The sequence below is a fragment of the Henckelia pumila genome, chromosome 4 (genome assembly GCF_033568475.1).
Source record: "Henckelia pumila isolate YLH828 chromosome 4, ASM3356847v2, whole genome shotgun sequence".
Taxonomy (NCBI): Eukaryota; Viridiplantae; Streptophyta; class Magnoliopsida; order Lamiales; family Gesneriaceae; genus Henckelia; species Henckelia pumila.
In genome coordinates this window covers 30,330,953-30,402,789 of record NC_133123.1, presented here as the reverse complement: position 1 = coordinate 30,402,789, position 71,837 = coordinate 30,330,953, and the positions used below count along the sequence as shown (strand labels likewise).

The 71,837-nt window shown below is 39.2% G+C and overlaps 6 protein-coding genes and 2 non-coding genes across 9 annotated transcripts; 4 read left to right on the top strand and 4 right to left on the bottom strand.

Moving 5' to 3' along the window:
• Positions 1 to 18,304: 18,304 nt before the first annotated feature.
• Positions 18,305 to 28,282, bottom strand: LOC140860765 (uncharacterized). Its single transcript, XM_073263775.1, has 3 exons — positions 28,239 to 28,282; positions 27,303 to 27,881; positions 18,305 to 18,509 (listed from the first exon to the last, which is right to left on the bottom strand). Exons 1-3 carry the CDS (start codon positions 28,280 to 28,282, stop codon positions 18,305 to 18,307), a joined length of 828 nt encoding a protein of 275 aa, XP_073119876.1.
• A 2,442-nt stretch (positions 28,283 to 30,724) lies between these two features.
• Positions 30,725 to 32,877, bottom strand: LOC140866670 (lysM domain receptor-like kinase 4). The gene has a single exon (XM_073271709.1). The coding sequence runs from the start codon at positions 32,658 to 32,660 to the stop codon at positions 30,744 to 30,746; it is 1,917 nt and encodes a 638-aa protein (XP_073127810.1). The 5' UTR covers positions 32,661 to 32,877; the 3' UTR covers positions 30,725 to 30,743.
• Positions 32,878 to 33,962: 1,085 nt separating this feature from the next.
• LOC140864086 (uncharacterized) lies at positions 33,963 to 36,654 on the top strand. Of its 2 annotated transcripts, none has more exons than XM_073268002.1 (8): positions 33,963 to 34,321; positions 34,403 to 34,495; positions 34,746 to 34,824; positions 35,138 to 35,216; positions 35,402 to 35,441; positions 35,528 to 35,655; positions 35,783 to 35,915; positions 36,097 to 36,654. In XM_073268002.1, exons 1-8 carry the CDS (start codon positions 34,131 to 34,133, stop codon positions 36,386 to 36,388), a joined length of 1,035 nt encoding a protein of 344 aa, XP_073124103.1. In that variant the 5' UTR covers positions 33,963 to 34,130; the 3' UTR covers positions 36,389 to 36,654. The 2 variants fall into 2 exon arrangements, with proteins under 2 accessions (XP_073124103.1, XP_073124102.1); XM_073268001.1 differs by having other exon boundaries at positions 33,964 to 34,321; positions 35,528 to 35,662; positions 35,778 to 35,915.
• A 167-nt stretch (positions 36,655 to 36,821) lies between these two features.
• Positions 36,822 to 38,228, bottom strand: LOC140864085 (UPF0496 protein 1-like). The gene has a single exon (XM_073268000.1). It carries the CDS (start codon positions 38,155 to 38,157, stop codon positions 36,934 to 36,936), a length of 1,224 nt encoding a protein of 407 aa, XP_073124101.1. The 5' UTR covers positions 38,158 to 38,228; the 3' UTR covers positions 36,822 to 36,933.
• Positions 38,229 to 38,877: 649 nt separating this feature from the next.
• On the top strand, positions 38,878 to 38,949 carry TRNAD-GUC (transfer RNA aspartic acid (anticodon GUC)). The gene has a single exon. It is a non-coding gene; the product is annotated as a tRNA-Asp (tRNA).
• Positions 38,950 to 40,265: 1,316 nt separating this feature from the next.
• On the top strand, positions 40,266 to 40,337 carry TRNAD-GUC (transfer RNA aspartic acid (anticodon GUC)). Its single transcript has one exon. It is a non-coding gene; the product is annotated as a tRNA-Asp (tRNA).
• Positions 40,338 to 51,671: 11,334 nt separating this feature from the next.
• LOC140867590 (small polypeptide DEVIL 4-like) lies at positions 51,672 to 52,214 on the top strand. The gene has a single exon (XM_073272658.1). The coding sequence runs from the start codon at positions 51,809 to 51,811 to the stop codon at positions 51,956 to 51,958; it is 150 nt and encodes a 49-aa protein (XP_073128759.1). The 5' UTR covers positions 51,672 to 51,808; the 3' UTR covers positions 51,959 to 52,214.
• Positions 52,215 to 59,609: 7,395 nt separating this feature from the next.
• LOC140860764 (uncharacterized) lies at positions 59,610 to 61,112 on the bottom strand. The gene has a single exon (XM_073263774.1). The coding sequence runs from the start codon at positions 61,110 to 61,112 to the stop codon at positions 59,610 to 59,612; it is 1,503 nt and encodes a 500-aa protein (XP_073119875.1).
• Between the last annotated feature and the right edge of the window lie 10,725 nt (positions 61,113 to 71,837).

Here is a 71,837-nt window from a genome sequence, read left to right as displayed (position 1 = left end):
AAAAAGTTATTTTCTATTATAATGTACATTCCTAATTCTATTTGATATATAATGGGTATTACAAATTTTGTTTCTTCTATTTCTATTTTTAATTTTTCTGCTACTGTATTAAGCATGATTATTGATCCATCTCCTATTCGAACTTTTAATCCTTTATCATATTTCTTCCAATAATGATTTGGAAGTATATGCTTGCTTCTTAAACACATACTTGCTCCTGTATCAACATAAGAATGTATATGATATGGTTTATGTTCTTTGATTTTAATTTGAATTTTTATATATGATGATGTCGAAATTTTACCTCGGGTTCGGTCTGGTAGAATGGATCTTCCAAATCTTCTATGAAATAGGTCGGGTCGGGTATGGCGGAACTGCACAAGCAACAGCTAGGTCAAAGGGACGCCGAAAGTGTTTTCGGCATGACCCCTCCGATGCCTAAGTCAGTGTCTTGAAGACAGAGGGTATGATTAATGCGAAAACTGAGAGATATGAGTGCGTGAAGGTAAAAGTAAGAGTGAATGTGTGAGGAATAATGAAAAGTAAGTAATGAATAATGAATTCTCAAAACCATAACAGTACCTGTATTTATAGGAAAAATTAGAGTAAGTTACTTAGTCGAATTATAACATGTCCTGGAGTAGGACTCTTCACTCATTGGACCGCCTTCAAGTTTATCCCCATCTCATAAATATCTGGAGATGGTCAAACTTATCCACAATGCATGTAAATCCGAGACTTAGAAAAGTCTATCCAGCCCATTAGGGCCCAGCTCTGGTCAGCCCATAAATAACAGCCCAGTTCAAGTCAAGCCCTAACAGGTGTAAAACTGGGCTGGACCTTGCCTAATGATTATAATTCAATAATTGGGCCAACCCTCATAAACCCATAACGAATGGATTCGGGTTAAAATAATTTCACGGGGTATCAATAGTACCTCCCGAACTGGTCTAAAAGAAGAATGAGTTTAGACTAAGAACGGAGTCCGGTCCCCACACTGTACATGTGTCCTTAGAACAGTCCAGCATTTTATTCATGCAATGTGTTTCTTTTGGACGGTCCAGATCAGGATCCGCGTGATGTGTTTTTCATGAACGGCTCAGATGTCCCCTGACGGTTCATTTATCGAAGCCAAAAACCCTGACTTGTCCCGTCCCTAGCCGTAGATCCAGTAAAAAATCAACGGTCCAGATCGATTCACCATCTCTATATATATGAGTCGGTAAAAATTTTGTTTGTTACCTTTTACTTTTGTACTGTTACACTGCAAGAATTTCGAGAGCCCTCCGGACCTGGACTGCGCAATCCCGAGCTGCCTTTATCGTTTGTGTCAATCCCGGGCTACAACTCTCTCACCTGTAAGTCCTCCCGCCTTTACACTAGGTTGATTAACATGTCTTCCCCCGACGAAACTTCCGTTAAAGAAGTAGTATCTTTTATCGAAGCACCCAACTCTCCCTCTAACGACCCCAAGCCCTCTGATTCCAATAATCCAAGCTCCGAGCTGGATTTATCGGAGACTCGTATAGAAAAGTTAAAGCGACTACACAAACTTAGGTCGGATGAGGCCCGTTTATCTGCTAAGAGTAGACAATGGTATGAGGTCTTGGCCTCCCACTTGAGCCCTGACCTGGGTCCTAGTATTAGAGAAAGATCGAGAATGCCTGAGGGCTATGAGCTCATAATCCCGGGCCGTAAAGACCGAGCTCACAAACCACCTACTGGTTTTTTAAGTTTCAGCATAGATCAAGAATGGATTTGAGATTTCCAATCCCGAGCTGCGTATCTCAGCTCTGTCAATATTTTTGTGTGTGCCCAAGTCAATTGTCCCCGAACTCGTTTAGTTCGATCTTATCCCTAGCTGTTCTATTTTGTTTTTTCAGAATTCCCTTAGACATAGGAAATTTTATTCAATTCCTTCAAATTAAGAAGAATGCCCCGGGCCGTTTTTACATTTCCATGCGACCTGAATACCCCTTTTTAAGGGGAAAGCCGAGCTCTCACAAAGGTTGGACCAATAGATATTTCTATGTTAAGCCTACCCAGTCCTGGGAGTATCGAAGTAACTGGGCTATGAATTTCACCACTCCTGACCCCCCAGATCTACCATCCCATAATTTTACCAATTTTCTCAATACCATGTCTGTTCAAATTTTTGACATCGAGAACTTGATCGGGGATGATCTGCTCTGCCATTACGGCTTCAATGGGAAAGGAGTAGAGATCGAAGGGGATGTAGGTAGTACCCCTGTTCCCGTACTACCAATATTTAGACTAATTAAGACACACAATTTATTTATTCATTGCACTTTTATTTGTTTAGACGACAGGATCAGATCCGCCACCATGCCTGCAAATTTCAGAGCTGCCTTGAAGAACCTGAAAAGGAAAAAATCAGAGGACGCGGAGGCTAGCTCGAAACCCGAGGCTGAACTGATTGCACCGCCTAAGAAAAAATCCTCCAAGGCCAAGGAGCAAGGGCATACTACGGCTTCCGAACTGCCACCACCACCTTCCTCCTTATCATCCCGACCTCATGGCAAAGGCCCGGTAGAGGAGTTTGGATCTCTTCAGGACATGGAGCGCCGGGGTACGGCGGCTCAGCCCGAGCTACCTGACCTGTCCTTCTTCTCGAAGCCCGATCCCCAAGGGACCCTGGGCATAATGCAAAACTTGATCTCCCGAGGTGACGTAAAAATTCTACAAGCTGTAACTCATCTTGAGGCTGAACAAAACTTTGCTTTGGCCTTCATGCAGGTATGTTACTGTGCTTTAATTCCTAGCTTATACACCGAGCTAGTGTTCATCCTTTTATATTATCACAGGCTTTAGCTTAGGGTGGGGAGATCACCAGTCGAGCTTCCCAGGAACGAGAAGACCATGCCATGAATCAAGAAGCCTTTGTATCTCGGATTTCCGAACTCACGCGGAAAACCCGTGAGATGAAAAAAGAGTATGAAGAGGAACAGCTCGGTCTCCGTGCTGAAGCTGAGTCCTGCCGCACAACTTTGGAGGCTGTCAACACCAAATGTTCCGAGCTGGAGGTGGAGAAGATCGAGCTGGAGGTCCAAGTGCGGGCCTTGAACCAAGAACTGAAAGCTACCAAGGAGCTTGGAAAAAAGGAGTTTTTGGACTCCGCGGACTTTGCTAATGCAGTAGCTGAGAAGGCGACAACCTTTTTTGACGAGGGCTTCAAGGGATGTCTTGCCCAGTTCAGGGCTAATGGATATTCCGAGGCCGAGCACCCCGCTTCTTTCCTGGATTGCTCCAAAGCTCTTGATGACATGCCCGAAGAGGATTCTGAGGAGGCTGAGCAAGAAAAACCCTCGGATCCCGAACAAAGCTCTAAGCCCCAAGACGCCCCCGCCCCTTGATTATTTCTGTATAAATACCTGTTTAAAACATGATCTATATGGTAGACCCTGTGCGGTCATTTAGTTTTGTTGTTGCCCAGATCGGGCTGATACAATGTTATTCAATGAAATGTTTTTGCCCATCTCTGCTTGTTATGCATGTTTTTGCCCGACTCGGGTTTTTTATATGCTTGCTATGAATGCAAATAACAGTTCCGCCATGATTTTTTACCAAGTGTAAGAAGTTACACACCCGTCCTATATGTGACCGAACTGATTAAATGATGAAATCTTGAAGACATGACCTTCCTGTGCCTGGACCGGGTTAAGAGCTTGGCGGGAACTCATGCAATGTACTTTATTAAAATCCCGACCTTATACACCCGAACTATCCAATATATATAAGAAACCATAAAATTGATTGAAAATTTTCAAGGGTCCAGGTACATTCCTGGAAATCAGAACCCCTATGAATTTTTTATCCGTGTTGTTTAACCAGTCCTGCTTGACCATTTAATAAGACTGATGAAGTTTGTATGACAACCCTGTTTGGGCTTATGAATTCCCTTGATGTGGGCCCCTGAGGTGAACTTTGAGTACCAGACCTGCCTGGGCTTTTAGTTCCACTGTTGTGGTCTTTGAGTGCCACTGAGGTGGACTTTGAATGCCAGACCTGCCTGGGCTTTTAGTTCCACTGATGTGGTCCTTGCGTGCCACTGAAGTAGACTTTGAGTGTCAGACCTGCCTGGGCTTTTAGTTCCACTGATGTGGTCCTTGCGTGCCACTAAAGTGGACTTTGAGTGCCAGACCTTCCTGGGCTTTTAGTTCCACTGATGTGGTCCTTGCGTGCCACTGAAGTGGACTTTGAGTGTCAGACCTTCCTGGGCTTTTAGTTCCACTGATGTGGTCCTTGCGTGCCACTGAAGTGGACTTTGAGTGCCAGACCTGCCTGGGCTTTTGGTTCCACTGATGTGGTCCTTGCGTGCCACTGAGGTGGACTTTGAGTGCCAGACCTGCCTGGGCTTTTAGTTCCACTGTTGTGGTCCTTGAGTGCCACTGAGGTGGACTTTGAGTGTCAAACCTGCCTGGGCTTTTAGTTCCACTGATGTGGTCCTTGCGTGCCACTGAAGTGGACTTTGAGTTCCAGACCTGCCTGGGCTTTTAGTTCCACTGATGTGGTCCTTGCGTGCCACTGAAGTGGACTTTGAGTGCCAGACCTGCCTGGGCTTTTAGTTCCACTGATGTGGTCCTTGCGTGCCACTGAAGTGGACTTTGAGTGCCAGACCTGCCTGGGCTTTTAGTTCCACTGGTGTGGTCCTTGCGTGCCACTGAAGTGAACTTTGAGTGCCAGACCTGCCTGGGCTTTGTAAAGAATGTCTAAAAGTACTAATGCGTTATATAAGAAAAATTGGCTCCTACTGCGCGATTGTTTTTTAAAAACAAAATTGACACAAAACAAGACTGACCCTGAGATAAATAAAAACAGGACTGACTTTCATAACGTAAAAAGAAAAAAAAAACCCACTGGTTAAGGACCAACTTGATGAGTTATAGATACTGTGGTGAAACCCGGGCTGGCCTGCTTAGGGATAGTATTTTTTCAAGTGCTGAGCATTCCAGGGCCTTTTACCCTTTTTGCCTTGGGCATCTTCCAGATAATATGCTGTCATTCCAGCTTTTCCTATTACTTTGAATGGGCCTTCATACTTGGCCTCCAGCTTTCCTCTTTCCCCTGGATGTTGTATCTTGCGCATAACCAGATCTCCCTCCTGAAAAACTTTAGGGTATACTCTTTTGTTGTAAGTCCGGGTCATTCGTTTACGATAGGCTGCGAGCCTAAGTGCTGCGCGGGACCTGTGTTCTTCGAGTAAGTCCAAATCCATTGCTCGTAGTGCTTGATTGTTTGCCCCATACGCCATTATCCTCGCACTCTCTTGTCCAATTTCTGCCGGGAGAACTGCTTTCGTCCCATACACCATACTGAAAGGAGTTTCACCTGTACCAGATCGAGTTGTAGTTCGATAGGACCATAATACAGAAGGGAGTTCGTCTGCCCATTTACCTTTAGCTTCATCTAGCCGTGTTTTGAGAGCTTGGACAATCGTCCTGTTGGTAACCTCAACCTGTCCATTCCCTTGAGGGTATGCAACAGAGGTGAAAACTTGTTCAATCTTCATCTCTTGACACCATGCTCGAACTTTGGAACCACAGAACTGCCTCCCATTGTTCGAGGCCAACCTGCGAGGGATTCCAAAACGGCATACTATATTTTTCCACAGAAAATTGAGCACTTCATTTTCTGTAATTTTAGCTAGGGGCTCGGCCTCTACCCATTTAGAGAAATAGTCGATCACGACCAATAAAAACTTTCTTTGCCCCGTGCTAACAGGGAATAGTCCTACAATATCCATTCCCCACTGATCAAAAGGACAAGCAGCTACTACTACCTTCATGTATTCTGCAGGTCTCCACTGTAAGTTAGCATGTCTCTGACAATTATAACATGAATTAACCAGAGCTGATGAGTCTTTTCGCATGGTAGGCCAGAAGAATCCTGCCAGAAGTGCTTTTCGAGCTAGGGCAAGACTGCCCAGGTGACTGCCACAAGATCCCTCATGAATTTCTCGCAACACATAATTGGCCTCATCCGGGCCCAAGCATTTTAACAAAGGATGAGAGAAGGATCGTTTGAACAGAATTTGATTGATCATGACAAAGCGGAGGGCCCTTCTTTTTACTTCCCTTGCTTTTTTATTATCACTTGGCAGTTCTTTTGTAGTTAGATATTTGTGTATATCATACCTCCAATCCCCTTCTGGTACTTGGGCTAGCATGTCATCCAAAGTTTCCAACTGGGACACAAGCTCCCGACCCGTGACAATGGGATCCGGTCGGTCACTCAAAGCGCTGGCTAAACGGGCCAAGTGGTCGGCCTTGATGTTCTCTGTTCGGGGAATTAACTCTAATTTCAGATTTGTGAATCCTTCTTTGGCCTTGTCCAATGCATTGGCATATTTCCTCATTTTATCGTCCTTGGCTTCAAACTTTCCATTGCTCTGTTGAATAGCTAATTGGGAATCGGAATATAGGATGGCTCGGGAAACCCCCAAATTCCGCGCTGCCTTAAGTCCGAGTAACAAGCTTGGCCTCATATTCTGCTTCATTATTGGAGGCTCTGAAGTCTAGTCTGATTGAAATTTTAGTCTCTTCACCCCAAGGTGAGATTATTACAATTCCTGCTCCGCTCCCGGACTTGCATGATGACCCATCTACAAAGATCTTCCATAGTTCTTCTTGTTCTAGCTGAATTGTTTCTGCCAAGAAATCAGCTAGGGCTTGGGCTTTTATAGCTGTTCGAGCTTTATATTTGATATCGTACTCACTCAATTCTGTGATCCATCTGACCAGTCTACCCGATACATCCGGGTTAGCTGCGATCTTTCCCCAAGCACTATTGGTGAGTACAGTGATAGGATGTGAGAGAAAATAAGGCCTTAATTTTCTTGCTGTGATGATCAAAGCTAGAGCAAGCTTTTCCTGAGTAGGTAATTGAGCTCGGGTCCCCTCAGGGCATGACTGACGAAATATACGGGCTGATGATTCATTCCGTCCTTTTTGACAAGGACCAAACTGACTGCTCGGGGTGTAACTGCCAAATATAAGAACAATTCTTCCCCTTGGGTAGGTTTATTCAATACGGGTAATTGTTTTAAGTAAGCCTTCAAGTCTTGAAATGCTTTCTCACTTTCTTCATTCCATTCAAAATTCTTCGTTTTCCTTAGTGCTTTAAAGAAAGGGAGGCTTTTATCTGCCGATCTGCTTATAAACCGGGCCAGTGCTGTAATTCTTCCCGTTAATCTCTGTACTTCCTGTATATTCTTAGGGGAGCTCATAGAAATGATAGCTTGAACTTTTTCAGGATTAGCTTCTATTCCCCTTTGCGTGACCATATAACCCAAAAACTTTTCAGCTCGGACTCCGAAAGTACACTTGTTAGGGTTTAGCTTAAGCTTGTAACGCTTCAGGGTCTGAAAGGTTTGAGTTAAGTCGGTAATAAACTGGTCCGTAGTTCGGGTCTTGACTAGAATATCATCTACATAGACTTCGATATTCTTCCCAATTTGTTGCTCGAATACTTTATCCATCAGCCTTTGATATGTAGCCCCAGCATTTTTGAGCCCAAATGGCATAACTACGTAACAATATGTTCCTATTGACGTCACAAAACTTACTTTATCCTTGTCCTCTCTGGCTAATGGGATTTGATGATATCCTTGATAGGCGTCCAAGAAGCTGAGCAGCTCGTGTCCTGCTGTCGAATCGACAAGTTGATCAATTCTGGGTAACGGATAACAGTCCTTTGGACATGCCTTGTTTAGGTCCCGAAAATCCACGCACATGCGCCATTTGCCTGAGGACTTTGGCACCAGCACTATATTGGACAGCCAGGTCGGGAAGTAGATTTCCTCGATGTGTCCCGCTCTGAGTAATTCGTCCACTTGTTCCTTTATAACCGCATCTTTTTCGGGACCGAAGTGTCGTTTCTTTTGGATAATAGGGTGACAACTCTTTATTATATTAAGTTTGTGCTCTGCCACTTCCCGATGTACCCCTGTCAGGTCGGAAACCGACCATGCAAAAACATCCTTATTTTTTTCCAAGCATTCCAGTAGCGGTTGCTTCAACCGTGTTTCAAGGGTGTGAGCGATTTTCACCACCCTAGAGGGAGGTGATATCATGATTTCCTCAATTTCTTCTTCAGTGGTGACAGATGTGTCCTCTATCAAGTTGACTTTTTCCATCCCAGAAAGTCCAGGTCTGCCAACATTATCAGTCCTGGCAACCTTTTGCTCTATTCTGACCTCCTCTATATAACATTTGCGAGCTATGATTTGGTCCCCTTCTACCTCACCAACCTCCTTTCCCACCGGGAATTTTATTTTCTGATGCAGGGCTGATGCCACGGCCATGAAAGTGGTCATGGCAGGTCTGCCTAATATGGCATTGTAGGCAGACGGAGCGTCAACAATAATGAAACTCACAATCCTGGTTTTGCGGATACTGCTTTTTACCCAGAGTTAAGGGTAAATGCACTAACCCCACAGGTCGAATGGCATGACCTGTGAAACCAAAGAGTGATGTTACGACTGGTTCTATCTTATACTGCCCCAAGTCCATTTGATTTATTGCTTCCTGAAATAGAACGTTGACAGAGCTGCCTGAATCCACAAATATCCGGGCTACATCATAATTTGCAATCATAGCCCTTATTACTAGTGCGTCATTATGGTTGCTAGCCACCCCTTTCATATCTTCCGGTCCAAAAGATAGGGTCGGGCCAGTATGGACAATCTGATTGTCAATCTCCATATTCATTAACTTTCTGCTGCTAGTCTTCCTAGCTCGGTTTGAATCACCATCAGTAGGACCTCCAGAAATCATGTTGATAATTTCTCGAGCGGGCGGGGCTGGTCTCTGATGAGCTCGGTCATCCCTGGGCTGTTCTTGATTGGGTTGGTTGAAATCTTCATGGGGAGGAGCAGTCCTGGCTCTTTGTCTTGACCTTCCTCCCCGTCCCCTGTTCGGGCGATACCTTTCCTGACGGGTCAATATATTTTTTAATTCAGAGTGTTGCTGTATTATTCTTTCAATTTTTTGATCTAATTAACGACAGTCCTCCGTCGTATGCCCGTACTCATTGTGAAAGTGACAATATTTATCTGATTCCCTGTTACGAGGTCCCTTCTCAGCCCAGGGAGGCCTCTGCGTGAGTTTACGATCGTCACAAATTTGTAAAGCTCGTACTTTGTTCATGCGTAAAGGGGTGAGAGAAGTGAACTCTCCCAACAAAACGGGCCGGAATGGCTGTCCCATTCCCGAATTATTGTTAGAAACTGTAACGCCCCATTTTTTTTTATCTTAAATGAGTTTATTTGAGTTAATCGGAGATTACAGAGTTCACGAGCCGACTCGATTTTGATCAGGGTCCTTTTTGCAAAAATTGGATTTTTCAGGGACTAAAACGCAAATTGTGGATTTTATATATTATCTACTCTTAGAGATTGGTTGACAAAGTCTTCTTCATCCCCTCCTAGCCGTCTCCCTCCATTCTCACGCCTCCAAGCTTTTCCAAGCTTTGGGGTTCCAGTCCGAGCACGATCCGGCCGTTGGAATTTATTTCTGAAGGCAGTTTAGCGATCACTGCAGCGAGAGCTCCGTTATATCGTAAGTTTTTCTACGATCGGATACATTCTAGTTTTTGGATGTTGTTAGAATCGTTTGAGATTCGAGTAAGTTGTTCTCTACAGAGTTCTGATCGTTTATTATCTGTCAGTTTTGAAATAGAGCGACGTTCGGATTTGTTATGATTTTTGGAAGCCATTTTCGAAAATCATGGTTTTGAGATTTGTTGGGTTTGTCTTGTTGTTGTTGTATTAGCATTGAATTGAGTTGTTATCAGTATTGAACTACTGTCTGCGTTGCCGGTTGTTCAGTTATAGCCGTTATGCCGTCGGTTTGAGTTTTTGGAGATTTTGAACCGTTTTTGAGTTTGAACTTGGCTTGTAAGTTGATCGTGGTTATTGATCAATCATCTCTTGTATCTGAACAGATTCGTTCTGAGTTGTCAAGCCCAGAGTTAGCAGCTGTTTGATCGTTTCAGAGAATTGGACGAAGAACGGTATAAAGAGTTTTCCTTGAACCGTTGCCTTGTTGTTGTTAGATTGTGTAGTTGTTTATACAATCTCTTTTGTAGCTTATCCAGAGTTGGAGCTACTGCATTGCAAGGTAAAAGCAGTCATCGTAGCGGGATAGCATACTTGGGACTGTTGGTTCTCGAGTTTCCCTTTTTAAATCACATATTGCATTGATACTTGTTCTAGCACGTGGAACTTGTAATTGTTGATTGATTGAGTTTTTGTTATGTGGCTTATGTTTATGTTTCTGTTATGCATTCATCTTGAGCCTACTTTGATTTCAGCGGGCAGAACCGCCCTTTTTGTTAGACGTTTGGGAACTATGATTGAGTTGCCTAGGTTGTAGTATTTCGCCTAGTGCTAGCATACTCATTATGGTTGCTCAAAGTCTAGAGGAGTGGGATACGTGGCACCACCTCGATTGGGAGAGTCGGTGAGTCGTTACGTGATCTCATCCTCGGGATCCCAAAAGCAGAGCAATACTCCCGTGTTTATCAGAATCGATATCCTGGTTTTAAAGACATGCATATCATTAACTTCGACTTGAATATGTGGTTTGATAGCATGTTGTATATTCATTACTTGATATGTTGCTTTTACTGGGATTATCATTCTCACCGGTTATCCGGCTGTTGCTTTGTTTTGTATGTGTACTTGGCAACAGGTGGGGCAAGAACAAGTCAGAAGAGGCATGGTTAGCTTCGAGGGCAAGTAGTAGAAGTGAGACTCGGTTTAGAAGTCGAATTAGCATGTTTATCTAGTTTAAGATTGAAGCATGTTAGAACTCGAACTTGATATGTTTTGTTATTCGAATTAGTTTGTATTCGGATTGTAATCTGAAATCGAAGTATGTTGTTGTTGTATCGATTTAGACTTCTGGTTGTTTTTAGGCCTTCTGAAAGCATGACTTGTTATGGCATGTTTCCCTACACCCTGTTATTGCATTTGTATTTGAAGGCATGTCGGACCAAGCGCGGAATCCTTTTTTTTTTTTTCTGCAGCCTGAGCATTTTCTGCCCAGGCCTTCCGCGCGCGCGAGGCCTCCGTTGGGCCTCGGAATTGTTTGCCCGCGCGCGCGCGAGCTTGGTTCCTCGCGCGGGCGCGCGGCGTTTTTTTTTAAAAAAAAAAAAAAAAAAAAACTTTGACTTGTTTTACTCTTGGATTCTTGTTCGCTTAATTGTTGTTTAATCCGAGATTAGTGGCTTAGAATCGAGGTCTCACATTAAGTGGTATCAGAGCGTTAAGATTCTTAGTTGAACTAGAGTGAGCGGGGTAGATCGAGTCTATGTGTAATGACTCCTCGCATGTGTTTGAATTATTTAATTGTGTACTTAATTCCATGCGAGCATGCTTTATTGTTTGAGCATTATTTGAATTACATGGTTGTGTGATTTAAATTAATAAAGCATGATCTACTTGAGATATAACTGTTTCTGTTCTCGACTGGTATTCGGTATTCCAAGCGGTTGTAAGGGCACTGATGGTAGCGATTGAGATATCTCGTGTGCTAACCTTTGATTATCAGATGGGTCCTCGTCGAGTGATAAACAGAAACACACCACCAGTTATCCCTGCGACTGAGCAAGCTAGCACTGAGGTTGATCAGTTGGATGCTTCAGCGACTCCTATGGAAACCTTGCTGAAGAGGTTTCAGTCGTTCAATCCGCCATTGTTGATGGGTTCAGAAAATCCAGTTGACTGTGAGAGTTGGTTGGATGATATGGATCAGTTGTTTGATTCCATTGACTACACAGATGACCGCCGAATCAGGTTAGTAATTCATCAGCTGCGTGGTGGTGCTAAGAGCTGGTGGATCATGACAAAGAAAGCAATTGAGAGTAGAGGTACAGAGGTTACTTGGACTCTTTTTAAATCTGAGTTTTATAAGCGGTTTTTTCCTATCTCGTATCGTAAGGATAAGGGAGCAGAGTTTGCAAATCTGAGGCAAGGGAATCTGAACATTGAAGAGTACGTGGCTAAGTTCGATAGTCTGTTGCGTTTTGCACCGCTAATTGCCGGAGATGAAGAAGCTAAGGCAGATCAGTTCATCAACGGGTTGAACCCCGATGTCTTCACGTTGGTTAACACCAACAGGCCTAGCAACTTTGCGGATGCCATGAATTACGCAAAGGGAGCAGAAGCAGGCTTGTGGAGGCAAAGAGGTAATCAGGGGGCACCTCAGCAGCAGAGGCAGTATCAGAACCAACCATCTCAGTACCAGAATCAGCCACCTCAACATCAGAACCAGCAGCAGAGGTATGAAGGTGGAAACAGTGGGGGAAACAGAAAGGATCAGTACAAGGCAAGAGGTAAACAGTTCAAGAGACAGGGGAACAGTTCGTCCAGTTCCAGTGGTTCGAAGCAATTCGGTTCAGGACCGAGTTCTGGGTCATCATCCTTGTACTGCAGCAAGTGTGGAGGAAGACACTCACCGGATCAGTGTGTGGGAGTCTTCGGCAATTGTAACTCATGTCAGCAACCGGGACACTTCTCTAAAGTGTGCCCTCAACGTAATAGAGATAGAGCTCAGAATGGGAGTTCGTCTAGACCTGCAGCTCAGCCGGAGAGGCAGTCGTCTGCAGTGCACTCTTTCCAACCCCAGCAACAGCAGAACAGACAGGGAGGTAGCTCTAGTGCAAATCAGCCTCCGAGACAGCAAGCACGAGTCTTTGCATTGACAGAGGATCAGGCTCAGGCAGCACCTGACGATGTCATAGCAGGTAACTGTTCGATTTTCGATCATTCTGCTCATGTCTTGATAGATACAGGTGCTTCCCATTCCTTTATCTCTGAGAAATATGTGTTATTGCATGCTTTGCCAACTGAATTGTTGCCTACAGTAGTAGCTGTTACTTCACCTTTGGGTCGAGGAAATGTTTCTGTCCGACTAGTCAGGAACTGTGAATTTTGTTTCGAGGGGAATTTATTAGAATTCGACTGTATTGTGCTTGGGTTGTCAGATTTTGATTGTATTGTCGGTATAGATGCTTTGACCAAGTACAGGGCAACAGTTGATTGTTTTCTGAAAGTTGTCAGGTTCAGACCTGAAATGGCAGACGAGTGGAAATTCTTTGGTAAGGGTTCTCGATCTAGAATTCCTTTGATTTCAGTGTTATCTATGACTCGTTTGTTACAGAGAGGTGCAGAAGGAGTTTTGGTTTATGCGGTTGATGTACTGAAATCTAGCCCAGCTTTGGTTGACTTACCAGTGGTTAGAGATTTTTCTGATGTGTTTCCGGAAGATGTTCCTGGATTGCCACCCATTCGAGAGGTTGAATTCAGCATTGACTTAGTGCCAGGTACTCAACCTATTTCAAAAGCTCCTTATCGTATGACACTTGTTGAATTGAGAGAGTTGAAGGAGCAGCTTGAGGATTTGATTGCCAAGGGATACATCAGACCTAGTGTATCGCCTTGGGGTGCTCCTGTTCTATTCGTTCGGAAGAAGGATGGTTCTATGCGGCTCTGTATCGACTACCGTCAATTGAATCAGGCTACAGTTAAGAACAGGTATCCTTTACCCCGAATAGATGACTTGTTCGATCAACTGCAGGGTTCTTCTGTCTACTCTAAGATTGATCTGAGGTCAGGCTACCATCAGCTGAGAGTGCGAGAGGAAGATGTTCCTAAGACCGCATTCAGAACGAGGTATGGTCACTTTGAGTTTATAGTCATGCCGTTCGGTTTGACTAACGCTCCAGCTGTTTTTATGGGTTTGATGAACCGTATCTTTCAGCGTTATTTAGATGAGTTCGTCATTATCTTCATCGATGATATTCTTATCTACTCGAAGAACCGTACTGACCATGCAGAGCACTTGAGAATCGTCTTGCAGATTTTACGAGTTGAGCAGTTGTTTGCCAAGCTATCGAAATGCGAATTCTGGTTAGATCGAGTTGTCTTTCTCGGTCATATTATTTCTGAAGATGGGATTTCTGTCGATCCCAGCAAAATCGAAGCGGTTATGAATTGGCCTAGACCGACATCAGTACCTGAGATCCGAAGCTTCATGGGTTTAGCTGGTTATTACCGTCGTTTCATCGAGGGTTTCTCGTCTATTGCCAAGCCTATTACCCAGCTGACTCAGAAGAATGCGCCTTTTGTCTGGACTTTAGATTGTGAGGCTAGCTTTGTTGATCTGAAGAGGAGACTGACCAGTGCTCCAATTCTTTCTATTCCGAAGGGTACTGGAGGTTTCACAGTGTATTGTGATGCTTCTAACCGAGGTTTGGGTTGTGTTCTTATGCAGCATAAGCATGTGATAGCGTATGCATCGAGGCAGCTGAAACCGCACGAGACTCGTTATCCTGTTCATGATCTTGAACTTGCAGCAATTGTATTTGCTTTGAAGATCTGGCGTCACTATCTTTATGGTGAGTCTTTCGAGATCTTTTCTGATCATAAGAGTCTTAAGTACTTGTTTTCACAGGCAGAGCTGAATATGAGACAGAGAAGATGGTTAGATCTGTTGAAGGATTTTGACTGTGAGATCAAGTATTATCCAGGGAAGTCGAATGCAGTTGCAGATGCCTTGAGCCGAAAGCTTTGTTCTCTATCTCTTTCAACTATCGGTGTTTCTCAGTTGGTCGATGATTGTTGCACTTCTGGTTTAGAGTTTGAAACAGATAGGGAGACTATCAGAGTGTTTGTTATTCAAGCCGAGCCGGAGTTGTTTGTTGCAATCAGAGAAGCACAGAAGTCTGAGCCGAGCATTCAGGTTTCGGTAGAGAAAGTCAAAACTGGGCATCAGTCAGAATTCCAGGTTAGAGATGACGTTTTGTTTGTGAATAACCGTATTGTTGTGCCTGATATTTCGGAGTTGAGACAGCGTATTCTCCGAGAGGCTCATTGCAGTCGGTTTAGCGTTCATCCTGGAGGTCGTAATATGTACAACGATCTGAAGAGTCAGTTCTGGTGGAAGAGAATGAAGGACGATGTTGCGAGATTTGTATCTCGGTGTTTGAATTGTCAGCAAGTGAAAGCAGAGCGGAAGCGACCAGGTGGTCTTTTGCACAGCCTATCTGTTCCTGAATGGAAATGGGATCACATTTCTATGGATTTTGTCACGAAGCTACCACGATCCGTTCGAGGATGCGATGCTATTTGGGTAGTGATCGACCGATTGACAAAGTCTGCGTGTTTTATTCCGTACAGGATGACGTATCGTCATGATCAGATGACTGAGTTGTATGTTAGCAATGTTGTGAGATTGCATGGTGTGCCGAAGTCGATCGTTTCAGACAGAGATCCTAGATTCACTTCTCACTTCTGGCACAGTCTTCAGGGGGCACTTGGTACTCGATTGCATCTGAGTACAGCTTATCATCCTCAGACAGATGGACAGTCAGAGCGAACTATCCAGACGTTGGAGGATATGCTGCGAGCGGTAGTGCTAGACTTTGGCACTAGTTGGCAGGATTCTTTGCCTCTTGTCGAGTTTTCTTACAACAACAGCTTCCAAGCGAGTATCGGTATGGCGCCTTTTGAGGCTTTGTATGGTAGAAAGTGCCGATCTCCGTTGTTTTGGGATGAATTGTCCGAGTCACCAGATTTGGGACCGGAGATGCTTAGAGATATGGCAGAGCAGGTTAAGATCATTCAGACCAGAATGAAGTCAGCTCAAGATAGACAGGCAAAGTATGCGAATGTCAGACGTCGACCTCTGAGTTTTGAGCAGGGAGACCGTGTATTCCTTAAGATTTCTCCGTTCAGAGGCACCGTCAGATTCGGTAAGAGAGGAAAGTTATCTCCGAGATTCATCGGTCCGTACGAAATTCTCGAGAAAATAGGCGATCTTTCCTACAGACTTGCACTTCCTCCGTCTTTATCTGGTATTCACGATGTTTTTCACGTCTCTATGCTGCGAAAGTATCAACCAGATATTTCTCATATCCTTCAGCCTGACGAAGCCGAGTTAGACGAGACCCTGAGCTATTTTGAGCGACCAATTCAGATCCTCGATCGGAAAGAAAAGCAACTCAGAACCAAGTTGATTCCATTGGTGAAAGTGCAGTGGAGCCGTCACGGCGTTGAGGAAGCGACTTGGGAGACAGAATCTGACATGAGACAGCGATTTCCGGAGTTATTCGGATGACGTGAGTTCTTCTTACTGTCTTTAGTTCTTTATTCTATCTTATGAGTTATGGTTCTTGTGGATTCGAGGACGAAATCTCTTCTTAGTGGGGGAGAATTGTAACGCCCCATTTTTTATCTTAAATGAGTTTATTTGAGTTAATCGGAGATTACAGAGTTCACGAGCCGACTCGATTTTGATCAGGGTCCTTTTTGCAAAAATTGGATTTTTCAGGGACTAAAACGCAAATTGTGGATTTTATATATTATCTACTCTTAGAGATTGGTTGACAAAGTCTTCTTCATCCCCTCCTAGCCGTCTCCCTCCATTCTCACGCCTCCAAGCTTTTCCAAGCTTTGGGGTTCCAGTCCGAGCACGATCCGGCCGTTGGAATTTATTTTTGAAGGCAGTTTAGCGATCACTGCAGCGAGAGCTCCGTTATATCGTAAGTTTTTCTACGATCGGATACATTCTAGTTTTTGGATGTTGTTAGAATCGTTTGAGATTCGAGTAAGTTGTTCTCTACAGAGTTCTGATCGTTTATTATCTGTCAGTTTTGAAATAGAGCGACGTTCGGATTTGTTATGATTTTTGGAAGCCATTTTCGAAAATCATGGTTTCGAGATTTGTTGGGTTTTTCTTGTTGTTGTTGTATTAGCATTGAATTGAGTTGTTATCAGTATTGAACTGCTGTCTGCGTTGCCGGTTGTTCAGTTATAGCCGTTATGCCGTCGGTTTGAGTTTTTGGAGATTTTGAACCGTTTTTGAGTTTGAACTTGGCTTGTAAGTTGATCGTGGTTATTTATCAATCATCTCTTGTATCTGAACAGATTCGTTCGGAGTTGTCAAGCCCAGAGTTAGCAGCTATTTGATCGTTTCAGAGAATTGGACGAAGAACGGTATAAAGAGTTTTCCTTGAACCGTTGCCTTGTTGTTGTTAGATTGTGTAGTTGTTTATACAATCTCTTTTGTAGCTTATCCAGAGTTGGAGCTACTGCATTGCAAGGTAAAAGCAGTCATCGTAGCGGGATAGCATACTCGGGACTGTTGGTTCTCGAGTTTCCCTTTTTAAATCACATATTGCATTGATACTTGTTCTAGCACGTGGAACTTGTAATTGTTGATTGATTGAGTTTTTGTTATGTGGCTTATGTTTATGTTTCTGTTATGCATTCATCTTGAGCCTACTTTGATTTCAGCGGGCAGAACCGCCCTTTTTGTTAGACGTTTGGGAACTATGATTGAGTTGCCTAGGTTGTAGTATTTCGCCTAGTGCTAGCATACTCATTATGGTTGCTCAAAGTCTAGAGGAGTGGGATACGTGGCACCACCTCGATTGGGAGAGTCGGTGAGTCGTTACGTGATCTCATCCTCGGGATCCCAAAAGCAGAGCAATACTCCCGTGTTTATCAGAATCGATATCCTGGTTTTAAAGACATGCATATCATTAACTTCGACTTGAATATGTGGTTTGATAGCATGTTGTATATTCATTACTTGATATGTTGCTTTTACTGGGATTATCATTCTCACCGGTTATCCGGCTGTTGCTTTGTTTTGTATGTGTACTTGGCAACAGGTGGGGCAGGAACAAGTCAGAAGAGGCATGGTTAGCTTCGAGGGCAAGTAGTAGAAGTGAGACTCGGTTTAGAAGTCGAATTAGCATGTTTATCTAGTTTAAGATTGAAGCATGTTAGAACTCGAACTTGATATGTTTTGTTATTCGAATTAGTTTGTATTCGGATTGTAATCTGAAATCGAAGTATGTTGTTGTTGTATCGATTTAGACTTCTGGTTGTTTTTAGGCCTTCTGAAAGCATGACTTGTTATGGCATGTTTCCCTACACCCTGTTATTGCATTTGTATTTGAAGGCATGTCGGACCAAGCGCGGAATCCTTTTTTTTTTTCTGCAGCCTGAGCATTTTCTGCCCAGGCCTTCCACGCGCGGGCGAGGCATTCCTCGCGCGCGCGCGAGGCCTCCGTTGGGCCTCGGAATTGTTTGCCCGCGCGCGCGCGAGCTTGGTTCCTCGCGCGGGCGCGCGGCGTTTTTTTTTTTAAAAAAAAAAAAAACTTTGACTTGTTTTACTCTTGGATTCTTGTTCGCTTAATTGTTGTTTAATCCGAGATTAGTGGCTTAGAATCGAGGTCTCACAGAAACCCTATTGCCCTTTGAACTTTTTGGTCATTCCCTCTTCACAGCAGCTCTAGAAACCTGTATTTCTTCCATGTTGACATATTTCTCCGCTCGGGCGAGTAGTTCCTCGTATGTTTCCGCTGGTCTTTTTATTAGGGATTTGAGAAAATCTTTTGTATCCAGCCCTTGCATGAAGGCACTGATAAGCAGATCTGGTGTCGCAGTGGGTACCTCAAGAGCCAAGGCACTAAACCTGCGGATATTGAAAGAGTGAGTGCCCGGTTAGCCAACTTGTGGCTAAGGGCTTTTATGACTCTATGTAAAACAATCTTTTGTTTAATATAATTTACACTTTTATAATGGCATTGACTTTATCTTTCTTCATATTGTTATATTATGATATACTATTGTTGTTTTGATAAAGACCTTGAATATACTATAGTGTATGTAAGATGTGGTAGCACATGGGGATGACTATCATGAAACACATCTTATAGTCACTGTATATTCTAAACTGTTCCTAGTCAATTGAGCTGTCCGAAAATAAGGATAAGGATCGCTCGAGATTGAGACTAGCATTTGCGATGCCGAGTACCACGTTTCATTGGTATGGAACATAGAGATGTTCAAAGCATGCAAATGGATATTCATATGATGAATGATCGAACTACCCTATTCGGACTTTCCAAGTGGTTATCACTTATCGAGTGGATAAAGTCCGCGGTTTTGGTTGTACACCATTAGTCCTTATTACTTGAAACATCATTGAGACTCTATATGCTAGTAATGTACTTTGACTCGTTTACCGACTCTATTGGGGTCATCAGATGTCGGGATTGGGTACAGTTACGACACATATAGGAGTCGATGCTTTGTTGTCAAGGATTCACCACATACTTGCGAGTGTGGATATCCTATGCGATCTGAGGAGATATTAGTGTGACGAATCTCTGGCCAGAGTACATGATGTGTTTTAGGTTAATGGGTTATCCTAGTAACACATGCGATGTCACTATTTGATCTCCAAGATGTTATGCATAGTTATCGAATCTCGAACAACTCTCGATATACCAATGGTTGTTGATTCGATCGGGATATATGGATGAAGGGACCGTACTGTACGCTAACCAAAATCTACTGGTTCTTGCAGGCACTATCAGTAATACCTAGGGAATCATGGGGCGATGTTGCTAGGCGCTCTTACCATGATTCGATGGGTAAGTCGGAAATTGTTGTTCCGAGTCACAAGGAGTTGTGAGCCCACGGCTAGCTGTATTCCTGAACCATTGAGGGTTACACAAGTAATGGATTACTAAAACCCCGTAGAGATAGTTAAATTTAAAGAGTTAAATTTAATGAAAGAGAAGTTTGACTTCTTAACTAAAGGGAGTGGGATTTCCTAAACGACATAGGGATGGACATTTTTGGAAATCACTGAATTCGGATTCGGAAAAATTATCTTGACTTTAAAAGATGCAGAAATGGTTTCTGTGCACATTGGTAAAATTAGTTTATCAATCGGAGTCACGATGAATTTTATATTAATTTTTAGAACAACGGGCTTGGCTTGTTGGGTTTAAGTTATGGATTATGGGCCATAAGGAGTTAGAGTCCAAATATAATTATAACTTAATCCAGTCTAGAAATTATCTATAAATAGGACTGCAGTGTTCGAAAATCATATAGCATTCAGTCTTGAATTTTCGAAAATCAGTCTATATTATTCAATGGGATTTTCGAAATCCTCTGTCCCTTTTGGAGAAAATTCGGGTTGTGATTTTTGTGAAAAATTACAATTCTGAATTAACATATCATATCTGTTTATTCTCTACGCAAACTTCTGATTGATTTCTAGTGCAGTCAATCAGAGGGTTTCTGTTTTTCATTCTTGGACCTAATTCCGGAGAAAGATCGTGACGCCATCAGTTCCCGGGATTTACAAGAAGAGCAGATTAAATTCTGTTGGAGTCCACAATCAAGCCTTTGCTTGACAAGGTAAAATATTTAATTGTGATTATTTATTTTACTTGAACAAATTTAATCGTAAAAGGTTTTGATACCCAGATATGGAATCGTTCCATATTAGAAAAATAAAATTTTTAAACTTCCGCTGCACCGGGTATCAATTCTAATTGATCTGAACACAGTTTTCCAACAGTGGTATCAGAGCCAGGTTGCTCAGATCAAACGATTAAATTAATCGATTGTACAAAATTTTTAAGTCTCGGTTTTTGAAACAAAACGAAAATTTAAAATTATATTTTAATAGGCAAATCGGGCAGCGATCGTCGCTGCCCAATGGGCAGCGACGGGCTGCCCGGGATTGTCTTGGGCAGCCCGAAAAATTAAAATTTTATTTTTTAAAAAAATTTTGAATTTTTGAAATTCTAGTGTTTGATCCGATCGAAAATTGTTTTTGATTAGATCACGAGGCATCGGATCGAATTGTTCGAGTCCGAAATTTTTTAAAATTGATTTTTGGATAAATTTGAATTTTTGGAAAATTTATAAATTTTATCCGTTAAATTAGATTTTATAAAATTAATTATTTTGGTACAATTGATGATAAGATATGATCTTATGGATGGATAAGATAAAATATGATTTTATCTTTTAATTATGATGTCATTGCATGTTTATCCAATTATTTTAATTATTGAATTAATTATTGGATAAAAGGATGATCGATTGCCATGACCAATATTTTAGGTGTATGTTAGGTGATTTACATTTGTCTTATTGTTGTTGGTGTTTATTAATGGGCTTGGTTTATAGCCCAAATATGATTGTCATATGTAATAAAAGTGGGCCTGGTTTATGACCCGTTCCCACCCCTAAAATGTATCCCATATTTGTCATCGAAATTTATTGTAAATTTATTAGACTTAGTGGGAGATAAAGATTTGAAGAAATGGTGGGCCCAGCAGACAATGAAGACCGAAAAAATGTAAATTGGAAGCACAATGTAATAGGATTGCATTGCATACTTACATATCACCTAGGATTGGACTTAGACTCGTGATTGGCAACCACGGGTCGATTAGTTAATGGGATCGATCATCCTTAAATAATATATGATATTATTGATGTATGCATGTTTAGACAAAATTGTATGAATCCCGCAAGCATACATAAATTGCATGATGAGACAAATTTTCAAAATAAAATCCCTCATTTTAAATATGATTTAAAATTGATATCAAGATAAATAAAAGGAATTTTAAATATTGTTTAAATATTCATACCTTCCATCAACGATCAATGTATGTGATGCTACCCGCGGATACGGTCCGGCTCATATTATTGGGGGGGCCCGTTCGTCGGAAAGCTGTACATTGGATCGACACGTGTTGTAAGTTGGGTGGAACTCCCATGGGATTGGCTCATATTATTGGGGATCCACTTGGCGACCGTCCATCACAACTTAATATTGATGGGTTATCTTGACATGTCACAATAAACGGCGTCATATTATTGGGCCCTTATTGGACATGAGGTAAAAACGTGGAGGTTGCTTTGGAAGCAATTGGGCTCTACCTTTTGAAAATTATGGTTGGCTGATATTATTCGGGACTATATTTTGTCAATTGGACTCCATGTTCCCACTAAAGAAAATGTTTCTCGTTTTCACTAGAGGGTGGTGAAATCGTCAAAATAGTGGGAGTGTGATTCATAAAATAAAATTTGCCATATTTTATGTCTTAGTAAATTATTAAACAAATCATCGATTATTGTCTGTTTCATCTCAGTATTTCATTACAATGAATTCGTAATCCACATGATTCAATTCTCGAACAAAACAAATTTTCTGGCGCAATCTATACAGGATGGTTCCATAAGTTCAGATTGTCCTGAGTTCGGAAAAGATTTTCTAAGTGTTAGAAAAGGCTTCTCCGAAAACAGCCTCGGCTGATGTAACTGCCGAAAGGTTGGCCGAAGAGAAATGGTTGGACCATGATCTCAAGGCCAAATGTTACATGCAAAATTCGACAAGTCTAAACAAGTTTGCCATTACTGCAAGAAACCCGGTCATTGGAAACGTAACTGCAAGGAATACCTCGAGCAGTTGAGAACTACAAAGGGTATGTTTTACATTGAAATAAATGTTTTACTTTATACTACTTCTTGGGTATTGGATACCAGATATAGATCTCACATTTACAATGAGTTGCAAATGATGACAAGAAGTAATAAGCTAAGGAAGGGTGAGACCCAGCTAAGGCTTGGGAATGGTTCTAGAGTCGAAGCCAAAGCTATAGGAGACATTTATTTAGTTTTGCAGAGAAATTTTAAGTTATTTTTTAGAGATGTTTTATATGTTCCGGATTTGGTCAAAAACATTATATCTATTTCTATGCTTGATAGAGATGGTTTTTCTTATAATTTTGTAAATGGGATTTGCAATATTTACAAGAATGAATGTTTGATTGGAAATGGACAACTTGAAAATGATCTATATAGCTTAAAATTATGTTGATAAACTGGTGACAACAATTAAAAGGAAAAATGATAGTCAAAACCCGGCAAACCTTTGGCATGCTAGGCTAGGTCATATTTCCTCAAGGAGGATGAACAAGCTAGTGGGAGAGGGCATGTTTGATATGTCTGATATTAACTCTCTACCTACTTGTGAATCCTGCCTAAAGGGAAAAATGACTAAATCTCCTTTCAAAGGGAAACCTGAGCGTAGTCTAAATCTGTTGGATTAGATCCATACAGATGTTTGCGGTCCATTTAGGATTGGTACTAAATGTGGAAACACCTACTTCATTACCTTTACTGATGATCATTCTAGGTATGGGTATTTATATTTAATGAAATATAAGTCGGAAGCATTTGAAAAGTTCAAAGAATTCAAGGCTGAAGTAGAAAACAAACTAGGTAAAAGTATTAAGGCACTTCGATCGGATCGAGGTGGAGAATACTTAAGTACCGAGTTTCTGGACTATCTAAAAGAGAATGGGATTCTCTCTCAGTGGACTCCTCCTATGACACCTCAGCTTAATGGTGTTTTGGAGCGTCGCAATCGAACTTTGTTGGACATGGTTCGATCCATGATGAGCTTCACTGAGCTCCCACCTTCGTTTTGGGGCTACGCGCTTGAAACGGCGGCATTGTTGTTAAACAACGTCCACACTAAAGCAGTAAATAAAACACCATACAAGTTATGGAATGGCAAAGCTCCTAAGTATTCGTACTTGAGGATTTGGGGATGTCCTGCTTACGTGAAGCAGACAGTGGGAGATAAATTGGATAGTCGATCCACTTTATGTTATTTTGTAGGGTATCCGAAGAATTCAATCGGATATTATTTCTATCATCCTGCTGAAACAAAAGTGTTTGTTTCAAGGAATGCCACCTTCTTGGAGAAGGAGTTCTTATTGGATAAGAAAGGCAAGATGATGGAACTCGAAGAAATTCGAGAAGAACCCGAGATACAAAATAGTGATCCTACACCTCAAGAATCATCACAATACACGCCTATTACTAGGAGATCCGAGAGGACTTCTAGGCCTCCTATTAGATATAGTCTTCTTCTTGAAGGGGATCAAAGTGAACCCGTCATTGGATGTGATCCAAGAAACTTCATGGAAGCAATTTCTGATGCGGATTCGAATTTATGGCTTGAAGCTATGCAATCGGAAATAGACTCGATGCATTCTAACCAAGTTTGGTCTTTAGTAGATCCTCCCGATGGAATTGTTCCAATTGGGTGCAAATGGATCTACAAGAGAAAGCTTGGGCCTGATGGAAAGGTATTGACCTACAAGGCACGATTGGTGGCAAAAGGTTATACTCAAAGACAAGGAGTTGACTATGATGAAACCTTTTCACCAGTCGCAATGTTCAAGTCCATAAGAATCCTTATTGCCATAGCAGCATGGTATGACTATGAGATATGGCAAATGGATGTAAAGACTGCATTTCTTAATGGAAACATTAAGGAAGAGATCTATATGACGCAGCCTGAGGGATACACATCCATGGGAAGCGAGCATAAGGTATGCAAGCTTCAGAGATCAATCTATGGTCTCAAACAAGCATCAAGAAGTTGGAACCAGAAATTTGATGAAACAATAAAGGATTTTGGTTTCATCAAGAACCCGGAGGAACCATGCGTGTACAAGAAAGTAGTGAAGAATGCGGTAACATTCTTAGTACTTTATGTTGATGACATCCTAATCATGGGGAATGATGTAGGGATGTTGCAGTCAACAAAAATATGGTTATCAGGTAGATTCTCGATGAAGGATTTAGGTGAGGCATCCTATATTCTAGGAATTCAGATCTATAGAGATAGATCTAAAAGAATGATAGGACTCACTCAATCAACCTACATCGATACCATATTGAAAAGGTTTTCTATGGATGAGTCCAAGAGAGGACATCTACCTATGTGTCATGGAATTTCTCTATACAAGTCTATGTGTCCCAAGACTGACGAAGAGATAGAGAAGATGACACACGTGCCATATGCGTCAGCCATAGGTAGTATCATGTATGGGATGATATCTACCAGACCGGATGTGGCCTATGCTCTAAGCGTCACGAGCAGATACCAAGTCAATCCCGGTCAAATGCATTGGAAAGCCGTGAAGGATATTCTTAAGTACTTGCGAAGGACTAAGAATTTGTTCATGGTTTATGGAGGGAGAGAATTGAAGTTGGAAGGCTATACCGACTCTAGCTTCCAATATGACGTGGATGACTCGAAATCAACCTTTGGATTTGTATTCGTGCTCAATGGCGGTGCTGTCTCTTGGAAGAGTTCCAAGCAGGACATCACAGCGGATTCCACCACTAAGGCAGAATACATTGCAGCATCAGCTGCTGCTAAAGAGGCGGTTTGGATAAGGAAATTCATCCAAGAGTTGGGTGTAATTCCTGAAGCTGTTGGTCCAGTCCCGGTGTACTGTGACAACACGGGTGCCGTTGCTCAGGCAAAGGAACCAAGGTCTCATCAGAAGTCCAAACACGTACTGAGGAAATACCACATCATCCGGGAGATCGTGGAAAGAGGAGACATCAGTGTCGAGAGAGTGGCCTCTACAGACAATATCGTTGATCCGCTTACTAAGCCCTTGCAAGGACCATTGTTTGACAAACATCGCGAAGCAATGGGATTACGTAGTATGACTAGTTGGCTTTAGGGCAAGTGGGAGATTGAAAGAGTGGGTGCCCGGTTAGCCAACTTGTGGCTAAGGGCTTTTATGACTCTATGTAAAACAATCTTTTGTTTAATATAATTTACACTTTTATAATGGCATTGACTTTATCTTTCTTCATATTGTTATATTATGATATACTATTGTTGTTTTGATAAAGACCTTGAATATACTATAGTGTATGTAAGATGTGGTAGCACATGGGGATGTCTATCATGAAACACATCTTATAGTCACTGTATATTCTAAACTGTTCCTAGTCAATTGAGCCGTCCGCAAATAAGGATAAGGATCGCTCGAGATTGAGACTAGCATTTGCGATGCCGAGTACCACGTTTCATTGGTATGGAACATAGAGATGTTCAAAGCATGCAAATGGATATTCATATGATGAATGATCGAACTACCCTATTCGGATTTTCCAAGTGGTTATCACTTATCGAGTGGATAAAGTCCGCGGTTTTGGTTGTACACCATTAGTCCTTATTACTTGAAACATCATTGAGACTCTATATGCTAGTAATGTACTTTGACTCGTTTACCGACTCTATTGGGGTCATCAGGTGTCGGGATTGGGTACAGTTACGACACATATAGGAGTCGATGCTTTGTTGTCAAGGATTCACCACATACTTGCGAGTGTGGATATCCTATGCGATCTGAGGAGATATTAGTGTGACGAATCTCTGGCCAGAGTACATGATGTGTTTTAGGTTAATGGGTTATCCTAGTAACACATGCGATGTCACTATTTGATCTCCAAGATGTTATGCATAGTTATCGAATCTCGAACAACTCTCGATATACCAATGGTTGTTGATTCGATCGGGATATATGGATGAAGGGACCGTACTGTACGCTAACCAAAATCTACTGGTTCTTGCAGACACTATCAGTAATACCTAGGGAATCATAGGGCGATGTTGCTAGGCGCTCTTACCATGATTCGATGGGTAAGTCGGAAATTGTTGTTCCGAGTCACAAGGAGTTGTGAGCCCACGGCTAGCTGTATTCCTGAACCATTGAGGGTTACACAAGTAATGGATTACTAAAACCCCATAGAGATAGTTAAATTTAAAGAGTTAAATTTAATGAAAGAGAAGTTTGACTTCTTAACTAAAGGGAGTGGGATTTCCTAAAATGACATAGTGATAGACATTTTTGGAAATCACTGAACTCGGATTCGAAAAAATTATCTTGACTTTAAAAGATGCAGAAATGATTTTTGTGCACATTGGTAAAATCAGTTTATCAATCGGAGTCACGATGAATTTTATATTAATTTTTAGAACAACGGGCTTGGCTTGTTGGACTTAAGTTATGGATTATGGGCCCTAAGGAGTTAGAGTCCAAATATAATTATAACTTAATCCAGTCTAGAAATTATCTATAAATAGGACTGCAGTGTTCGAAAATCATATAGCATTCAGTCTTGAATTTTCGAAAATCAGTCTATATTATTCAAGGGGATTTTCGAAATCCTCTGTCTCTTTTGGAGAAAATTCGGGTTGTGATTTTTGTGAAAAATTACAATTCTGAATTAACAGATCATATCTGTTTATTCTCTACGCAAACTTCTGATTGATTTCTAGTGCAGTCAATCAGAGAGTTTCTGTTTTTCATTCGTGGACCTAATTTCGGAGAAAGATCGTGACGCCATCAGTTCCCGGGATTTATAAGAAGAGCAGATTAAATTCTGTTGGAGTCTACAATCAAGCCTTTGCTTGACAAGGTAAAATATTTAATTGTGATTATTTATTTTAGTTGAACAAATTTAATCGTAAAAGGTTTTGATACCCAGATATGGAATCGTTCCATATTAGAAAAATAAAATTTTTAAACTTCCGCTGCACCGGGTATCAATTCTAATTGATCTGAACACAGTTTTCCAACAGATATATGCTCTCAAATTTTCATGCTCCCTTTGCTTGATTGCGAAGAGACTGAAAGTAGTGGTAGGATGCTTTTTGCTACTGGCGAAGTGGTGCACGAAGGATTTGCTAAAATCCTTGAATTCCTTGATCTCTCCGGGGCGTAACATATTGAACCATTGCTGGGCTGGTCCTATGAGAGTAGTAAGAAAAGCCCGACACTTAATCTGATCAGAATATTTATGCAACAGAGCTGCATTCTCGAAGCGCGCTAAATGGTCTTCAGGATCTCCCTTGCCATCATATTCTCCAACATGAGGCAATTTGAACTGCTTGGGGAGGTCGGCGTCCAATATCTCTTGAGTAAAAGGAATGTTTCTTGTTGTAGTAGCTAGGTATCCGGCCTGTTTTTTCCTTAGCTGCTCCATCTCCTCTTTCAACTTTTTGATCTCATCGAGGTGGGCGTTGTGCTCAGGGTGTAGAGGATTGGCCTCTCCTCTTTCTGCCAAAGCCCTCTGAACAGCCTGAGCTATTAATTCCTCTAAATTTGGGTGATCTCCATTCTGATTAGCTATCGAAACTCTTTTTCTTCAAATTCCCACAGAAGGCGCCAATTGATGATGTCGGAATTTTACCTCGGGTTCGGTCTGGTAGAATGGATCTTCCAAATCTTCTATGAAACAGGTCGGATCGGGTATGGCGGAACTGCACAAGCAACAGCTAGGTCAAAGGGACGCCGAAAGTGTTTTCGGCGTGACCCCTCCGATGCCTAAGTCAGTGTCTTGAAGGCAGAGGGTATGATTAATGCGAAAACTGAGAGATATGAGTGCGTGAAGGTAAAAGTGAGAGTGAATGTGTGAGGAATAATGAAAAGTAAGTAATGAATAATGAATTCTCAAAACCATAACAGTACCTGTATTTATAGGAAAATTTAGAGTAAGTTACCTAGTCGAATTATAACATGTCCTGGAGTAGGACTCTTCACTCATTGGACCGCCTTCAAGTTTATCCCCATCTCATGAATATCTGGAGATGGTCAAACTTATCCACAATGCATGTAAATCCGAGACTTAGAGAAGTCTATCCAGCCCATTAGGGCCCAGCTCTGGTCGGCCCATAAATAACAGCCCAGTTCAAGTCAAGCCCTAACAGGTGTAAAACTGGGCTGGACTTTGCCTAATGATTATAATTCAATAATTGGGCCAACCCTCATAAACTCATAACGAACGAATTCGGGTTAAAATAATTTCACGGGGTATCAATATATATACTATTTGGATTAGTTTTGTTTTTATTATCCATTCTCTCATTTTTTTTTTTAATTTTAAGAGATAAGGGTAAAATTGGTATTTAAAAACAAAAGTTTCTCTCTTCAGGGAGTTGAAAGTAAGTTTTATTTATGTAGGGATTTATAAATAAGTTATAAAGTGGTTTAGGGAGTGATTGACAATTAATCCTAATTCCAATGTTTCCTTTAAAAAATTAAATAACTGGTTAATCCTTTCTTAAATAAATATTGCATAAATTATAATACAATCCACATAATATTCAAGTATCATAAATAATTTTCGACTTCAAATAGGTTCCATTTATATTCAAGAAAATAAGCTATACTCAATTCGGATAACCAAAATCATATTAAACACATGTCAGTCTTTCATATGAAGTTTCACAAAATTTAGTAAAAATATATACAATTGTCGACTCCGTTGTGAGAGCTTATCTTAAACATTATATAAAGATCCGGATTTTCTAAGAGTTGTGAAAGTTCAAAAAAATTTTATAATGAGTTTCATTTGAATTTTTTAAAAAAGGAAAAAATAAATTTTGATTTCAGATTTCTAATAAAAACTGAGACAATTTAGAACCGATAATGTAATTGAACTACAAACCATATTTTGCTTACATGGGCACAAATTAATTTGAAATCGAGTCAGATCAACCTATAATGCTAGAATTTTTTTCCCTAAGTATCTATATTATTTAAAGGTTAATTGTACACACTAACTCTATTAAATTTCGAGATTACTATGAACTTTTTATATTTTCATTTCTTTTTTTTTTTGAATGCTCATATTTTTGCATACATGTTTGTGGATCGTCCGTGCTTAAGAACCTCTTTTATTCTCAAAACTCAAATCCAAAATGACAATATTTTTTGAAAAGATAGAGTGGCATAACATCTCTCAGTGTTCGAATTCTGATAAATATATATATTTTCTCGTAATGCCATAATTTTTGAAATAGAACTTAAAATATTTTTAAATAAAACTACTTTAACCTCATTTCTATATATTTATTTTAAAATAAAAAATTACGCCATGATAAAAAAATAAAAAAATAAAAAATTTTACGCGTGGTGGTGTATTTTATTTTATTTTATTTAATTTTTTTTTTTTTTTTTTTTGTGTTGTATTGCGGCATTGGGTTGACCAAAAAGTTGATGCCTAACCGGGGAAATATTTGACTTTCAACGCAGTACATAATTGATAATTGCATAAACGACTCTCTTATTATAATATTTGGTCGTGCCATCATAATAATAACTAGTACACGACACAAAATATATTTTTATAAATTTAAATTTATTTATAAATTTATAAATTAAGATAATGGGTAAAGGGATAGTGATAATTATAAATTAAGATAATGAGATAGTGGAGAGAGGATGTGAGAAGTTTTTGAATGATAAATTATTTTTTTGACTCTTAATTATTGAATATGTTGAAAGAATGATAAAGGTAAATTTGAAAATCTATTAAAATGAGCAAAAATAATTTTTCTAATGCGTTTAGCTATTATAATATAGTAAAGATAATAATAATAATAATTGAAATAATTTTTCAAAGATTATTTGGACACTGACTTATGCAATATTTGCAAACTTTAAAATAATATTTGAGAGTGCTTTTAAAAAGTATTTCTCCGTTTTTTTTTCAAAAAATTTCACAAAATTCTAAAATTTTGTGAAATAAAATGTGAGAAGTGCTTCCTAAAAGCTCTCTCAAATACTACCTAAATATAAGTGATTTTGGATTTTTTGTTAGTAAATTTTTAAATAAAAAGTTTATAAGCATTTATTTTTAAAGTTTATAAATAATTAATTAGTGATCATGCATGGATCTGTAAGACTGTAACGTGGTTCGCTAAAAATAATTTGCTTTCCAAAATATGAAAAAAAAACTCTGTAGGCGTAATTTTCGATTTGGCTATTAAAAAATCATCTTAAACCAGTCATGTTGGGTATGGTCTACAGTGTACACTACTTGAAAGTTGAATGTATAAAAAATCATCCATACCTCAAGCGTAACGTATAAAAATTCAATAATAAATAAGAAAAATGACTTATATATGTAGTTAAGAAATTTAAGCAAATCAGGTCACATAATAAAGTTGAATGTATAAAAAATCATCCATACCTCAAACATTTATTGACACACATTTATGTAATTACATCATGATATCTTGTCCTGAGATGCCAATCGCCCATTCATAGGATGGGGTGGAATCCGAGATTCTTGAAAGAAACTGGAAAATTTCATCCGTGCTGGGGCGATCTGACGGATCCTTACTGAGGCAACGATCTATCAATCTGAATATGAAAAAGGCAGGTTCCGGAGGGTAATTTCCTTGCAACAAGGGGTCCATTAACGCGTCGATATTCTCTAGTCCATTCTCGTGGTGTAACACCGGATTCAAGACATCGGATAACTGCAGGTTCTCCTCGTACAGCAGGGAAACTTCGGTTCCTGTAAGAATCTCCAGCATGAGAACCCCAAAAGCATAAACATCAAGTTTAGGAGAGATCAATCCGTGCTCCAAATACTCCGGAGCCATGTAACCTTTAGTCCCAACTATATGGCTTGTTAAGATAAATTCCCCTCCCTGTCCCTCTGCTGATCTTGCCAGTCTCAAGTTCGCAATCTTGGCTCTGAAATCATGGTTGATAAGAATGTTGTCGCTGTTCAGATTTTTGTGTACATGAGGAGGGGAGGCGTAGCAGTGGAGATAATTCAACCCTGTGGCTATATCTAAAACAATTTGTAGCCTCTGTTTCCAGCTCATGGTCTCCCTTTCGTCGTTGTGATGATGAATCCAATCGTTGAGTGGTCCATTAGAAGCGTACTCATATATAAGATACCAATCGCCGTCGTTGAAACAGACACCGAAGAGACGGATAAGATTGAAGTGGTTGAACTTGTTCGGGATTTTGATTTCTTTGGACAGTTCTCCATTCACTTTCTTGATTGCAGCGAAATCCCCATCAATGGTTCCACGATAAACAGATCCCTTGATCCAGGAACTGGGACCGAAATCTTCCGTGGCGACTTTGAGTTCTTGAAAAGAGTAGACATTAAGAGACTGCGCTACCATGGATAGTCCTTCAAGAAGCTCTTCCGGATTGATATCCCCCTTTCTTTTACGCAATCTTTTGACAGATTCAACTCTCTCTAACGACATAACGGGTTCAGTTCTGTTTTTTCGTTTGCGAATGCACGCAAAGAATACAAGAACCCCAATAACCGCAGCAAGTGCAAAACCCCCGAGAGCACTCACCAAATAATACACCCATGTTTTGCTTTTGCCACCACTGCCACTAACAGTAGGGGGAGGTGCTAATATAATGACAGAGGTAGCCGGTGGCGATGCTGTTGTAACAGAGGAACCAGAAGGCGGATCTTGAAGCGGAACCAGGAGAGTAGTGAATGGATAGATCTCATTATCTTCATCTGATAACTCATTCGCTGCAAGCGTGCTCTCGGCGTCTACCCCGAATGTGAGACTTATGGCGTCCACATAGTCGTTCCAAGTGATCAAATAACTCAGCAGATACTTCACACCATGATGAACTTGGCTCTTAGTGGGGCACGCACATCTCAGCGGGACATTCAACGAAGCACCATCCTGCAAATCTGTCGGCCTATTGCCGATCTCAAAGTCGATAGCCTGACAGGTAGACAGGCCCTGGAAAGTGTTGTTGGCAATAACCAAAGGCGTGTCAGTGTTCTTGATTATGTAAGAGACGTTTGCCTGGTAGTACTGGCCCGAACAAGAACAGGTGACGGGAACAAGAACCAGCTGATCCGATTCGAATATGGTGCTGCTTTCGGGGACGGAATTGAGTTGCGATAGCTGTGATGAGTTCGCTCCCAAGAGTGTGGAGATAGCGGAGACGGAATCATAGGGAGGCGTGGCTCGGAAAGTGAGGTAAGATTGGCAACTCCGGCGTGCGCCATTGCAGAAGTAGCCAAGAACTGTAGTTGACCTGTTTGTTATTGAGCATGATGTTTCGGCCTCTCTGATGTAAGGCTGCTGCGCAAGAGAGGAAGAGATGAGGAAGATGGAAAAAAATGGGAGAAGATCCATTCCAGAGCTTGAATTTCAAGAAAATGGTGGGATCGATAGTTTAATCGGACATTGATTCTCTATGGATTTGGGGTGGTATATATAAATAAATCAACAAAATTTCCAAAAAAACCACAAAAAATTGATCTTTTTACTGTGCCAAGAAGAAAATTCTTGGTTTGTTCCAAGTGCCGTTGTTTTCGTGGAATTCAAGCTACACAATAATTACGCCTATGTTAATTTGTTTACGTTCAAAAGTCAAGTATCTAGCTATAAAGTATAAACAGTGTTCTAAACGCACCGCCTATGATAACATCAATCGATTATTATTACTAGTATTTGTGTGGGTGTTTATGCAATCTGTTTTTTTTTTTTTTTTGAAAAATCAAAAATAAAAAAGAAACTAATTTGAAAAAGTGTTTTTTATATGAATAAATTAATTTTATAAAAGTAGTATTTTTCTAAAGGAAAAATAAGTTTTTTGGTCCAATAACTTTACCCCTTTTGGGTTTTGGTCTATTAACTTTTTCGATATGGGTTTTGGTACATTAACTTTGCATTTTTAGTGTTTTTTGGTTCAACTGCATACGTGTTAGCTTTTGATTTGTCCGCGCCATCATTTTGAACCAATAAAAAATTAACACGTATGCAGTTGGACCAAAAAACACTGAAAATGTAAAGTTAGTGTATCAAAAACCACATCAAAAAAGTTAATGGATCAAAACCCAAACATGGACAAGTTACTAGATCAAAAAACTTATTTTTCCTTTTCTAAATTAGTAGTTATCATTGAACAAAAAAAAAATGATATTTTGGTAATTAAATATATATTAAATGAGAAAAATAAAGGGGTTGACCATTCTAACATATCAGCTCTTTAACTTTAATAAGATAGAAAAGAATATTATTATTATTTTTTTTAAAAAAAAAACAACACTCTTTCAAGCGGAAATGTCGATGTCAATTTGTGATTGGCTATATTTATGGGTTCCACATGTGGGATCCACATGAATAGCCAATCACAAACTGACACACCACTTTGAGGGTAGTACCCTTAAAGTGACATCGACTTTTCCCTTTCAAGCATATGTTTGAAAGGATAACATCAAGTTTTTATTGATTATTCGCAATTATTATAAAATTATATATTTTAAAATTTTATTATACGGTGTAAAATTTAACATTATTTTTAAAATAAAGATAATAAATTAACAAACGCTCCAAATTGCATTTTTTAAATTGATCGAGTGTAAATATTATTTTAAAATTTCGTCATTTGGAATATAATATATTATTGTTGTGTTATACTGGTGCGAATTAAAACAATTATTATAAAGATGTTAGAAAAAACAGATCAGAGGAGGAAAATAAGAATTAAGTCGATGGACAGAAGAAGAAGAAGGTTTGCAAGTTACTGCAGCGATCGGATCGGATTCCAATTTCTGATAGATTCAGATTAGGTCAAAGTCATCCCAGCGGAAGCACGGCAAGATGGAGATTTGCGGGCGATTCCCGTCAATTAATCCCCGATTTCACCAAATGGCAACTTTTCAACCCCTCACGGCCTGGTGTAATCTATCCAGAAACCCTAAATCGCCGGAACATTTGGGTCGTAAAATGTTCATTCTTGGGATGGGATTCGTAGGACGCTTCTTTGCTGCTGATTTGAAGGCCAGAGGCTGGTAAAACTCCTTACTTTGAATTGGGTTGTGATTCCGAGTTCTGAAGTCTTTTTCAATTGTGGGTGCTTGTTGATCGTGAAGGTCGGTGGGTGGGAGCTGTACAAGCGTGGCCAAGAAGAATGAACTCGAAGAATTGGGATATGAATCTTATGTCTTTGATGCAAACGATCCACGGTAATATTTTCCGTTGTGATATTTGAAATTGGTTTGATGAGTGAAATAAACCTATTTCCAAATGAGCTTTAGCAATCATTGTTTAGCCAAATGACAAGTGGCTTAGTTCACTTTTCTGAGTATTCAAGAGTTCATTTTCAAGTTGACATTTAATATCCTCTTTCCTTATTTCGCGGATAGATTATTCAATTTTATTGTGGAATTATGATTATCTGGCTAATGAAACAAGTTTTATGCTTGCGTTGCACAGACCTGAAATTCTAGAGATTGTGAAAAATCATACACATCTCGTTGTATCCATACCTCCAGTGGCGGGTCTTGGTGATCTGGTAAATCTAATTCCGATGATAAATCTTTTAAGGTTGTGGGTGTATGGAAGGGTATGCGTTCAAGAGTAGAATTTGTGGGGTTTATTTTTTATGACTTATTTTGGGAGAATTTTGAAATTCATGAAAGTTGATTATTATAAGCGATGGACAAGAAATTGAGTCCGACCGAATGAATTATATTCAAAACAAGCAAAATGGATTAGAATTTAGATTTCTCACGTTTCAATCCCATCTCACCACTCAAATAATATACACTCTGAATTCACTTCTTGCGTTGTCATCCAGGTTGCTAATTTGGCTTGCATTTTGGCAGATGCTGCGTGATAAAAAATTTGCGGAAGACATTTTAAAGGATGGGATACTCCAATGGCTTGTTTATTTATCTACCACAAGTATGTCTAACAAACTATTTGTCATACACAAATAAAACTGCAAGGAAGAAGAAAGATTATCATCAGCATGCACAAGGAGAGACATCTAGGCACTATGCCTTTTAATGTAGTTACCTAGCATTTTTTTGCCTTTCTTTCTCTCAAGTCTGGCTATTTTGTTTCTATCTCAATTCTTTGATGCATAGGTGTGTATGGAGATTGTGGCGGTGCTTGGGTGGATGAAGAGTAAGCTTACATCTACATTTTATTAACTCAGGTGTCCAGTCAAGCTTAAATTTCTATTAAAAATCCCACAAACGATATCGTGACAGATATCCAATAAGAACTATGAGTGAGCGGATCAGAGATAGGTTATCTGCTGAGGAAGAATGGCTAAGCTTGGGTCGTAATCTTGGGATTGCTGCTCATGTATTTCGCCTTGGTGGTATATATGGCCCTGGTAGAAGGTTTATAGAAATATTCACATATATCAACATTTTACTTACCTCGTAGCTTTTATCCTGTTGGATTAAAGTTCAACCTCTGTCGAGGTGATATCCTGTGTCTTTTCTTGTTTGACAGTGCAGTTGATACCATACTAAAACAGAAGCCTCTATCATTTGGTCAGAAAACAAGAATATATAAAAGCCACACATCTCGTATTCATGTGGCCGACGTATGCCAAGCACTCAATGCCAGTATTCTGAGACCATCTCCAGGGTAAGTAAAAACGGCAACGTGTTCTGTTTCCAGATTCAGTAAAAATGTTGAAAAAAACAGTGGGAATATAATCAAGGATTGTGATTTGTGAATGGTGTATCTTTATTGTGATAGAATGCCGACTTTACCTGCACTCCAAACATCAAAACTAATCATGTTCATATGTTGGTGATGTATTTAGGAAAATATACAACATAGTGGATGATGATCCTGCTCCAAGAATGGAAGTTTTTGAGTACGCACAGGATTTGATTGAGGAGAAATTTTCTGAACGTGGAGAACAATATGTTTCTACAGGAAGAGATGAATCATTTGTCAAGGGGATTGGTTCCAGGGGAGAAAAACGAGTTTCCAATTCTCGTATGAAGACAGAACTGGAAATGAAGTTGGTTCATCCTACTTTTAGGTCTGGATTGCAAAGCATCATTGACAACGCAGACCTTTCAGCTCTGCGAAAACCTACTGTTTCTTGATATAATTTATTCAGCATCACAAGCCAAGTTAGCCGATCTGAGATCCCTCAAACATATAGAGGCAGTTCACAATTTGGGGGAGGATGTGGAAATTAAGTAATTAACAGTGTACTGTGTTGTCAATTGTTGTATCGATTAAACATACTTACCTGCTTAGTGCGTATGTGTCTTCTTGAAAGGGAGTTACTTTTGGAACCCCGCATCTGGATTGATGTGTACTTCATCATGTGGTACTAAACATGGAATTATATTCTTTTTCTGATGCATTCATTCTGCCCGGTCTGTTAATCTAAAGGCTAGCATTTAATTTGAGTACTTTAATCTGCTACATTATTCAACAAGATGATAGCATTGAATGGCAGGTATCAACAAGGTCACAGCATGGCATAGTAGGTTAAGGTTAGAAATTCCACTTTGTTTTTACAGAAATAGCTTTTGAAACGAAACCTCTGATAATCAAAGTTCCGTAATGTCAAGTAAAAATGGGAGAGAGAAACTCCTCTATTATCCATTCACATGGACAATAAATTATTTCTAGCTGTCATTTATGAGGAAAATAAACGAATGTCCTGATTTGAACTGCCAGGCTGATTGATAATACTCCTCGATATCACAGTCCTCGCCATCCTCGTTTCTTGGCTGCATTTATTGGTGCGTTCACTCAAATCACGGATAGTCGTGATAAAGTCATCAACTTTCGTTTTAATCTCCCCTACCACAATCTCCAGTGATTCAGTGTCTCTTGTCGCAAAATCTGCGTAAGTTGACAACTCCTCGATTTTAATCTGAAACCTGTCAACCAGTTTCCCTATGCTCTCCAAATCTGCAAGAACAAAGGTACCAAGAATCTGCATTGAACTAATAAGCTCCTTTTGCCCCATCAACTCTTTCTCATGTTTCTGCCAAAACGAGTTAAGCCAGTTCCCCATTGATCCTAAAGGGATGGCTGCTGCAGCCACCAGAGCCGTCACAACCGGAGGCGCGGTGACTGCTGCTGCCACCACCGAGCAGATCAAAACAGAAGCAAATGCCACTATGAATATGGCATTGGAAACCTTCCTCCACATCTTTAACCTCTTCAGCTTCTTATCCAGTTTCTTATTCTTTGTTTGCAGCTTCTTCAGCATCAAAACCTGCCGAGATTGAATGGACTTGAATCCCTTGAAGAAGTCTTCGCTGAACGGATCCCCAGCTGCCCTGAAATTCCTCAGTTCCTCCAATGTTCTTGAATAACTCTTCACAGACCCGTCTCCCGATTGACGTTCTTCCTCGAATTTCTTGAGGGCAACCTTGATAATAGACTCGACGATCCCGGCACGTCTAAGGCAGGCATCAAGAGATTTGCAGAAATCTAAGGTCAAAAGGCTATTCTCGAAGTAATCATCCACGAGCTGGGACAATTCAGGATCTTCCCATATATCTTTCCTGTTCCGGAGGATGATTTCTACCAACTCCTTGTTCATTTCGAGTAAGCATCCCGTGACTTCACCGAGCGAGTCGAGAGAAATGGAGCGTACCTCGAGCTCGACGGCTATGGAGTTGACAGTCCGGCGCGTGCGAATCTGGAGGTTCTCGTCTAGCTTCCGGAGATCAGGATCCTCGCGGCAAGCATCTTCGTATGAGTTCAGATCGGGAACGGTGAGCTCCTCTTGTGCGCTGGTGTTGAAGTTGGAATCTGACGCCGCTCGAGGTAGCGGCGGCGGCGGCATCTGCGGCGTCGGCGGGGGGTAGCGGCTACTGCGGCTGCTTCGGCTGATTTGGCTGCCCATTTGTGAGAAAATCTTCAAGAATGGGATGTGTGTGCGTGTGTGTGTATAATTCGCGTGAGAAAGCTTTAATAGTATAGAAGAAAGACGAGTCCGGTCGTCTTAGTCTTCTCCGCGGTTGAATTTTCCCTTTCATTACAGAAAATTACAAAGAAAATTATTGTGTAATTTAACTATTTAAGGTTGCAATATTAATTATTATAAAATAAAATATGTATCGTTAATGGGTTGCTATATTCATAACCAAGAACTATATTTCATAAAATTACTCGGAAACTACGATGATTGGGCTATTCTCATCCGCATGTGAGCAAATTATGGTCACATTTTTTTTCAGATTCAATTTTTTTTATATAGAAAAAAGATATTCAAATTTCAATACCACTGCATCAAAATTTGAGATGAGAACGATATTTTAGTAATAACAAATACATCCCCTGATTTAAAAAAAAAAACAAAAAAAGAAACTATTTTATCATACGTAATAACTAATTTAATGAGTTTTTAAAAAAATTAACAAACTAAAAATTTGTGAGCTATGGAGAAAGTGAATGAGCGTCTCTAAACCAAAAAGAAAACAAAATAAGTTAATCGATGTCTTTGTTTGTTTTATCTACAATAAATCATAATTAAATTTAAAATTTTACACAAGAATCTCTAAATTAAGTTATTTTTGTACATTAAATGTTTAAATATTCACAGTTTTTCCTTTAAGGCAACAAAGTCGTTGTAGTATAGTGGTGAGTATTCCCGCCTGTCACGCGGGTGACCCGGGTTCGATCCCCGGCAACGGCGATATTTTTAAAAATAAAATTTTAATTAATGCAATAATGGATGTTGGGCAGAAAGGCCCAAAAACCAATATTTGGAACAGGCCCATGTTTATATTGGAGTCACACATAATGTCTGTTGGCCATTCTGACAGGCTCAAATACCAATATTTGGAACAGACTCAATTTGATATTCGGGGCACATATCCCTTTAGGATTACTTGTGCATAATGTTTGTTGGGCAGACAGGGAAATATTTATATACATGTACATAATATCGGGTTAGTTTATGTTATATCGGGAGTGTTTTTTCCCCTATTTTAATATCATTAGATCACGTGAAACCCTTATATTTTTATGGAAATTGACATGCGTGTTAATGATCCAATGATTGACATTTGACCACATTATGGGTAGAGAAGTAATCCAAGTGTAGCATAGAATAATCCCATAATATCTAAGTTCGAATGTCAAAAGAGACGGAGTATACACTTCATTCCAAGAATTACATGCCCTTGTCGATAGCTAATTCCGTTCAGTCGCATCAACCGAACCTAACACACCACGGTTAGGACGCAACTCCGCACCCTTATCTTGCCTACTGCTAAATTTGTCGATGTGTTTTTAAGTTTCCAAATTTTGCATCTCTAACCATGTTTCTATTGAAATGTGACCACCCCATTATTGTATTGTGAAGAAACTTCGCATGAGGAAACAGTTTTGAAAAGCCAAACTAGCTTTTTTGCATTCTCGAGAGTCTAGAACATATTGTTTTTGTGTTCAATTTATATTATCATCTTTTGGCAACAATTTTTTATTTTCTTGTAATGAATGCTTCTCATTGCAACGAGAGCTACAAAGTCTCTTACCATGATGATGATTGGCATAATCATATCCAACACCGAAAGATCTCGAGCAAAGCATACAAACAATACTTTTATTGAGATTCGATCAATACTACCCTATCACTAACGTAATAGCTAATTCAATTATTTTGAATCAAATGAACCAAAAAAAAATTTAATTAGTGAACTTGTAACCACATCGCTGTGGAAGCTACGTTGGAAGAGAAAGAGTTACTCTAGACCAAAAATAAAATAAAGTTTCATTGATACACTAGTGTGCAGGGTATCATGAACGTCAGCTGAGCTGACAATCCACACTTGTGAACATATCAACAAAAAAATTTTACATCTCAATTTTTTTTTAAAAAAAAATACAAGTGGTCTGGCAGCCTAACTGACATCAAATCTATGGTTTATTAAATAAAATTACTATCTTCTATCAAATTTAAAATAAATTTATTACTTAGAAATAAATTCAGAATTCATTGCCAACAAAGTCGTTGTAGTATAGTGGTGAGTATTCCCGCCTGTCACGCGGGTGACCCGGGTTCGATCCCCGGCAACGGCGGTTGAACTTTTAATTCATGGATTAAATACCGGACAGGCCGAAATTGTAGCAGGCCCAACTACATATATTTGGGTCAAATATTTTATTTGTGCAATAATTTTTTAAATTCATGGATTAATTACAGGACAGGCCGAAATTGGAGCAGGCCCAACCATATATATTTGGGCCATATATTTTTATTTTGTGCAATAATTCTTTTAATTCATGGATTAATGACAGGACAGGCCGAAATTGGAGCAGGCCCAACCATATAAATTGGGCCAAATATTTTTATTTGTTCAATAATTCTTTTAATTCATGGATTAATTACCGGACAGGCCGAAATTGAAGCAGGCCCAACTATATATTTGGGCCAAATATTTTTATTTGTGCAATAATTCTTGCTAGGCAGAGGTCAAACTCAATTTCAGAATATGCCCAATGTAGATATGGATCACATATTTTGTTATCTGGAACTCGGCCCAACATACCATGCTTATCTAAATTATTAATTTATTATTAATTATTTGTAGAAAAAGATATTGAATTTAATTTTCTATTTGAGTTTCACCACACATTATTTTCGAAATTATAAGATAACCGATTGTTTAATAATAAGCGCGAATACGAAATTTCTTCAAAACTAAGTGCATTTTGCTAGAAATAACACAACGAAATGTGGATTTGGAAAGGATTAACGAAGTTTTTGAATTTAAAGTAATAATGACATTGAGTTAATTAATTTAAATTTATAAATTTCTGTTTATCCCACATTATTTCCTTTTGTTTTTCAAGCATTATTCAATGATCAAGATAGTGTTGATCCAGCCCCAGCTAGGCCAGAGGTGGATACCGAGTTGTATACGAATAGTACTATACTATATATAAAATACAAGAACCAAACAGGCCAGGGGTACCTAGTAGGCTAGTACTATATATCAAAGCCATAACTTTACAAAAAGCTTATTATTCTTTCCGTAAAAGCACTTGTTTCAAATAAAATTTATGTGTGGTACAACTTGGAATCAAGGATTACAAGAACCAAACAAGGTAGTAACCGATAATAATTAAAAGTTTGAGCAAAATAATCACAATTCCTATTTTTTATAAAAAAAAAACAACTAATCAAGTGCTTAATATGGAAAATAGTTTTTGGTTATACCCACTAACTTCTTCAATTTTAGGTTAGATCCACAAAGTTTCCAAAATTTCTTTTCGGTATACTAAATTTTAATTTATGACTATTTTGATCCAAATACTGACGTGACACCGAAAAATGTGAAAGAGTGGGTGCCCAGTGAGCCAACTTGTGGCTATGGGCTTTGATGACTCTTTGCACAAACGATCTTTTGTTTAATGTAATTTACACTTTTATTAATGGCAATGACTTTATATTTCTTCATATTGTTATATTATGATATACTATTGTTGTTTTGATAAAGACCTTGAATATACTATAGTGTATGTAAGATGTGGTAGAACATGGGGATGTCTATCATGAAATACATCTTATAGTCACTGTATATTCTAAACTGTTCCTAGTCGATTGAGCCGTCCGATAATAAGGATAAGGATCGCTCGAGTTTGAGACTAGCATTTGCGATGCGGAGTACCACGTTTCATTGGTAGGGAACATGGAGATGTTCGAAGCATGCAAATGGATATTCATAGGATGAATAATCGAACTACCCTATCCGGACTTTTCAAGTGGTTATCACTTATCGAGTGGATTAAGTCCGCGGTTTTGGTTGTACACCATTAGTCCTTACTACTTGAAACATCATGGAGACTCTATATGCTAGTACTGTGCTTTGACTCGTTTACCGACTCTATGGGGGTCATCAGGTGTCGGGATTGGGTACAGTTACAACACATATAGGAGTCGATGCATTGTTGTCAAGGATTCACCACATACTTGCGAGTGTGGATATCCTATGCGATCTGAGGAGATATTAGTGTGACGAATCTCTGGCCAGAGTACTTGATGTGATTTAAGAAATGGTTTCTTAGTAGCACATGCGATGCCACTAATTTGATCTTCAAGATGTATTGCATAGTTATCGAATCTTGAGCGACTCTCGATATACCAATGGTTGTTGATTCGATCGGGATATATGGATGAAGGGACCGTACTGTACGCTAACCAAAATCTACTGGTTCTTGTAGGCACTATCAGTGATACCTAGGGAATCATGGGGCGATGTTGCTAGGCGCTTTACCATGATTCGTTGGGCAAGTCGGAAATCGTTGTTCCGAGTCACAAGGAGTTGTGAGCCCACGGCTAGCTGTATCCCTGAACCATTGAGGGTCACACAGTGTAATTGAGTTTTAATCCCCGTTGAGATAGTTAAATTTAAAGAGTTAAATTTAATGAATAAAGAAGTTGGACTTCTTAAATAAGAGTAAGGGAGTAGGATTTCCTAAAATGACATAGGGATGTACATTTTTGGAAACCACTGAATTCGGATTCAGGAAAATTTATCTTGACTTTAAAATGTGCAGAAATGGTTTCTGTGCACATTGGTAAAATCGGTTTATCAATCGGAGTCACGATGAATTTTATATTAATTTTTGAACATGCGGGCTTTGCTTGTCGGGCCTCAACTTATGACTAATGGGCCCTAAGGTGTTAGTGGCCTGCATTATAAATAAGTTATTGCAGTACAGAAATTACAAGACAACTGGTCATAATTTGAGAGACAGAAAATCGAAAACCCTAGCTCTCTCTCAAAAGAATTCGGCCGCCCCCCTCCCTTCTCTGCGTGAGAAATTCCGGTCTGTGATTTTGAATTGCAGTCTGGAATAGCGAATCAAATTTGTTTATTCTCTTCGTAGAAAACTTCTGATAGATTTTCTAGTGCAATCTATCAGAGGGATTAAACCTCCATTCGTGGACCTGATTGAAGGAGTTCATCAGTTCCTGGGAGAGACAACAAGAGCAGAGAAATCTGTTGGAGTCCAATAATCTCGCTTCGAGATTGAAGGTAAAATTTAATAATAGTTATTTAATTTTACACACACTTATAATTTAATCGTTAAACGGTTGATACCCACACTATGGAATTGTTCCATAATAAAAATTTTAAACTTCCGCTGCACCGGGTATCAATCGTGATTGATCTGAACGCCAGTTTTCCAACAGTGGTATCAGAGCCAGGTTGCTCAGATCAAACGATTAAATTAATCGATTGTACAAAAATTTTTGAGTCTTGGTTTTTTAAAACAAAATAAATATTTTAAATAAAAAAATTTTTTTTTTTTTTTTTCCGGGCAAAACCCGGGCAGCGATTGGATCGCTGCCCGGTGGGGCAGCGACGGTCGCGGCCCCGGGCGGCGCACGGCGCCGCCCAAAGGGGGCGCACAGCGCCGCCCAGGGGCGGCGCTCAGCGCCGCCAGGGCAGCGCTCGGCGCTGCCCAGCGCAGCGCACGGCGCCGCCCAGGGGCGACGCTCGGCGCCGCCCAGGGCAGCGCACGGCGCCGCCCAGGGGCGGCGCCAGGCGCCGCCAGGGCAGCGATTGTCGCTGCCCTAAAGGGGCAGCCGGGCTGCCCCGGCCCGCGCCCACGGGTGCGGGCCGGCCCGGGAGTGTCCCGGGCGGCCCGCGGGAAAAAATTATTTTTTTTTATTATTTAAATTAATTTTAATGTGTTAAAATTTTATTTTTGGTCCGGTCAAAAATTGTTTTTGATTGGTTCACGAGGCATCGGATCGAATTGTTCGAGTCCGAAAATTTTAAAATTGATTTTTGGATTAATTTGAATTTTTGGAAAATTTTAATATTTTATCCTTAAATTGAATTTTGAAATCAATTATTTTTGGTACAATTGATGATAAGATTTGATCTTATGTATATATTAAATAAAATATGATTTTATCTATAAAATTAGATTCTGTAGATAAAATATGATTTTATTTAATAAAAGGTAAAATATGATTTTATATGTAAAATATGATTTTATATATAAAATATGATTTTATCCTGTTTAAATTTAAATTGCCATATGCATGATATCCAATAAATTAATTTTGAATTAAATGTTATTGGATAAGGATGATCGATTGCCATGACCAATTTTGTAGGTGTATGTTAGGAATTTACATTTGTTTTATTGTTGTTGGTTTTATTAATGGGCCTGGTTTATGGCCCAATATGAATGTCATATGTAATAAAAGTGGGCTTGGTTTATGGCCCGTTCCCACCCCTAAAATGTATCCCCTACTTGTCATTGCTATTTATTGTAAATACATTAGATTTAGTGGGAGATCAAGATTTGAAGATGGTGGGCCCAGCAGACAATAAAGACGAAGAAATGTAAATTGGAAGCTAATGTAATAGGATTGCATTGCATACTGCATATTACCTAGGATTGGACTAAGACTCGTGATTGGCAACCACGAGTCAATTAGAAATGGAATCGATCATCCTATATATATAATATATGATATTATGATTGTATGCATGTTTTAGACATAATTGCGTGAATCCGGCAAGCATGCAATAATTTGAAATTGATGAGACAAATTTTTATAATTAAAAATCCCTCATTTTAAATATGATTTAAAATTGATATCAAGATAAATAAAGGAAATTTAAATTTGTTTAAATATTCCTACCTTCCATCAACGGTCAATGTATGAGATGCTACCCGCGGATACGGTCCGGCTCATATTATTGGGGGGGCCCGTCCGTCGGAAAGCTGTACATTGGATCGAAAAATGTTGTAAGTTGGGTGGAACTCCCATGGGATCGACTCATATTATTGGGGGATCCACATGGCGACCGTCCATCACAACTTAATATTGATGGGTCATCTTGACATGTCACTATAAACGGCGTCATATTATTGGGCCCTTATTGGACATGAGGTAAAAACATGGGGGTTGCTTTGGAAGCAATTGGGCTCTACCTTTTGAGAATTATGGTTGACTGATATTATTCGGGACCATAAGTTTGTCAATTGGACTCCATGTTCTCACTAAGGAAAAAGTTTCCCGTTTTCACTAGAGGGTAGTGAAATCGTTAAAATAGTGGGAGTGAGATTCATAAAATTAAATTCGCCTATTTTATGTCTTAGTAAATTGCTTAAACAATCATTGATATATGTCTGTTTTTCTTTTCAGTATTTCATACAATGAATTCGCGTAATCCATTATTCTCGATCCTCGAACAAAACAAGTTGACTGGCGCAAACTATACGGAATGGTTCCGGAAGTTGAAGATTGTCTTGACTTCGGAGAAGATGCTCTACGTGTTAGAGAAATCACCTCCGAAGGAAGCACCAGCTGACGTAAGTCCGGAGGAATTGGCCAAACTTGATGCATGGTGGGACCATGACATCAAGACCAAATGCTATATGCAAGCCTCGATGTCTGATGAACTCCAGAGGCGATTTGAGGACACCGTGAATGCTGCTGACATTCACGCTCAACTCAAGGAACTTTTTGGGGCTCAATCGAGGGCTGAAAGGTTCGCTACTGTTAAGGAGCTAATGACGTGTCGCATGCGTGAAGGGACTTCGGTCCGTGATCATGGGGTACGAGTGATTTGGCTCATACAGAAGTTAGCAACTCTTGATTTGGTGTTGGAGCATGAACTCAACGTGGATTTACTGCTTCTGTCTCTTCCTTCTTCGTTTGACGGATTTGTGGTAAATTTTAATATGAACAAGATAGAGGCCACCCTTGAAGAGATGGTCAATATGCTTGTGACATATGAATCCACACTAAAGAAGGATAAACCAGCTTTCTTGGTGGGCTCCTCATCTTCTGCTAAGAAGGGGCCAAGTACGAAGGGTAAGAAACGTTCTGCCCCACCCAAGAAAGTCGAACCCGAGAAGAAGCACAAGACAAAGGCTTCAAACAATGGAAAATCCAAGGATGTTTGCCATTACTGCAAGAAGCCCGGTCATTGGAAGCGCAACTGCAAGGAATATCTAGAGCAGTTGGGAACTGCAAAGGGTATGTTCTATATTGAAATAAACATTTCACTTAATACTACTTCTTGGGTATTGGATACCGGATGTGGATCTCACATTTGCAATGATTTGCAGGTGATGACAAGAAGTCGCAGGCTTAGAATGGGTGAGACCCAGCTGAGGCTCGGGAATGGTTCCAGAGTTGAAGCTACAGCCATTGGAGATGTTTGTTTAATTTTGCAGAACGGTTTTAAGTTATTTTTAAGAGATGTTTTGTTTGTTCCGGATTTAATTAAAAACATTATTTCTGTTTCTATGCTAGATAGAGATGGTTATTCTTGCAATTTTGTGAATGAGATTTGCAATATTTACAAGAATGAATGTTTGATTGGAAATGGACAACTTGAAAACGATCTATACAACTTAAAACTAAAAGACGTTCCAATAAATTATGTTGATAAAACGGCGACAACAAACAAAAGGAAAATCGATAGTCAAAACCCGGCAAACCTTTGGCACGCTAGACTAGGTCATATTTCCTCAAGGAGGATGAACAAGCTAGTGGGAGAGGGCATGTTTGATATGTCTGATATTAACTCTCTACCTACTTGTGAATCCTGCCTAAAAGGGAAAATGACTAAATCTCCTTTTAAGGGGAAACCTGAGCGTAGTCAAAATCTGTTGGATTTGATCCATACAGATGTTTGTGGTCCATTTAGAGTTGGGACTCAACATGGCCACACCTACTTCATTACCTTTACTGATGATTATTCAAGGTATGGGTATTTATATTTAATGAAATATAAGTCTGAAGCATTTGAAAAGTTCAAAGAATTCAAGGCTGAAGTAGAAAACAAGCTAGGTAAAAGTATTAAAACACTTCGATCGGATCGAGGTGGAGAATACTTGAGTACCGAGTTTTTGGACTATCTGAAAGAGAATGGGATTCTCTCTCAGTGGACTCCTCCTATGACACCACAGCTTAATGGTGTATCGGAGCGTCGTAATCGAACTTTGTTGGACATGGTTCGATCCATGATGAGCTTCACTGAGCTTCCACCTTCGTTTTGGGGCTATGCGCTTGAAACGGCGGTATTGTTGTTGAACAACGTCCACACTAAAGCAGTGGACAAAACACCATACGAGTTATGGAATGGCAAAGCTCCTAAGTATTCGTACTTGAGGATTTGGGGATGTCCTGCTTACGTGAAGCGGACAGTGGGAGATAAGTTGGATAGTCGATCCAGCTTATGTTATTTTGTAGGGTATCCGAAGAATTCAATCGGATATTATTTCTATTATCCTGCTGAAACAAAGGTGTTTGTTTCTAGGAATGCCACCTTCTTGGAGAAGGAGTTCTTATTGGATAAGAAAGGCGAGATGATGGAACTCGAAGAAGTTCGAGAAGAACCCGAAATACAAAATAACGATCCTACGCCTCAGGAACCATTACTGGACACGCCTGAACCTAGAAGATCCGAGAGGACTTCTAGACCTCCTGTTCGATATGGTCTTCTTCTTGAAGGGGATCAAGATGAACCCGACATTGGATGTGATCCAAGAAACTTCAAGGAAGCAATTTCTGATGCGGATTCAAATTTATGGCTTGAAGCTATGCAGTCAGAATTAGATTCGATGCATACAAACCAAGTTTGGTCTTTAGTAGATCCTCCCGATGGAATTGTTCCAATAGGGTGTAAATGGATCTACAAGAGAAATCTTGGGCCTGATGGTAAGGTATTGACCTACAAGGCGCGATTGGTGGCGAAAGGTTACACTCAAAGACAAGGAGTTGACTATGATGAAACCTTTTCACCAGTTGCAATGTTCAAGTCCATAAGAATCCTTATTGCCATAGCTGCATGGTATGACTATGAGATATGGCAAATGGATGTGAAGACTGCTTTTCTTAATGGAGACATTAAGGAAGAAATCTATATGAGGCAGCCTGAGGGGTTCACATCCATGGGAAGCGAGCATAAGGTATGCAAGCTTCAGAGATCAATTTATGGTCTAAAACAAGCATCAAGAAGTTGGAACCAGAAATTTGATGAAACAATAAAAGATTTTGGTTTCATCAAGAACCCGGAGGAACCGTGCGTGTACAAGAAAGTAGTTAAGGATGCTGTGACATTCTTAGTACTTTATGTTGATGACATCCTACTCATTGGGAATGATGTAGGGATGTTGCAGTCAACAAAGATATGGTTATCAGGTAGATTCTCGATGAAGGATTTGGGTGAGGCATCCTACATTCTTGGGATACAGATCTATAGAGATAGATCTAAGAGAATGATAGGACTCACTCAATCAACCTACATCGACACCATATTGAAACGGTTTTCAATGGATGGGTCCAAGAGAGGACATCTACCCATGTGTCATGGAGTTTCTTTATCCAAGTCTATGTGTCCCAAGACTGATGCAGAGATAGAGAATATGACACATGTACCATATGCGTCAGCTATAGGTAGTATCATGTATGGGATGATATCTACCAGACCGGATGTAGCATTTGCTCTGAGTGTCACGAGCAGATATCAGGCTAATCCTGGTCAAATGCATTGGAAAGCCGTGAAGGACATTCTTAAGTACTTACGAAGGACTAAGAATATGTTCATGGTATATGGAGGACGAGATCTGAAATTGGAAGGCTATACCGACTCTAGCTTCCAAAGTGACGTGGATGACTCGAAGTCAACCTCTGGATTTGTGTTCATGCTCAATGGCGGTGCTGTCTCTTGGAAGAGTTCCAAGCAGGACACCACAGCGGATTCCACCACTGAGGCTGAATACATTGCAGCATCAGCTGCTGCTAAAGAGGCCGTTTGGATGAGGAAGTTCGTCCAAGAGTTGGGCGTCATTCCTGAATTTGTTGGTCCAGTCCCGGTGTACTGTGACAACACGGGTGCCGTTGCTCAAGCAAAGGAACCAAGGTCTCATCAAAGATCCAAACACGTACTGAGGAAATACCACATCATCCGGGAGATTGTGGAAAGAGGAGACATCACTGTCGAACGAGTGGCCTCTGCAGACAATATCGCTGATCCGCTTACTAAGCCCTTGCCAGGACCATTGTTTGACAAACATCGCGAAGCAATGGGTCTACGTAGTATGACTAGTTGGCTATAGGGCAAGTGGGATATTAAAAGAGTGGGTGCCCAGTGAGCCAACTTGTGGCTATGGGCTTTGATGACTCTTTGCACAAACGATCTTTTGTTTAATGTAATTTACACTTTTATTAATGGCAATGACTTTATCTTTCTTCATATTATTATATTATGATATACTATTGTTGTTTTGATAAAGACCTTGAATATACTATAGTGTATGTAAGATGTGGTAGAACATGGGGATGTCTATCATGAAATACATCTTATAGTCACTGTATATTCTAAACTGTTCCTAGTCGATTGAGCCGTCCGATAATAAGGATAAGGATCGCTCGAGTTTGAGACTAGCATTTGCGATGCGGAGTACCACGTTTCATTGGTAGGGAACATGGAGATGTTCGAAGCATGCAAATGGATATTCATAGGATGAATAATCGAACTACCCTATCCGGACTTTCCAAGTGGTTATCACTTATCGAGTGGATTAAGTCCGCGGTTTTGGTTGTACACCATTAGTCCTTACTACTTGAAACATCATGGAGACTCTATATGCTAGTACTGTGCTTTGACTCGTTTACCGACTCTATGGGGGTCATCAGGTATCGGGATTGGGTACAGTTACAACACATATAGGAGTCGATGCATTGTTGTCAAGGATTCACCACATACTTGCGAGTGTGGATATCCTATGCGATCTGAGGAGATATTAGTGTGACGAATCTCTGGCCAGAGTACTTGATGTGATTTAAGAAATGGTTTCTTAGTAGCACATGCGATGTCACTAATTTGATCTTCAAGATGTATTGCATAGTTATCGAATCTTGAGCGACTCTCGATATACCAATGGTTGTTGATTCGATCGGGATATATGGATGAAGGGACCGTACTGTACGCTAACCAAAATCTACTGGTTCTTGTAGGCACTATCAGTGATACCTAGGGAATCATGGGGCGATGTTGCTAGGCGCTTTACCATGATTCGTTGGGCAAGTCGGAAATCGTTGTTTCGAGTCACAAGGAGTTGTGAGCCCACGGCTAGCTGTATCCCTGAACCATTGAGGGTCACACAGTGTAATGGAGTTTTAATCCCCGTTGAGATAGTTAAATTTAAAGAGTTAAATTTAATGAATAAAGAAGTTGGACTTCTTAAATAAGAGTAAGGGAGTAGGATTTCCTAAAATGACATAGGGATGTACATTTTTGGAAACCACTGAATTCGGATTCAGGAAAATTTATCTTGACTTTAAAATGTGCAGAAATGGTTTCTGTGCACATTGGTAAAATCGGTTTATCAATCGGAGTCACGATGAATTTTATATTAATTTCTGAACATGCGGGCTTTGCTTGTCGGGCCTCAACTTATGACTAATGGGCCCTAAGGTGTTAGTGGCCTGCATTATAAATAAGTTATTGCAGTACAGAAATTACAAGACAACTGGTCATAATTTGAGAGACAGAAAATCGAAAACCCTAGCTCTCTCTCAAAAGAATTCGGCCGCCCCCCTCCCTTCTCTACGTGAGAAATTCCGGTCTGTGATTTTGAATTGCAGTCTGGAATAGCGAATCAAATTCGTTTATTCTCTTCGTAGAAAACTTCTGATAGATTTTCTAGTGCAATCTATCAGAGGGATTAAACCTTCATTCGTGGACCTGATTGAAGGAGTTCATCAGTTCCTGGGAGAGACAACAAGAGCAGAGAAATCTGTTGGAGTCCAATAATCTTGCTTCGAGATTGAAGGTAAAATTTAATAATAGTTATTTAATTTTACACACACTTATAATTTAATCGTTAAACGGTTGATACCCACACTATGGAATTGTTCCATAATAAAAATTTTAAACTTCCGCTGCACCGGGTATCAATCGTGATTGATCTGAACGCCAGTTTTCCAACAAAATGCTGACTTGTCAAGCTATCACGTGATCAGTAGACCAAAATATATAGCTGAAAATTAAAAGTTAGTGTACCAAAATCAAAAGAAATGTTAATGAACCAAACTTTTATATAATATTTTTATATATAAATATATATTTTTATGGATCCCATATATATATAAAGCTAGCCATTATTAGACATTGAAGTTGAACAAATATAAATAAACATGAAGAGAAACACTGTGGCAGCAAAAATAGAAGGAAATGATATAACCTTAACTGCTTTTAACCCCTTGGGACCGACCAAGTATCCTGGATGATGACCCCTGCACTATTTTCTCTGTAGACAAATGATGTCTCTCACAGCAGAAATGGGCTCTTGGCCACTCTTTTCCCCATTATAAGAACCCCTTTTGCCCTTCATTTCTAACTCAACAAACATCAATTACTTTAATTTGATGCCCCTTTGCCCTCTCCTCTTCATATTTTCATGCAAACTTATGTTAATATAATAACAATAAATATTACTTATATATATACACTTCCACTGATCTTTAACTATTTGGTACCTAGCTAATTGGTTTTGAAGAAATGGGATGTCCACCTTCAATATCAGATCATATCAGAAGATCGAAGAAAAGATTATCAAGCAGAAAATTGAGAAGATTTCTCAAGGAAGAAAGAGGGAGGCTCTACATTATAAGAAGATGCGTGGTGATGCTTATTTGCTGGCGCGATTGATCGCGCATGGATGATTTTATGCTACACAGAGTGAGGGCGACAACAACATTCTTATGCAAATTACGCATTGGTTCTTTGTATACTTGATCATTTAACTATAGTTAATTATCTATATATATATAGGGTTTTTCTCTTAATAATGTCATTTGTAAATACTAAATAGTAATTAAGGTTGTGTTAAGATTTTATAATCATATTATATATGTCATCGGGTCAAATCCCTTTTAATTTTATGTAACTATATATAATATATATGGAGCTGTTTGATCAAGTACTTTTCTCTTTTGTCTTGTGAGGAAATTTTACTATCAATACCATTAAGGGAATCAAGCAGTTTTGTTCATGAACGGTAATTTTTAGTAAAAACTTTTATTTTTGCTTATTGCAATATTAGGGTGGGATGGGGGAACTTCTCGCTTTAACGTGGGTTCGAACTTACATATTTACCTAAAAACATAGAGGTTTATGTGTAAATTAAACAATTTGAAATGATGAAAAGGGCATAAGCAATTGCTAGGTTTTGTTAGTAACAATCAATATTAATAATTCATTTTTTAAAAATGAAATTGCTAAAATAATTTGGACTTACTATTTTTCTGAAAAGCCGATCAAAAAATATTAGAGTACGTATATATATGCTCCCTAGGAAAGGACATTCGTGCGTGTGAATACTTTACCCAAACAGTCGCCAACTCTAATGAATATCAATACTCATTTTATATATTTTTGAAGAAAAATCCCTCATTTTCACATTAGTTGATGCATAAAAATTTTTGTAAAAATGTCTCACATATCACTTTTATGAGACAGATAATTGGGTCACCCATAAACAATATTAATTTTTATTATAAATATGAGCAAGGTTGATCCGTCTCACAGATAAAAAATTCGTGAGACCATTTCACAAAAAAATATATGTTCTATTATACTAAAGATCAGGGGCATATTCTAAAATTGGCTTTTATAAATTGACCGAGTATAATTTTGGTTTGCTAATAATAATTTATTTTTTCTCATTCACTCTAATATTCGTTGCATTAATTCTCAATTTTAATAATATCTAACTTCATGTCGGCTGTCATGCATATTAGTACTTTAATTTAACGAAAGCCGGAGGAATATAAAAAATAATTTGTTGCATTAAATCATGTTTCGAGTAATTAGATAATCAAACCCCACCAAAACCAATTTACAAGAGAATATGAATGTGGAAAAATTAGGATATGATTCCTGTAAGTTGGATAGTTTTGATTTTAATCATGTAACTTATTAAAGATTGCATGTAATTTGTATTTGTATTTGTATTTGTATTTGTATTTGTTTTCATGTAATTTTTATTTGTATTTGTTTTTGTTTGTGGCCCTTATTTTGCCCGAAATTACTCAATTCAATAATGTTGCTTATTTGACATCGATGATCTCCCGCGTGGTTCATATGACAATAATTAAATCTATATTACATATAGTAAAATCTACCTAGCTAATCAAAATGAAAATACTTTTTCATTTTATTTTGAAAATATTGGGCTTCGTTCTTGTCTACTTTCTTGTGTTGTATATGTTAGATAAGGGAGAATCAATGTCAAATATGCAACATTCGTTGGATTTAGTTATTTTGGGGGAAAAACCGAAACACAAAAAAAAAATCAAATTACTGGATGAAAACCAAAATTTGGCAAATTAAAGGATTAAAATCTAAAATTAAAGATGTCAATTTATAGGAACAAAACCAAATTTTCTTATATGCATGTATATATATTAATTTATCACACATTTGCCACATATTAATTATTTTCATGGCAAGACTTAAAACAATTTACATATCACGATTAAATGGGACAGGACAAAGATCCTTATAATTATTAAAGATAGTTATATATCATTATCAAGATTTGACACATCCATATCCTCTTAACACTTATCTTTTTCTTGTTTTTAAAACCTCAATCAGGCCTCTTTTGAGTATGTTAATGTAATATCCATTTATTTTTGGTTGAGCCTAATCCGTAATTTTCTATCGACCATAAAAACTAGATTACAATTAAATTAAAGATCCATACCAAATTTTTTTCATATGTTTCACATTTAAGGTTCCCGATTGAATTATACATTAAAATTGGTGACACATGAATAATATCATGGTACAATCAAAATAGAACAGTGTCCCACCCTATAATTAGCACAAGTGGTGCCTAACCCTTGTCAAAATGTGTTTGTCTAACTGTAAAGATGCTAAGGAGGGTAGTGGAAGATTTCATGGACTTCCAACAATTCGGCCATGAGTTGATGGATCAGTCACAAATACATGTGACCATTCACTTAATTTTGTACCGGTTGAAATTTAAAAAAAAAAAAAAAGAGAAACGAGGCACATAATCGTCTTGAATATATACATGATTTCAAACCTCGCGGATATTTAGATATTTGAATCAACGGTTACAATACTATATATTATCATCTTTCTCGGATCATTGAATGGAACCATCAGAAGCTAATCGCCCTTCGAAATGTGGAGTTAATGAGATCCTACCTTTAAGGTATTGCCCGAATCATGGATCTATCTATATTTTAACACATAAGCATAATCAGGTAATGTTTGGGAGAACTTATAGGAAACACTTTTCTGTTTTTTTTCACAAAATTTCACAAAACTTTAAAATTTTGTGAAAGAAAAGCTGAGAAGTGCTTCCTAAAAGCTCTTCCAAACACTACTTTAATATTAAACAGCTGACGTGACAAATCATTGAACCATTAGATTGACAATTAGAATAAACCTGTAAAGTAGGTTGAACTCTATTTCTAAATGAGTAGTATTTCATGAGGATGGTGTAATTCTTTTTAACATGTAAAGCAAACATTCTTCATAATATACTACTTAATTATGCCATCCAAATTGAACAATAAAGTAATTACATAATTGGCAATTAGACTTTTTCAGTTTGGTCCCTGTGGACTGTGGAGTGACAAATCTTGTGAGGGATATTGGTGTAGGGTAGGGGGCCCCCAAAACTTGTAATGACAAGTGCACACGTGTTAGGGGTTGTGTATGATTGGTGAGGAGAATCCAACAATACTTTGCTAGTGGCTACCTCTTTGTTTTTGGAATTTGTAACATATTCTGATATATTTGGGACGGATTCAATTATCGATCATTATTGATTCTCGAAAATATTTTTACGTGGAAACAAATATGAACTCATAAGTTTAAATTATTATTGGTCGTCGTTAGATGTACAGATAGCTAGGATATTACTTCATCATGGTGTCTCGTTAATTTTGATTTGATGTCAAGATTAGATTTTAGTCTCGTCGACATTGTATGTGTGTATATATATTATATACATATATATATACATAAAGTATTGTGGTTTTTTTTTTTACTATTTGTTTGGTCCCATTTTCATTGGGACGGTAAATTATCACCTAAAATGAGGTGACTTTCCAAGTACCTTTTGAATGAGCAATAAATTTTTGCAATTTTAAAATTGCATTGTAATCACTTTTTTTATTATAATTATTTTTGGAAATGCATTGAAATCAATTTCGGTATGCACAAGAACTCTATATTCGCTGAAAATATATTTGTGTTGTCATATATCTTACCGTTTATATATATATATGATAATTTATTATTATAGCATCATCACATGGTCACTAAATAAAATTGACTTATGCACAGTATAATATAGCATAGATTTACATTTCCTAGCTAGTTCTTACTATATTAATTAATAATCTAAAACTTTATATAATATGTAGTCATAATGGCAAATTAAATTATAGTAGGTATGGTTGACAATGGATTGAATCAATCCAGAACTGATCCGGCCGGTTTAATTGGTTGTAAACTGGACCGAATTCAACATCAATAACGAATTGGATTGAGTTGCTTCAAAATGTATACGGATCCATTTTAATTCAGCATATTTGAGTCCGGAATCGAAACTAGTTCAGGTTGGTTTCATATAAATATAACTAGTAAATAAATTAAGAATTGACATGAAACTTATATCTAATTCATTTAGATATATAATGGTTTTTTCTAAAAAAAAAATGATTCCAATTTGGTATGAATTAGGTCCAATCTGATTTCAATGATTCATTTCAGTTAAATTGAATTTCGACGTTGGATTGGATTACACTCTCAATTCGACAAATTCAAACCCTTATTTTTTCGCATTAAAAAATTAGTATATGTAAAAATAAAAACCTATCAGAAACCAGACTAGATTTTTCAATATTAAATTCAATTTTTAACAGGAATATATATATATATATATATATATAGATAAATGATTATTTGAGTGTGATATTTTCAATGAACGCTTAATAATAGTCACATATCATTTTAAATGGTAGTTTTTAATTGGTGGAACATAAAAAAGACAATTCATATATAAATAGATAAATGATTATTTGAGTGTGATATTTTCAATGAACGCTTAATAATAGTCACATATCATTTTAAATGGTAGTTTTTAATTGGTGGAACATAAAAAAGACAATTCATATATATATATATATATATATATATATATATGGGATAATTCCCAATTTGATCCTTCATTTTAGGTCTCAGTCCTGATTTGGTCCTCCATTTTTACATCGACCCAATTTGATCCTTCCTTTTTCACCATATTTCCGTTATTGATCCTTCCGTCCAGTCAAGTGTTAAAATTAACGAAAATAACCTGCTTAGCCCGATAAAGCTTCTCATCTTACCTATTAAACATGTAAACCCACCTTCCTCGTTTCCTTTTCTCTTAAACGCATGAACCCTAAGTCAGAGTTCGTTCCCTCGAATTTGGCAGCTAAAAAACGTAGTAAGTTTCCTTCTTTCTTTTTTGGTTATTTTTTCAAGTTCTTGGTGATGAACTGGAAATATTTAAGTTTTAGTGGCTTATTCTTCTCGATTCGGTTTTCTTCTTAGCATTTGTTGAAAATTTATTTTTTTTTCTTTTTTGAAAATCGTAGCAATCACACGTTTCTTGTGATCGATTATAAGTTGGTTTTATTCCTTCTTTTCTTAATTTTTCCCCCATGAATAATAACCTGTGTGATTTATTATTTATTATTATTATTTTTAGATGTACGGTTTTTATGTTATTTGTGAGGAGATAAGATCTGTATAAATCATCTTAGATTTTAACATTGAAATATAAATTATGCATTCCAAGAACCAAAAACCTTAAAGACTCAAGTGCACTAATTTTTTTCAACATATACGTATAGAATGAGTATAGTATATGCCACTCACAAATTTTATAATTGTCCATACCAAGATTGGATTGAAGTCACTCACAAATTACATCATGATGGTTAAAAAACAGTGGATTGTTTTCAATTTTTTTTATCAATATTAATGAATTGGACAGATTTTCTATGCTTGTTCAGTGCTACACTAGTGTCAAACTTATTGTTACATATCACATTTAATATAACTGTGATTTTGCGGTGGTATCCTAGTTTGTGTTTTATTTTGAAATTTGTAATTGTGGAATATTTTCTGTTGTTCAGGTTTGGTTGTACTTCGTAAGGTCACTGGTGCTAAAATGGTGAGTCTCAAAATTTAATTTTTGTTCAATTCTTTGAACTAATGTTGATTAAGATTTATTTTTAAATCTAGGGGAAAACATATGTTGTGTTTGTTGGTCGTATACCCGGTATCTATGATAGTTGGGAAGAAGCACATGGTAAAGTGAATACATTTAGTGGTGCTTCCTATAAATCATATTTGAGCAGGAAAACGGCCGTGGAAGCTTTTGATGCATATATGAAGAAAAGGTCGAAACAGTCCGCAGCTTCATTCGCTTCCAGTTACGAGAAATGTTCAACTTCAACTTCCAGTTCTAGGAACGCACCTGAAAAATCTGAAATAATGGCCAAACTGTTGGATGCTCAATTGGCGTTAGCGCGTGAGAATCGCGATCACGCATTACGAGTTGCAAAGATATATGAAGAAATGGAAACAACAATGAAATCCTTCCAGCTGTGAAAGAGGATGATTGAACTTGTTATTGCTAAAATATTAAGCTGTGTTATCGACTAACTTTTTCAATTGATCACTTTGTAAGACATGAATATTTGTGTTTGTGCGTATCTATATATTTATGCTGGTTTGTGTACTCGTATCTACTCATTTGAACACCTTGGTTTTTGATTTCGATTTGATTCGATATAGCTAGTGAAAAAAAGAGTTAATTTGAATATTTGATGGCTAAGCAAGAAGTATCAATTTAGAGTTAATTTGAATATTTGATGGCTAAGCAGGAAGTATCTATTTAGGCCTAAATTGATATGTAGTAATTCATTTAAAATGGAATGGATAGTTTTAATAGAATAATAATGTGTAACAAAAATCATAGGGAATTGTAATCTATATGTTTCTACTGGCTTATTTATTTATTTTTGGAAGAAATATAATAATATAATAATGAATTAATGTATTTTAATGCAATGTAGGTTGGCATGCAAACGTGTAGAGCCAGAAACGAAAGGTAGGCAAAAAGTGTCTTATATTTAGTCAAAGTTGATACTGCATTTCATAAACTGATAATATAGCATAAACTCATATAAATACGGGCACAAACTCAGTAAAAATAGTGAAATCAATGTATTTTCACCACGGTCTAGAGAAGAAATAACATCGTAAAGAGAACAAAAGTAGCCAAAACACAAATTCAACCTAACCAAATCTAAATATTATGGCTGCCCTGCATAATACTTCTAACCAAATCATAAATCTAACCAAAACAAATAATCACCAGTAGCAAAACACAATTCTTCTCATAAAATCCAATAATGGCCATTTCTTGTTGATCGAAGCTTGCGACAAAGTTATTTTCTCCTTTGAGGTTGGTCCAGAGTTAGGCTTTGATACCGATGCCACTGATTGAGATGTTGATTGAACTTGTCTTCTTTGATCATTTGAGGCAGCTCTTAGCCGGGAGATAGTGGTGTAATTTCTACCACCTTTGACAAACACTGGTTTGTGAATTATGGTAGATTGATTCACCTAAAAGAATTTAAATCGTAGATTTAATATTTGAAAAAAAAAATGACAATCAATAACTGGTTTTTGACCAATAGTAGACCGATTCAACTTACATTCACATCACATATTGTGTTCGAGCTTCCTTGAATATGTATCCCAGTAGCACTTGGTTTTCTTACCTATATACAATGTTAAAATAATTTATGAAAAAATAAAGAAAAAGAAACCAACACAATGTGCAAATACATAATAGTTGATATCATGACAAAAACAAATAGTTAGAGGACCAATTCACAGTAGCCAAGCCTCCCAAATATGAAAAGTCTACTGCCTGGAGTAAGCAAATCTATAAGCCCATGAATATTCAACCGATTTTGGAATCAATATGGGGATGCCAATTATTTTTTCAAAAAAAAAAAGAGAAACCAAAAATAATCACAAGTTACCAAAAATAAGAACGTTCAACCATTACAATAATATAGGGTGAAGGAATTCAGTGAAATACCTGTAATTTCTCCCTTGTGTTGATTACTGTATCTATGTCCATTGGTTGGACATTTTTTTGTTGTGAATTTGCCTCTTTTTGTGAATTTGCCTCATTCGTACAAGTCTTTTGATTATGACCTAATCGACCACAACCCTTGCACTTGTTTTGTCTTCATAAAGCTTTCAATTTGGTGCGATTCGAGGCTGGGGGTTCATCAGGTTCCCTTCTTCGCAATTTGGCTGGTCTTCCAGCTTTGTTCTTCTTGTAAACAGGAGGCAGTGGTGGTGGAAAATCACAATCGGGCCACAAATTAGGTCCATTCATTGGTAGTATTGACCTTGAATAACAAATTTTGTAACATTCAGTCGTGTAATAGTGACTTACATAAGTCTCTGCGTCTTCATGCTTGAACCAAAGAGCGCATATTGCATGTTTGCATGGAATACCAGTCAAATCCCAATGTCTACAACTGCAAGATTTTTTTGAAAGGTCGACTGTGTATTGTTCCTGACTGTTTGAGGCCTTAACTTGGAAGTTCATATCATCTGATTTCATGGGAATTTGTTTGGCCCCCTCCAAAAAATTTTTTTGTAAGATGACTCTTATCTTTGGACAGATTCTTGTATTCCACTTTTCGGCCTTCTCACGATTTAACTGAAACCGCAACATCAACAGATTTTTGATTGCTTCAAACATTTCAATTATTGACTTCTCTCTTGCATCTAAAATAAAGCTATTGAAGCATTCACACATATTATTTAACAATATGTCGCATTTGGGGACATTGCTGAAATACGCCTTACTCCAATGATTTTTAGGCTTCTTTGCTAACCACTCGTAAGCATTACGATCAATCTCCTTCAACTCTTGCATCCGTCTACAAAACTCGTCGACTCTAGTTGACTTTGCAGCAGCCCATAAAGCATTTTTAACAGCCACACTTTTGAAACCATCATTCTTCATGTTGGTATGCAAGTGTCTTACACAAAATCTGTGCTCAGCATTCGGAAATAAACTCTCCAAAGCAGGAATCAATCCTTTCTGTTTGTCTGACATAAATGTCCATTCATAATCATTCTCTATCTTTATGTCAGTGGCCAACAACTGCAAAAACCACATCCAAGAATCTTTCGTCTCTCCCTCAACCAATGCATAACATACTGGAAATATGTTATTATTTGCATCTAATCCCACAGGAGACAACAACTTTCCCCCAGTCCTTGATTTAAGAAAGCAACCATCAATGCCAATCACGGGCCTACAACTATCTTGGTAACCAAACTTACAAGTAGAAAAGCAAACATACATCCTTTGAAACCTCGGTCTACCTTCATCACCAGTTAACTTCAAAATCATAGAGGCATCTCTATCAGTCCTTTTCAACTCAGCACAATAGTTTCTAATTTTACTAAATTGCTCCTCAATACTGCCCTCTGCCAAAGTCAATGCTTTTCTCTTTGCTAAATAAGCCACTTTCATGGTAATATCTGAATTCAGTGATTCACGAACCTGATTCTTGAACTCGACGCTTCCTAACTTAGGATTTGATATGAATTTTTTGGCAAATATTTTTCCTAACCAACTTGAGTTCACGATTTTGTTTTTCAAAAGCCAAAAACATCTATTGTGCTCCTCTTGAAAAGTTTTCACTTGCCAACAACTATCATTGGTCATCATCGATACATGAATTACACATCCACAGTCATTGTTTCTGCATTGCGCCCTAAGCCTTTTGTCATAATTCTTTACAAACTTGACTGACATTCCTCTTTTGATGCAATGAGTCTCAATTGCAAATTTTCTTCTTTCTTTGACTTAAAAATCAGCCCAAGCTTTAATTCTGGGTTTTCAGATTCAGTCACTGGATCAAACATAGGAAAATGTCGCATATCATCATCATCCTCATCAGAATTCAATGGACTCCTTGATCCATCATCATTTACACAATCATCATCACCCTCATTTTGTTGCATCCTATCAAGAAAATTCTGAGATATGATCCCATCATCATTATACCCACTGAAACAAGCATCACGATCTATGAAAGTATCAAACAATTCATCAAGTTCATAATCACTTTCGTTAAATGCATCAACATCTTCATCTTCACTGTCAGTATTACGTATCTCAGATCCCCCAATTCCTTTCTCCATCCTAATCAGTATGCTGCCCAATCCCGTCTGACTGCTCGCACCATCGTTACGTTGGATGTATATTTCGACCTCGTAATTCTTTGGAATATGAGGGATAATGTTCATAACATCTATGTCATTCTCTAAATATCTTCTGAAACGACCCTAACTCTATAATTAATAAATAAATATGCGAATTTTTTTTTTTATATATATACTTACTAAATAAAATATGCACATATATGCCCATACATACATGCACAGAATAAAAAGATTTAAAATAAATAAATAAAAACTTAAATAAAAGAATTTCATTCTTTAAATAAAATAAATATCTGAGTCAAACATTTAATTAAAAGTACTGCATAAATAAAATGATTAAAAATTTGCATGCACTGACAATATTCAATAAAATATTCAAAACACACAACCACTGAAAAAATAATATAAAATGTGTAGCATGCTGACATAATCAAAAACATGCAATGTGACTCAGACATCTATCACGGTCACGGGGTCACTGCATGTCCGCTCATATGTCCTCGCCGCCGGTAGGAGCTACATCCTCCTCTACGAACTCACCTGCACCATACCAGTGTAGTGAGCCTAGAGGCCCAACATGCTAACATAACAAGGGCTTAAAATAATTTAAAACAATTAAATATTAATACATAACATATACATGAATGAGCATGCTTAGAAATATCATGACATATCATAACTTAAATTAACTTAAATAACATAATACATAAATATTGTTGAGAAAATAATTTTCTAACATCGCATGGTTGTATCCGTAGTGTAACCTTAAATCATACATTAAATACTGATCAGCGTGGAAACCAACGTACGTGGCGGTGACGAATCACCTCTTAAATTGGCAGTAAACTGCCCTTCAATAGTTCACATATGGGGACGAATCCCCCTTAAATTGTCACACTACTTCAACTTCCAACATAAAATATTTTATTATTGCTCAACCTTAAACATTTAATTATGCATAAAATTATTTCATGAATGCATGTACTTAATTAAAAAAAATGTGTGTCCTTCATATATATTTAATTTAATTTCTTACTAACATATAAATATTAAAAATAACTTCAATGCATAAAAATAATTAAATATATAATCAGGACACATGCAAATTTCTCATGGATTGTACTGGACTGCTGGCCCTAAACTCTCAAGCTCATTTACTTAAATCTGGCACATTAACACAGAGACTGGCCCATTAACACACTTAAGCCCAATAAAATTATTCTAAGCCCAATTAAATTAATTAAAGCCCATTAAAACATTCTAGACCCAATAACAACTTAAACTGGCCCAATGGGCCCAAAAGCCCAAAGACTGGCCCAATAACTTTCATGGGCCCTAAAGCCCATAAAAATTAGTGGGCTCACTTAAATAAAATTATTTAAGCCCAAATAATTAAATTCAACCCAAAAATAATTAAATGGAGCCCAATTAAATTTTGAGATTTAATTAGGCCCATTAAACCATTACTTAAACTAAAAACTTAAAAATAAAAATACCCGAGCCCAACTAACTTAACCCGAACCCGGACCCAACTAACTTAACCCACTGACCCACGGACTTGACCCGGACCACCAACCCGACCCGGACCCCAAGACCCGACCCAGCACCCCACCCCAGCCCAACCCGAACCCTCCCCCCCCCCTTCAGCTGTTCTCGGCTGCGTGCAGCAGCCCTTCCAGGGCTGCTGCCGCTCCAGCCCGGCCACCCCTGGCCGGTCGCCGCCGGCAGGACCTTCCCAAGGTCCTGTTGGTCCTAACCTGACCATGGGTTGGCTGGTTCACGGCCCTGCATGCCCCAGCCGACCCCTCTTCCCCCAAACCCTAAGCTGCACCTCAAAGGAACCCCATCCGCATCAGTTGGCTTCCTGGGGCCGTTTGGCTCGAGCCACTCGAGCCATTCGGTCCAGACCCTCCTCACCCTACCTAGGACTCTGACCAGCAGCCATACCAGCCATGGTGGACCAAAAACGTGAACATGAAAAAGGAAACAAGAAACCTTGCGCATAAACCGAACAACCGAACCATTTTTCTGAAAAGCTTGAACGTTTTCGATGCATACACAATCCACACAATATAATATCTGATAGGTACGAAAAAATGGAAGAAAATCATGCCTTGCACCGAAGAAATCGATTGAGCAACGTACGTAGAGCGTTTCCGGGACGACGGGACGACGAACACTCGAAGTTTCGAAGGAACTTGGCTATGAAACCCCCCTTGGAGATGTCTGGCCAAAGAAGATGATGAAGATGGTGGGGTGAGGCGGCTGAGTGAAGGGAATCGGTTGTGGGGTTTGGGTAGATTAGGTTTGGTTTCTGATTTAATTAAAATAGGTTTTAGGATAATTAAAAGTTTTAAATATAAAATATAAAATTTAAAAACTCCCATTAAAAGTTAAAATCTGATAATTTAAGCTAAAAATATAAAAATCCCGAAATTACAAATTTAGGGAATTTTAAAAATAATTAAAAGTCATTAAAATGGCTAAATTTGGATAAAAATGGGCTCCTAAAATTATATAAAATTAAATACTAAAAATTTTGAGGTAATACAACTCAAAATAATATTTTAGGGCTCTAAAAAGGCTCATGAAATTAATTGGCTAGAAAGTTGTCATCTCGTCCGTCCACGGTCCCGTCTACGCGATAAAATAATTAAAATACTAAAAATCATAAAAATCACTAATTAGGGGTTAAATGCTTCAAAATAAATTAAATCATGCACAAATAATTCACATAATTATTTAACCCATAAATCACAAATTTAAATAATTAAATATCCTAATTATGCATGCGGATTTACGTATTTAAAATACCGGGTGTTACAATTCTCCCCCCCTTAAATTGAATTTCGTCCTCGAAATTTAAAGTACTTACCCGAACAACTCCGGGTAGCGAGTTCTCATGTCTGCCTCGGTCTCCCAAGTAGCTTCCTCCTCTGAGTGATTCAGCCACTGGACTCTGACCATCGGTATGACCCGCATCCTAAGCCTCCGCTCCTCCCTAGCCAAGATCCGCACTGGCCTCTCCTCATAAACTAGATCTGGTGGCAACTGCAAGGGCTCGAAATCCAACACATGCGACGGGTTAGAGACATATCTCCGAAGCATGGATACATGGAAAACGTTGTGCACTGCCGCTAGCCCCGGTGGTAGAGCTAAACGGTAGGCCAACGTGCCAACTCTCTCCAAGATCTCGAATGGCCCTATATACCTCGGATTAAGCTTGCCTCTCCGGCCAAAACGCACTACTCCCTTCATCGGTGACACCTTCAGGAATACGTGATCACCTACAGCGAACTCCAAATCTCGTCGTCTGGCATCTGCATAACTCTTCTGCCGACTCTGAGCAGTCCTCATCCGATCTCGAATCTGAGTCACAATGTCAGCTGTCTGCTGCACAATCTCAGGACCCAGTAAAATCCGCTCACCAACCTCATCCCAATGCACAGGAGATCTGCATCTCCTCCCGTACAATGCTGCATAAGGAGTCATACCTATAGACGACTGAAAACTGTTGTTATAGGTAAACTCCACTAATGGCAGTCTAGTCTCCCAAGAGCCCCGAAAATCAATGACACAAGCTCTCAGAAGATCCTCGAGAACCTGGATCACCCTCTCAGACTGACCATCTGTCTGGGGATGGAATGCTGTGCTGAACAAAAGCCTAGTCCCCAAAGATGTGTGCAGACTCTTTCAAAACGCAGATGTGAATCTCGGATCTCTGTCTGACACAATAGACACTGGTATGCCATGCAGTCTAACAATCTCTCTGATGTAGAGCTCTGCATACTGTGTCAAAGAATAAGTAGTCCTCACCGGCAAGAAATGAGCTGACTTGGTGAGTCTATCCACAATCACCCAAATCGCTGTGCAACCTCTGGCACTCCTCGGTAAGCCAACCACAAAGTCCATCGTAATATTCTCTCATTTCCATTCCGGAATAGGAAGAGGTCTAAGAAGTCCTGCTGGACGCTGATGCTCTGCCTTGACTTGCTGACAAGTCAAGCACTCTGACACCACTCTCCCGATGTCACTCTTCATCCCGGGCCACCAATACAATAGCTGCAAATCTTTGTACATCTTCGTACTTCCGGGGTGAATGGAGTACGGAGATGTGTGAGCCTCTGCTAAAATCTCGGCTCTCAACTGATCGACGTTCGGTACCCACATCCTACCACGGTACTGAACGATACCATCCACCACTGTATACAAGATGTTACCCCTATCCTCATCTCTCTGTCTCCATCGCTGCAACTCCTCATCAGTAGACTGTCCATCCCTAATCCGATCTCACAGAACTGGCTGCACCGTCAACACTGACAAGCTCGGTGCATGACCACTCGGATAACACTCCAAGTCAAATCTCTGAATCTCGCTCTGTAGTGGTAACTGTACGGTCAAACATGATACCACTGACGACTTCCGACTCAAAGCATCGGCCACTACATTAGCTTTACCCGGATGGTAGCTAATGTCACAGTCATAGTCCTTCACCAACTCCAACCATCTGCGCTGTCTTATGTTCAACTCCTTCTGTATGAAGAAGTACTTGAGACTCTTGTGGTCTGTGAAAATCTTGCACTTCTCTCCATACAGATAGTGCCTCCAGATTTTCAAAGCGAAAACCACTGCTGCTAACTCCAAGTCATGTGTCGGGTAATTCTGCTCATGAACCTTCAGCTGCCTCGACGCATACGCAATAACCTTACCACACTGCATAAGTACTGCGCCTAAACCCAGTTTAGACGCATCGGTGTACACCACTAACTCCTCGTGTGGTACTATCATCGCTAACACTGGTGCAGTAGTGAGTGCTTCCTTCAGCCGATCGAAGCTCCTCTGACAGTCCGAACTCCAGATAAACTTCGCATTCTTCTTGGTCAAGGAAGTCAAGGGTACTGCAATAGAGGAAAAACCCTTGATGAACTTTCTATAATACCCTGCCAAACCCAAGAAACTGCGAATCTCTGAAGCATTCTTCGGAATACCCCAATTCTGCACTGCCTCAACCTTAGACTGATCAACTGTAATCCCATCCCTCGACATAATGTGGCCAAGAAATGCCATCTGCTCAAGCCAAAACTCGCATTTGCTGAACTTGGCATACAACCGATGCTCTCTCAAAGTCTGCAATGCTGTCTGAAGATGCTGTCTATGCTCCTCGATGCTCCTAGAATAGATCAAGATATCATCAATGAAGACTATGATGAACTGATCTAAATACGGCTGAAAGACTCGGTTCATGAGATCCATGAAAACCGCTGGAGCATTGGTCATCCCAAATGGCATCACTAAGAACTCGTAATGCCCATATCGTGTCCTGAAAGCAGTCTTGGACACATCTGCATCCCTAACACGCAACTGATGATAACCAGATCGCAGGTCGATCTTGGAGAACACTGAAGCTCCCTGAAACTGGTCAAATAAATCCTCTATCCTCGGCAGTGGATACTTGTTCTTCACTGTGACCCTGTTGAGCCCTCGGTAATCGATGCACAGTCTCATACTGCCATCCTTCTTCTTCACAAATAACACCGGAGCTCCCCACGGAGAAAAGCTAGGACGAACAAAGCCTTTCTCTAACAACTCCTGAATCTGCTCCTTCAACTCTTTCATCTCGGTAGGAGCAAGTCTGTACGGTGCCTTAGAGATAGGCACGGTGTCTGGCACTAAGTCGATGCTGAACTCCACATCTCTCACTGGTGGTATTCCTGCAACATCTTTCGGAAAGACATCCGGAAAATCACGAACCACCTCTATCTCTGATAATGATCTGCTAGATGGCGCTGAAGTCGTGACGATACTCGCTAGAAACCCCTGGCAACCCCGTCTCAACAGCTTCCTCGCCTGAATAAGAGATATCACCTGAGGAATATCACTGCTCTGAGATGCATGAAAAGTGAACGGGTCGCCTACTGTAGGTCTCACTGACACTGATCTCCGACGAAAATCAATCGAAGCTCCATTGACTGTCAACCAGTCCATACCCAAAATCAAATCGAATCCACTCAATAGCAAAACCACCACATCTGCTCGAATGGAGTGTCCCTGCAGCTCCAACTCCAGTCCTCGAATAACCTTCGAGGTAGAAATAATCTGCCCTGACGGCATAGTAACATCATACCCACTGTCAATACTCTCAGGTGTGATGTCTACCCGCCTGATAAACTCCAGGGAGATAAACAAATGCGTAGCCCCTGAATCAAGCAACGCAAACGTAGAGTTGCCTCCAACTAGAATTCTCTCTGCACGCAGAAAATTCCCAACAATTTCATACCACTACTAAATTTTCCCCAACGAGACACTACTAATTCTTAATTCTAATCACAAGTAAAACATGCTTCCTATTCTAACATGCAGTTAAATACCCAAATAACAACAATTCCAAAATAAAAACAAAATTTTAACCAAAGGAAAATTATTAAAATGCTAGAGGTAAGATATACCGGTGATCAAGGAGGTGTCTGGATCTACCTCCTCGGCCTGCATCACAAACACTCTACCAGCGGTGTTTTTTTTCCTCGGGCAGTTAGCTATCTGATGCCCTGGCTCCTTACAGTGGTAGCAAACTCCTGCTCCCAAAAGACAAGGTCCCGAATGCATCTTCTGACACTTCGGGCAAGTAGGATAACCTATGGCATTAGGGGCCCCGCCCCTCTGCTGCTGCGGCCTCTGCTGCTGTGGCCTCTGCTGTGGATTCGGGCCCTTAGCCGGCCCTGTAAATTGCTTATTCGCAGGAGGCTGCGAAGGTGGTCGCTGATACCCAGCCTGAAACTGCCTCTTACCCTGCTGCTCCCTCTGGATCTCTCTCCGACCCTCCTCGGAACGCAAGGCTCTACTGACTGCAGACTCATAAGTAAGGACGTCTGCCATGCGAACATCATGCTTGATATCCGCCCTCAAACCCTCCACAAACTGCCTCAACTTCTCTGGTGGACTATCTGAAATCAGAGGCACAAAGCGACAACCCCTCTCGAACTGACTCACGTACTCAACCACTGTCTTGTCCCCCTGACGGAGACTCATAAACTCCCGGATCATGCGACTGCGCACATCCTCTGTGAAGTACTTGGCGTAGAAGATACGCCTAAACTCTGTCCATGTCAGTGTAGGAAGGTGAACTCCCCTGGCAGCACCCTCCCACCAAAGCGCTGCGTCACCCCTCAGCATGTACGTCGCACAGTTCACCCTGTCGGTGTCTGTGATCCCCATATAAGCAAAGATGGACTCCAGAGATTGAATCCATCCCTCAGCCACCAAAGGATCGGTGGTACCAACAAACTCCTTGGGTCCCTTCTTCTGGAACCTCTCAGCAACGTCCTCCTCATGGGACAACCTAGGACGAGTAGCCTGCTGCTCTAACAGAGCAGTAATCCTTGCCATCATATTCGCATTGGCCTGCTCCAATGCTGCTAGAGGGTTCTGCGGAGGTGGAGGTGGAGGTGGAGGTGTAGGTGGAGATCCCCCACGTCTGTTCATCGGTCTGGGAGGCATTCTGCACCACCACATATTTCTTTACGTAAATCGCCATGCATAACTAAGTTGTTTAAAAGTAATGCTAACTTAAGTCCAAAGAATTAAATCATGCTATAAACACTTAAAACTTACAGACCGGTAGCGTGGATTTCTGAGCTCGCATAGCAGTAATGACCCCTCCAAGGACCGTGCTCTGATACCAACTGAAACGACCCTAACTCTATAATTAATAAATAAATATGCGGAATTTTTTTTTTTATATATACTTACTAAATAAAATATGCACATATATGCCCATACATACATGCACAGAATAAAAAGATTTAAAATAAATAAATAAAAACTTAAATAAAAGAATTTCATTCTTTAAATAAAATAAATATCTGAGTCAAACATTTAATTAAAAGTACTGCATAAATAAAATGATTAAAAATTTGCATGCACTGACAATATTCAATAAAATATTCAAAACACACAACCACTGAAAAAATAATATAAAATGTGTAGCATGCTGACATAATCAAAAACATGCAATGTGACTCAGACATCTATCACGGTCACGGGGTCACTGCATGTCCGCTCATATGTCCTCGCCGCCGGTAGGAGCTACATCCTCCTCTACGAACTCACCTGCACCATACCAGTGTAGTGAGCCTAGAGGCCCAACATGCTAACATAACAAGGGCTTAAAATAATTTAAAACAATTAAATATTAATACATAACATATACATGAATGAGCATGCTTAGAAATATCATGACATATCATAACTTAAATTAACTTAAATAACATAATACATAAATATTGTTGAGAAAATAATTTTCTAACATCGCATGGTTGTATCCGTAGTGTAACCTTAAATCATACATTAAATACTGATCAGCGTGGAAACCAACGTACGTGGCGGTGACGAATCACCTCTTAAATTGGCAGTAAACTGCCCTTCAATAGTTCACATATGGGGACGAATCCCCCTTAAATTGTCACACTACTTCAACTTCCAACATAAAATATTTTATTATTGCTCAACCTTAAACATTTAATTATGCATAAAATTATTTCATGAATGCATGTACTTAATTAAAAAAAATGTGTGTCCTTCATATATATTTAATTTAATTTCTTACTAACATATAAATATTAAAAATAACTTCAATGCATAAAAATAATTAAATATATAATCAGGACACATGCAAATTTCTCATGGATTGTACTGGACTGCTGGCCCTAAACTCTCAAGCCCATTTACTTAAATCTGACCCATTAACACAGAGACTGGCCCATTAACACACTTAAGCCCAATAAAATTATTCTAAGCCCAATTAAATTAATTAAAGTCCATTAAAACATTCTAGGCCCAATAACAACTTAAACTGGCCCAATGGGCCCAAAAGCCCAAAGACTGACCCAATAACTTTCATGGGCCCTAAAGCCCATAAAAATTAGTGGGCTCACTTAATTAAAATTATTTAAGCCCAAATAATTAAATTCAACCCAAAAATAATTAAATGGAGCCCAATTAAATTTTGAGATTTAATTAGGCCCATTAAACCATTAATTAAACTAAAAACTTAAAAATAAAAATACCCGAGCCCAACTAACTTAACCCGAACCCGGACCCAACTAACTTAACCCACTGACCCACGGACTTGACCCGAACCACCAACCCTACCCGGACCCCAAGACCCGACCCAGCACCCCACCCCAGCCCAACCCGAACCCTCCCCCCCCCCCCCTTCAGCTGTTCTCGGCTGCGTGCAGCAGCCCTTCCAGGGCTGCTGCCGCTCCAGCCCGGCCACCCCTGGCCGGTCGCCGCCGACAGGACCTTCCCAAGGTCCTGCCGGTCCTAACCTGACCATGGGTCGGCTGGTTCACGGCCCTGCATGCCCCAGCCGACCCCTCTTCCCCCAAACCCTAAGCTGCACCTCAAAGGAACCCCATCCGCATCAGTTGGCTTCCTGGGGCCGTTTGGCTCGAGCCACTCGAGCCATTCGGTCCAGACCCTTCTCACCCTACCTAGGACTCTGACCAGCAGCCATACCAGCCATGGTGGACCGAAAACGTGAACATGAAAAAGGAAACAAGAAACCTTGCGCATAAACCGAACAACCGAACCATTTTTCTGAAAAGCTTGAACGTTTTCGATGCATACACAATCCACACAATATAATATCTGATAGGTACGAAAAAATGGAAGAAAATCATGCCTTGCACCGAAGAAATCGATTGAGCAACGTACGTAGAGCGTTTCCGGGACGACGGGACGACGAACACTCGAAGTTTCGAAGGAACTTGGCTATGAAACCCCCCTTGGAGATGTCTGGCCGAAGAAGATGATGAAGATGGTGGGGTGAGGCGGCTGAGTGAAGGGAATCGATTGTGGGGTTTGGGTAGATTAGGTTTGGTTTTTGATTTAATTAAAATAGGTTTTAGGATAATTAAAAGTTTTAAATATAAAATATAAAATTTAAAAACTCCCATTAAAAGTTAAAATCTGATAATTTAAGCTAAAAATATAAAAATCCCGAAATTACAAATTTAGGGAATTTTAAAAATAATTAAAAGTCATTAAAATGGCTAAATTTGGATAAAAATGGGCTCCTAAAATTATATAAAATTAAATACTAAAAATTTTGAGGTAATACAACTCAAAATAATATTTTAGGGCTCTAAAAAGGCTCATGAAATTAATTTGCTAGAAAGTTGTCATCTCGTCCGTCCACGGTCCCGTCTACGCGATAAAATAATTA

Bases quoted from the DNA above. Each gene is read 5' to 3' on its own strand.
- LOC140860765 (XM_073263775.1), bottom strand. From the start codon at position 28,282: ATGAGTGAAGAGTCCTACTCCAGGACATGTTATAATTCGACTAG. The intron at 27,882-28,238 runs GTAACTTACTCT...GGGAATTTGAAG, and splicing joins ACATGTTATAATTCGACTAG to AAAAAGAGTTTCGATAGCTA. The intron at 18,510-27,302 runs GTTCAGATCAAT...CAATATCCGCAG, and splicing joins TATATCTGTTGGAAAACTGT to GTTTAGTGCCTTGGCTCTTG.
- LOC140866670 (XM_073271709.1), bottom strand. From the start codon at position 32,660: ATGGATCTTCTCCCATTTTTTTCCATCTTCCTCATCTCTTCCTCTCTT.
- LOC140864086 (XM_073268001.1), top strand. From the start codon at position 34,131: ATGGAGATTTGCGGGCGATTCCCGTCAATTAATCCCCGATTTCACCAA. The intron at 34,496-34,745 runs GTAATATTTTCC...TGCGTTGCACAG, and splicing joins TTTGATGCAAACGATCCACG to ACCTGAAATTCTAGAGATTG. The intron at 35,217-35,401 runs GTATGTCTAACA...TTTGATGCATAG, and splicing joins TGTTTATTTATCTACCACAA to GTGTGTATGGAGATTGTGGC.
- LOC140864085 (XM_073268000.1), bottom strand. From the start codon at position 38,157: ATGGGCAGCCAAATCAGCCGAAGCAGCCGCAGTAGCCGCTACCCCCCG.
- LOC140867590 (XM_073272658.1), top strand. From the start codon at position 51,809: ATGGGATGTCCACCTTCAATATCAGATCATATCAGAAGATCGAAGAAA.
- LOC140860764 (XM_073263774.1), bottom strand. From the start codon at position 61,112: ATGACCAATGATAGTTGTTGGCAAGTGAAAACTTTTCAAGAGGAGCAC.